At 33.7% G+C, this 67,856-nt stretch overlaps 1 pseudogene; it reads right to left on the bottom strand.

The window, feature by feature from the left end:
- Positions 1-24,660: 24,660 nt before the first annotated feature.
- On the bottom strand, positions 24,661-55,366 carry LOC107504288 (annotated as a pseudogene).
- Between the last annotated feature and the right edge of the window lie 12,490 nt (positions 55,367-67,856).

Below are 67,856 nucleotides of genomic sequence, written 5' to 3' on the forward strand. Positions count from 1 at the left end.
AGGAACCTCCATACTGTTTTCCATAGTGGTTGTACCAATTTGCAGTTCCATCAGCAGTTTATGAGAGTTCTTTTTTCTCTGCATCTTCTCCAGCATTTGTTATTACTTTGTTCTGTTGATTATGGCTATTCTAACAGGTATGAGATGATATCTCATTGTGATTTAGATTTGCATTTCTCTAATAGCTAACGATGTTGAGCATCTTTTCAATAGATAAAATTTTAAATGTGAAAAATTTTCAAAGTGAAAGAGTTTTAACAAAATATATAATTGAAAGTATAAAGTAAGCAAAACAAATTTTGATATCAGCAAACAGTTTGATGCTTGAATTGTCATTCCTCCTATTATATAAAACTTTGATAGATCAGATGCATATGACTTATATTTGAAAATATACATTTTAAAACATTAATAACAATACATTTTAAAGGGCATGACATACAGACTAAAATATAGTCAATGGTCATTGCAAAACTGTTGACATAATAAATTTATATGTTGAATATTAATGTGAAAAATTTTATTGGTGTATTTGTCTTATATTTATGTTTTTATAAAAGAATTCTAACCTTGATTTTGGAATACTTTACAGTGTTCTTTTGAGAGGTATTTTAAAATTCTCATTTAAATTAAATGTATATTTATCCCATTAATGTATATATATATATATAGGTATGTGTGTACATGTATACATATGTATGTGTATATTATATTTTATATACATGTTACATTATAGATAGATCTCTGTATCTCTAGCTATAGATATACATACATACATACTCATACATGTCATAAACATTTGCTAAAAAGATAGGAAAATGAAAAACATGAAAAATTTACTAAAATAAAAAATTAAAAGGAACTGATAGGTTGTCTCAATTTCCAAAGTATTCATATTAACCTTGCTTAATGACACTTTTCCTAGGCTGCATTCTCAATAGGCACCACTGAATGTCTCTTTAGGATTGATTACCCAATCACCATTGGGGACTTGCTCTGTCTATTTGGGCTGCTTAAAAAAAAAATACCATAAATTGGGTAGTTTATAAACAACATTTATTTTTCACAGTTTATAGGTTGGGAAGTTCAAGCTCATGGCACTGGCAGATTTTGTATCTCATAAGGGCCCACGTCCTGGCTCATCGATGGCCATCTTCTCAGTATCCTTACTTTGCAGAAGGGATGAGGAAGGTTTCTGGAGATTAGGTCTCAATTTATGAATTATGGGGAGACACAGATATTCTGTCCATAGCAAGACGTTACGCAAATCACACTTAGATATAATTCTTTCTACTTTCAACTCTATATACACATATAATTTATTTCCAGGTGAAATTATATTAAATAAGCATTATCGAAGCCCTGAAAGAGAAATTGGGAATTATGAAATTACACAATAATATGTGAAGGGATTTCTCTGGAAGTAAGAAAGTGACCCACTATTTTGCCTGGGAAAAGGTGTTGAGGCTTGGTTATGATTGTATGTCTATGAATCTTAGGTTTCCCTTTGCCATCAATTGCAGTTAACTCATTTTCTCTAAAAGTGTTTATGTAGAAACAATAACTCCAAATTCTAAGTCACTATGTCCACTCAAATTATTATACAATTACTAAGGATAACCCTTTTCTGGAGGTTTATGTGAGAAAAAGTTGTTAGTAAATTAAAGACTAATATATATTTATCTCTAACAATTTATATTAGTACATTTCTATGTTATATATATATATATATATATATAAATAATACATATAATGAGACTAAAGAACCAAAGGACTAAAAAATTACTGAGTTGTATAATTAAATTACAATATAGTGGATGACACGTATTGGTATCACAAAGTCACAAAGATATCTGTAGATGCACTAAAATATTTACTGTGATTCAAAAGAAGTCATTGTGGCTTACAATGGCTCATTTACTTTAAGAAAATGAGAAAAAAGAAAAGATTAACATGGAGTATGGAAGGTATAAGACTAGAAATTTGAAGGCAATTATTTGGAAATTCCTATGTGTAATGTGGTTTGTTTTTCCAATAAGGTTTGTTATTTATAAACCTCTCTTTGGACTATCTTGATTTATATGAACTCATTTTAATGGTAGATGTATCAACTTTGTATTTATGTTTGCCACTGTGGCATACTTTGTGGAATAACTTTTTACAAGATTTGGTAGATTGATATACCATAAAAATGTTAATGGGTAGTATTTACTGACACTATCAATAAGTTAGGATTTTGTATATTATACTATCACTTTTTTATTTCTCATAAGAAATTTTTTTTTCAAAGCAAAACTCTCCCTTAATTCTTTTGATATCTGCTATTGATTTTTGTGCTTACAACAGAATACAGCTGCCTAATCTAAATAGAAAAACATTGATTTCTTCACTACTGTTATGTTTTTTGTCCTTCAATATCTCCATTCTCTTTTCACTTGCACTCCATACTTCAGATTTGGACTGAGGTAGAAAATTTAAATGCCGAAGAATGCTCAATAGTGGTTCACTTTTTAGGTAGCATTGTTTCTGAGGTCACTCAAGAAATTTCCAATGCATTACCTCCTTAATCCTTACAACATCCTAAGGGCTGGCTGGAAAATATGGTTATCTTCAGGTTTATATTTGAGTAAAGAATTTGTTCAAGGTGAAGAGAAGGAACATTTGCCAAAAAGCTATCTCTCTCTTGAATTATTTTCACAATGTGTTGTTCTCTATATTAAATACTTTTGGATGACTATTTGAGGACAACTGGAAAACATTGTGATAATGAAGGCAGAGACAGATTTAAAATTTACATATTTTTTAAATTGTTGGAAATGAACCAGATTATTTTTGCAAGTAATTCTCAAACCTAATGGGCCTAAAAACTTCTGATGCTGCAAAGTTATATTAATTCTTAACGTTTTCTCAAGGAGCACCTGGTGACTCTTCTTACCATCTTTAATTTCTTTTCTTTTCCTCTGGAGGTAAAATTATTGGCATATGCCTCTTGGAAAAAAAAAATAGTACCCTTGAATTATGGTTAATGAAATTCTTCTTGTTTTGGAGAATTAGGGGAAAAGTAGTTAGGAAATTTACTGATATAATGAACCAATACAGACTTCTAGAAGTTTAATATTATTTGGATTTTTGAAATCCTAAATATAAAAGCAGAATACTTTACAGAAATAATGATAATAAACTTTCTTTTTTTTTTTGAAAGTTTACTGTGTGTTGGGCATGAATCAAGCATGTAGCTTAATATACTTCTTAGAAATGCCCTAAGGTTGAACTTAATCTTTACTTCATAGGATACAAATTGAAGACACAGAATTTATCTTCTCAAGGTCGCCCTGCAAACATTGCTTGGGTTATCAGAGTACAGTTTAATATGTGAGAACCAGATGGAATTTTTAATATTTTACACAGAATATCTTTTTCTATATAGCAGTATTGCCTCTTTATTTAGGCTCATGTGCAGGTCATTTAAATGACCAACATTTGTAATCCAAAAGTCTCATTAGCTTAATTTTAGTTGAATTTCAAATGAGTCCAAGTGGTTTTACCATTTAAAGTTATCTGTAACTTGCACACTTTGGACATTCTTGAACTTAAGCGTCAATATAGATCCCTTCATATAAAATTCTAGTTATATTTTAGATAATATTTTCTTAGACATGAAAGTATAAATTTACATTGCAAGCAATGTGATTACATTTAGGAATGGATCACTATGTCTTTTTAAACACTCCATAATTTGGGGTGGCTCCATAGTGTAGTGGTTAGCATGTCTGCTTTATACGCAGAAGGTCCTGGATTTGTACGCCAGGTGGAGCCACGCATCATGCACCGGGTGCACCAGGCCCCAGGGAACACACCTTGAGCCTGTGGGAGGAGAAGCCCCGCCTTCAGAGATTCAGTTCTTAAGGAGAAACGGCAACATCCATAAGTCAGGGGGCGGTAGTTGGTAAAGGGTGGAGGATAAAGAGGGGGGAAAAAATGCTCCAGAACTCAATTTTTAGTTCAGAATAAAATAAATACTTTTCTTCTTTTGTACTAAATATCTATTTGCAAAGCAGTGTTTGTGTGTTTGTTTGGCAAACATCTATCTGTTGTAGGTAAACTATGTACTAGGACTGGTTTAGGCATTGTTGATACATTGACTAATATAACTTGGTCTCTGCCCCTAAGAAGCTTAAAATACATCTTTCAACATATATATATTTTTAAATGAGTCCACATGGTATGTGAAGTTTATAAATTCTCTATGAAGTGTTACCATTGTAAAGAAATGGCTTGAAATTCTTTAAAAATGCTGACCTGCTGCATCACCTCTGAAAATTGTTGGGAAAGTGACATCTGTGTAGCAATACACTATTTCAACATACAGAAGTTATTTTTCTGGAGAATCCAGACATGGACGAAAATCTGGTACATCGGCTTGGAAGACCGTTCATTTCCCCAACTTTTTGGAGATAAACTGATGAGAGGAGGAAAAGAAACATCTTTGGTGAGAACAAATGCCCCAGAAAAAATGATGTATTTGTTACATCCCTCAATCTCCACCCCAGCATTTTAGTTTTCCCACTCTGAAGCCCAATGAGCAGTTTGCTGAGCTGGAATTTAATTCTCTCGACATCACCTGTCAGCCACCAAAGGTAACTCTCCATGAAAGAGCTGGGGAGGGACTGAGGCAGGAAGGAATGCAGGGGTTTAACAAAACCAGCATAGCTAAGGCATGGTGTTTGGCTGCCATCCCACCACCATTCACAGAGAAGACAGGAATAATTAAGATTTTTTATTCATTTTTGGGAAACAAACAAACAAACAAAAAACAAAACTAATATAAATCATGGTGCTGTGAATCTTCGAACAGAAGACATAAATTGACTTTAAGTCCGTAAATGGCAGATGACAGAATCACTCCTGGAGCAGGTGGTACGTATGGCTGCCTGTGATTGGATCTGACACAGTTGAGCACTGATTTCTACTAACCTCTTATTCTATACAAAAGCCACTTGACTGAGCTTAGCTCTTAGAAGATAGTAGATTCATCTTGTCTCAAAAGCTTGTGAAGTTCTGGCCTGGAAATTGGGCCAGGAACATTAGACTGTGAAAGTGGATAAGTAGCATCTATCTCTCTACAGAGAGCATAATATCAAGAGCCCTACCTGACAACAAGGACTGATGGCAGTAACAGCAACCTCAGACTAAAGAGACATTTGGTGATTTCTAGTGATGGTTACAGGATAAATTTATAGTCTTCAAGTTCTCATGTATAAGTCTGTTATTTGACACAAGCTTATTTATTTTTATACTAATTCCACTGAGAATAAAAGCTGGAGTCAGTCAGATCTTCGTTCAAATCTGTATCCAAATAGGTCTCCACTCACCAGATGTAGGTCAGAGTAAGCCACTTACTTCTGTAAACTTCAAACATAAAGTGGTGATAATGATAATAATCACATCCAATATTTGTGGTTAGATAACATCATTTTGAGTACCCTGCAACTTTTCAGTGGTAAGCACTGTGCTTGGTGTGAGAGATACACAGCAGAGAAGTACCAGCTAAGTTGCTGAATGGTTTTGAAAACATGATCAGTACTTCTGAGATGGTGAGTAGCTGACTTTGGCTACAGTGAAGTGTATGTAACAGCTGCAGAATCACAATATCTTAGTGGGACCCCCAAGATCACATTACTCAATCACTTTCTCAAAAATGAAATTACCTCTGTGATTTCCATGATTGCGGTTAGCATCTGTTTAAACCTTGAAATATAGGGATATTTCAAAAGCCAAAAGATTTAGATTTAATTTTTTGTCCGCGCTCTTACTAATTTTAAACTCTTAGTTCCATGGTTTAGTCTCCGCCCCAGGTTTCTCACCTATGAAATGGTGGATATAATAAAAATCCCTTTCCATTTAATTTGCAGGGTTATTATAAGCCTAAAACAAGATAGTATACATAAAACTCATTTGTAAATTTCAAAACCCAAATACTTTTACTTCACTGTTAGCATCAGAAACAGACCACTGCTGCAGAGAGGGTGATTTATTCACTATTCTCTTTAAAATAGCATATACATTTTTATCTCTATATTCTTTTCTCATCTCTTTTCACTGACTAGAATTATCTTCATTACTGCTGTCTGCTAGTTCAAATCCTTGTCTTCTTATTCTTCCCCAAGTTCCAATTTTTTTTCATGAAATCTGAAAAATCTCATATAATAAAAAAAATCAGAAACCTGGATCTCAATTTCAACTATGACTTGATTAGGTTATTTAACCTTTCTGAGCCTTGGTTTTCTTTCTTTTAAACTGTAGTATATTTTTATTATTATTAGGAAGGATTAAGTGCCGATATATGACAATCATTGGCATGTAAATATAACACATGATGTGTTCTTTCTTTCCTCTTGTTCTTTATTCACATCGTTTTTCTGTCTTGTGATTTCCTAGAAACTGATTTTAATTAACAGTGGGCCTTTGATATTGACTTATTTTATGTACCTTTAATATGTCCTATACTCCTTGAGGGCAGAGACTGTGTCTGACACATCCTTTTAACCTTCAGCAGCACTGAGCATCATGTTGGATCAGTACGGAAATGCCCAGTGAGTCACTAATTCAATGATTCGCCACTCATGCTGGTTGTAGACTTACAGCTTGATTAGAGTTAACTGCACAGTGCCATCTTTATTTATTTATTTCTACTTAGGCCCTCCCTGCACTTGAAAAGACTGTGGTTCAAATGAGATATCAGGAGCCCTGCAACTTCCACAGTGGTGAACCCCAAATAATGGAGGTGGCCTGACCATCATGATGAGACCATTGCATTTGTTGTCCTTGAGGGGATAGATGTTGTTGGATGAAATAAGAAAAGTGACTGATGATGCAAGTGGTGAGACCTCTCACCTGAAAAGAATATGTCTGGCAGAAGTACACAGAGCACCCTTGGACTTCCATCATTTTGGCTTGGCAATTACTACGATAATAAAAATGCAATAATGATTTCATTTTCTAAAACGCGATTCAATCCGCTGAGTTTACCCCATTCCTCAAAAGGCTCTTTCTCATCAACAAATCACTATCTCAATGACTGTGTTCTTCTGCCCCATAGTAGTGATGTCCATCTTAAATATAAGAGCCTGAAGTACAGAGACCAACTCTCAGATTCTCTTTGATTATTTATAGCTCAAAGGCTTTGCATCATTAGAAGCTTCTTAGGTGTCCAGGGTGGAGTATCCGGTGAATGTTGATTTTAAACAAAAGACTTTATTTAAACAGTGATTTTTTTCCCCCTCAGTACCATAATAGCACCAGTAAAAAAATAAAATAAAATAAAATTCTGGTGGAGCATCTGTACAGATAGTTTCCAGTGACAAGAAACAGATCAAAGATAGAAGGAAGGTCTTTCTGCCATCTCCGGAGAGATGCTGAAAGTGATTGTGTGACACTTAGGCTACTGAAAACAGATTAGGAAGTTAAAGGACTTCGTGCCAAACCTGATTTCATTAATAAGCCTGTGCTTTATTAATCTTATTGTCTGTTATTCTTTAAGTCAGGAGCCCACAGTGGAAGGGTGAGAAAGATAGAGCAGTGAAAAAGGGGGAGCTTTTAAACTTGCTGGAGTCACCATGGCAGCCTTCGCCTTAGTGTCCACACAGGTGAAGCTATTCCTATTGCACTTCGTTCCCACACGTCCATCTGAAATATCCCTGAAATATGTAACATACATACCAATTGATCGAAATAAAGAATAATTGTATAATACAAGAACAAATATAACACCATGTTAAGTTTGCCTCTAGTATAAATATCTTATCATCTTCCATCTATCAACTTTATTGAATGCACAATGGCAGACACTTGGATTCCTTAATGATCAATAAGAAAAATGAGAAATCCCTCCCCTGGGCTACTTGGCCTACTGACTATGAGTGCATTTCCGAAGACTTCGAATGGAAAAAGACAACAAAAAATAGCACTGGCCTATGGTTTAAAATATGTGCAGGTGATGCAAAAGCTCTTAACCAGGTTATCCAAAAGATGTCTAGGAAACTTTCAAAAAACATATCAGCCTGGACTCTTCTTTGATTCCATTAGTTTGGCTAGAGTGAGCTAATATTATATATTTTAAAGATGTTCTTCCAAGTGACTTTAATGTTTACAACAATTTAAAAAATATAAAAGTAATATAACACTTATGCAGTGTATTACAGGCAGACATTTAATCTCTCTGAGAATTAGTGTCATGATCTAGAGATAATATCCTGTATTGCCATTATCTGACTTCAAGTCTTAGGTTCTTTAGCACACTAAAGTTCTCTTAGTGTACTGGAGAAACTTTCTGGTAATAAAACAGTCTTGTTTAATTTTGTGACTTTCGATTCTGATAAGTCTCGAAAATACCAAGAATGATAAAATCAGTTGTTTCAACTATCAAAAATGGAAGTGTTCTAATGGTTTAATATATTGAATTGTCTTTCTCATAATTTAAATTTATAGTTTAACAATATCAGATTAAGCTTACCCATACAGAATAGACATATGTTTTTGGCAAGTGATTTAAGGAGCTAGACTCTAATGTGTGCCTTGCCTAAAAATCTGCCATTGACCTCAAGTTCTTACCATTAGAGATTCATTCTTTAAGCATATGTATGTAGGTTTATTTCAAGGAGTTGGCTCACCCAGTTGTGAAGACTGGCAAGTCCTGGAGATATGTAGGGCAGACCGGCAGGCTGAAAACTCTCAATCCAAAGTCGATGTTGCAGTCTTGAGTCACAATTTCTCCTTCTCTGGATACCTGTGTTTGCTCTTAAGTCTTTTAAACTGATTAGATGAAGCGTACCCACATTGCGAAGGGTATTCTTTATTTAAAGTCAACTAACTGTGGATTTTAACTATTTCTGTCAAGTGTCTTCACAGCAACACCTAGATAAGTGTTGAATTGCATCCTGGGTAGCATAGCATAGCCACGTTGACACAAAAATAGCCATCATATCAGTTGATAAAATATAAATGAGGAAATTAAAATAAAGGGGAAAACACTGAGCACCAAGGTGTTTTATTAACTTTTTGTTATGGGAAATTTCAAACATATACATGAATAAAATAGTGTAATAAGATCAACAGTTATCAACTCAGACAATCTTAGTTTTTTTTATAATTCTAATTATAAGATGTTTTCCCTACCCAATCATTTATTTGAAGCAAATCCTAGATATCATGTTATTTCACTCATAAATATTTAGTATTTATGTTGCAAAGTTAAGGGCTCCACTAAATAATATAACATACAATTTTCAAACCTAAAAATAAACCTTTTAATAACTCTTCAATGCCACAAAATATCCAAGAACTGGAGTTAGGGACAATGCCTGGGAAAAGACAGGTTGGAATTTCATGACTTAGTAGAAGTATCTTGAAATTAAGGGGTGATTTGTGTAGAAGAAATGGAGATGAGGAACAAAAAGGGGCTGGTAGGAGAATGCTCTAAACTGTTTATACTCTTTATTTCTATATAAGCTGCCTCAGTTAGATATATAATATTCTAAGATACTCAGGAAAACATTATACAACAAATTTCACTTTCATTATCAATTTTGTAAAAGAAAGTAATAAAGATGGTGTTTCTTATTTTCTAGAAGGTCTATCAAAAATTAATGAAGTTATTTGTTAAGAGCCCACTGGTTTTAAAACTCTATTAAGGAAAAGATAAAGGATTTATTCATTTCTGAAAACAGGAAACACAGTTCCTAACATATAACATGAGATCAGTAGATACTTGCTTTTAAAATATCTAAAGGTCAGTTAACATAGACCATAAAGAAGTGTCATTACTGAGAGTTACTTGGCTCCATCTTGAAGTGGAAAGAGCTTTGTTAGTTTTCTAGGACAGTGATTTGAAGGCCAGGTCTAGGAGAGAGGAATAAGAGGGAGAATGGGATTATCAGGATCAGCTGGGAGACAATTATCAACACGCATATGTTCTCTCTCCGAATCCATTTATGGATCAGAATTTCCAAGTGTAATGGCTGAAAAATGACAGCTGGAAATTTATTACTTGCAGGAAAATTACTGCTTGGCTGTGTCCATGGGAACATGGTTATGTCCATGGGAACATAGGCTGTCACCCATAGGAACATAACATTCTAAGCACGCTTTCTGCTTCTGTAACCCCCTTACGCACCTGACCTGTGAGTTGACAGGTAATGAATAGAAGAAAGATCGACCTTTGTGTTTAGAAAGAAAGAAAAATGAGATTTTGGGCTTAAAAACCCTGTACCTCTACTTTTTGGGGGTGCTTAAGTTGGGGTCTGCGTACCCCTGGCAGACCCAGCTGGCTGAATAGAGTGTTTCCTATAACTCACTGAGTTCCAGTGGTTCGTGTGTCTTTCGGGAGCTGGCGGCTACAACACAAGGTGGAGAGGGACAGTTGCATTTTGAAAATGAAGCTACCCAAGTAATTCTAGTAAACTCTTTCTCAGGAAGGAAAAAGTAGACTCTGGACTACTTCAAATTTTACCATGAAAACAGAAGTTTTCTGTTCAGGTTTTTTTTTCTTGTTTTTCTTCTCTAAGACTTCTTTATGACATTAGTCCCTGATCACAGTGATCTGAAGTCAGAGGAGAAGAGCGCTATCTTCACTTACTTTTTTTGTTTTAATGTGTTTCTTAGTTCCAAAAAAGCACATATATTTGTTACCTGGTAGGTAGGAGTTAGGCAGAGAAACCACTTGCATTGTCCTAATTATCAAGGAATACTCATATCTTGTTTGTTTTTAATTTGGATATTGCAAATATTTGGAGCTGCTCCTAAATTCCTTAATAAAAAGATATGGGATTTGTTAGGTACCACACTACAGGCTACGTTAATTGAGTGGGTAGTAAGGAAAGGTACATTTATATCATTGTATCTATATCGTGATGTATATCTATACACCAGAAAAGAAAACTATTTTGCACCTTGAAAATGAGAGTGATTTTACTATTTCTGTGACTTGGTCCCATCTCCACCTTTATATATTCACAAGGCAGAAGGGGTTACATTGTTAATGTTTTAAAGATTACTTATCTATATTGATAGCAGAGATAGAAATATGATCTTTTGCTTATTGAGTGCAATTATATCATCTCTTAGAAATGTAGGAGAAAGGTGATCATTTTAAAAGGGGACCATGAAACAGTAAAGAGAAAATGATCTTTTATTTCTCAGTTGGGAAATAATTACTGGCTAGCTTTGACATAAACTCTTTCTTCCCTGAATTATAGAAGCAGAACAAGTGGCTTGGCTACCATGCAAAGCTAAAACAGGTAGAATAATTATGATTTGAAACTCAAGTGATGCCAAAGTTACCATTGAAACTCGTGAAACAGAACCTTCTCTTAGAAGTTGTTGGAATGAAAGGAGGTTAATAGCTGAGAAGTAGTTATCATGTGCCAGGAATTATAGGTATTACAAAAATCCCATTACCTTTTGTGAAGTGGCGCATTAAGGAATTATGCTGATGGGGAGAGAGACCAATAAAACCCTTCTTCTACAAGACAGAAGGGAGGAGTGGCATGGGAAAAGAAAGTGGCTCAAGTTTACATACATATGCACACCTCAGGGTATTAGCATGAGGAAATGGATAAACATTCAAAATTCAAAATGGATAAAAAACAAAGACTCAATATAAGAAACACAATTAAGTGAAAATAAATGCACAAATATTTGTAATTTAGACAACATCCTTGAATACTAATGATGTTTGAAGACACCCTGCATCCAGAATTAGAAATACTGTGACCAAGAGAAACAGTCGAATATGTCAGTACAAATACAAAGTAAGAAGAGTTAAGGAGTATCGAATCCTGACAATCTGCTAAGCATTTTATATATGCTATCTTTTTCTCACACACACAAAAAAAATCCATTAAAATATTTTTCCATTTTATAAAGAGGGAAATTGAAGACTATAATTGTAAAGGAGATCAGATCAAGAATGAGTCTTGAGCTCTATCAGATCATGACTTGAATATTTCACATAAGTAATACATATTCATTAGATATCAGTACTTATGTGAAAGTCACTCATGGGAGAACGAGAAGAGATCCCATTTACGGTGAGAGTCATGAAGGCTTCAGTCCCTTCAACAGGTGTTCAGGAAAATACTGAATGTTCAATAATGACTGTTGGAAGAATGCATTCTATATGTTTATTTAACCCTTTAGAAAACATGCATACTGCTTTCAATTGTTTTGTTTAGCTTTCCTCAAACTTTTTGCATTTCTAAAGTCCTAATCCTATCTCCCAAATATTATTTGACACAACAGGAACACTCAATATCTAGAATAATTTGTAACAACTCTTATCTAAACTCCTGAGTCTAATAGTTAAATAAACATTAACAGATACAACACTAGACAGGGTCAGAAAACTGGAGTTAGAGTCTTCAGTCTGGCTTTTTACTTTTGAATAAATCACTTAATTACCTTAACACCAGCTTTTATTATAAAAGGAGATCTCTTATCTCATGGAATGCTTCATGGATGTAATCAAAATGTTATTTACATAAAAGAATCTGTATATTTCAAATATGGTGTAGATACACAGTGACAATATGACTTCATAGTGACCTCCAACTGGTTTTTTTCTGTGCTTGGTAGTCCCTGTGTACACTGCCCCACCCTGCTGCATGAAGTCTGACTCATCTAGGGCCTTCCTGTCATCACCCAGACCTGATAGCAAGTCAACTCCTCTTCTAGTCCAGGTACCCTGCTCTAGATTCTAACAAAAGGGCAATAAGTGCTTTATCACAAAGGCTTTCATTTATGAACTCTCCCTTCTGATATAATCTGAATTTAACACCTACTTTGTCTTCGGACACCGTAAACTTATATAATTGGGTTTTGCTTATATTTGACTTAGAATGTTGCAATATTTATTATTGTAACTAATAACACATACTGATGTACATAAAGTAGATATGATGTTCATAAAAATGGTTCCAAAGATTATGTGTTTAATAGATGAATATTTTTTGAATATTTTCTAAATGCTTATGGAACTCCATAAAGAGAAGCAGTGCTCTTACCTAGGGAACATCTCATAATTCTTCCTGAAGGAAAAGAAAAAACAGGTTGTAGGTTTAAAAATTCATGCTAGTAAAACTAATATCAAAATAACTAATATACATTTTACTAATATCCAAAGTAAAAGCTTCCTTGAAATTACTTGAGAAGGATGTGAAAAGAATAAGGCTTAAATTATTTATGATATATTACCTCTAGCTAAAAGTTTATTTGGATTGCTATGACTAACAAATGTAAGGAATGATTCTTGTATTCTACAAAACGCGTTTTGGGATAATACTTCAAAAATATGAATAGACCCCAATCGGTCCATTAGTAATAGACAAGTATGCAGGCAAACCTCAGAGATATTGTGGGTTCAGTTCCAGACCACCAAAATAAAGTGAGTATTGCAATAAAGCAAGTCATGATCTTTCAGCTGGTTGGGGTTCTTCTTGGATGAGACTAACATTTAAATCAACGGATTTCGAGTAAAGATCACCTTCCATAATGTGATGGTGTTCACCAAAACAGCTACAAGACTGAATAGAACAAAGACTGACCTCTAAGTAAGAGAGAATTCTACCAGTAGAATACCTTTGGCTCGAACCGTAACTCTTTCCTGAGACTTTGGTCTGCCCTCCCATCCCAACCAATTTTGGACTCACTTAGCCTCCACAGTCATACAGTCGCATGATCCAATTTCTTAAAGTAAATCTCTTTCTGTATAGACACATATAGTATTGCTCCATTTTCTCTAGAGAACCCTAATACAGACCATAACTGAATATCTCAGAAATTCTTTTGTCTCTTCTGCTAATCCTATGCTCTAATCTACTTCTGGATGAGCTCAGCGGCAGTAAATTTCTGGGCTGGGAATAAATCTAGGGGATATATTTGCCTCCCTGCTTCCTCAGTTCCCAGGTTCATCTACTAAAAGGCCTTCCACATTTTTCTAGCCCATGATTTCTTCCAGACCTCTGCCAGATGAGTAGAATGGAAGAGACAATGTAGATATACAAGTATACGATTTATAAGTTACATTGACTTGACCCACATAGGAAGAAAAAAAATAAGTCAGCAGAAACCAGAAGCTAATTTGTACCTAAATGGCATTTGTACCCATAATACTTTTATTTTTTAAAACATATTTCCTTCTACACACTTTCTTAGATCATCCTCCAGGGTGAAGCCAGCTGGACCACAAACATGGCAACACACTATACCTTTACTGCTATTTAACTCATTTACATATGATGAGAGTTTCCTTAACTTTTGAGGAAAAAAAATTTTTTTTAATTCCCTCTTTCATTACTGATAAGGCAAGAGTTCCTTTTCAGAGCAGGAGAATATAATGAATGTTTGACTCTATTTGGTTAATTTCCAATTGTATTCTTGGCTGGCTCATTCTTGTGGTTTAAACTTTTCACATTTCTGCCTGTGTTCTCTACTTATATTCTTTCTCTCCACTCCTGGTTTGATGGAACTGTTTAGCTATGTTTCTATCAGCTTTTCTTCTATACAGTAGAATAATCTGCTTTCTGATCAATATTTGACAGACAATATATTTTTACCACAGTTTTTAAAAAAAGTTTTACAAGTAATACAATCATTAATTCATTCTTACCTTCATTTCTGACTAGCTAGCAAGAAATCCCTTCTAGCTAGCAAGAAATTGCTTCTAGAATACCTGAGTAGTGTGTTTGTTTTTTACATTGTAGAAAGAGCTAAGAATTAAAAGAAAAAAAATAGAGTACATATGTCTGAATTAATTTTTTATATTAGAAACTTTTTAAAGAGAAATTTACCTTTATCTTTAATATTTAGGTGAAGAATCTGCCTATTTTAGTGCCTAAAATCAGTCCAGTCTCCTGGAGATGCGGAGGCATGCAGCCTATAAAAGTGAGCTTTGGTTGCTGATTCTGGTTCATAGACAATAGTTGCCTGTCTCCTCTCTCCTTTTTTGCTTTCTTTCCTTTCTCTGACCTGTTGATTTGCTCTGACTTTGGCCCTTCACCTCCTATTTTGTTTCTAGACTTATCTAGTTTCTGGTATTTTGGATTTGTCTTTTGTTTTTTCTCTCTCAAACGCCTTCTCCCTTCTTATAACTGGAAAAAAATGGCTTCTTTGGCTTTTAACCTTGAACACTATCTTAGGATAACTTACACCTTTTGCACTTACTGTTCTAGATAAGCACTTCTGTTGACCAAAGATTTCTCACTGTGTCCATCCACTTGATCAATGCCTACTCTAGTTTCTTGAAAGAAAACTGAAATGATGAATGAAGCACATTTTATTTTTTCATGTTAGAGATGAGCAAATCAAGGCAGAAGAATATGAAATCATTTGCTTGAAGTCAAATAACGTTAGAAACAGATAGCTCTAAGACTCAGTTCTTCCCAATTAACATAGCCTTTCTGTATTTTGTCACAACATCTCTAAAAATGGAAGTTTAGGAAATAAATTTTACTTCTACAGTAATCAGATTTAAAAATACGTTAAGAAATGTCTTTTTCATGTAAAGCCCCAATTTAGTTATACTAGATCCAGATTTGATACAGCCCTTTCTAGACATGTCATGTGAGAACTATTGAAAGGCTTTCACTCTAAATCATTATTCAGAAAATGTTTATTAGGCTTCATCTATGTGACAGACACTGAGATAGGTGATAGAGATACAACTGTGAGCAAGATGTCATCCTTGATTTAAAGGACCTTACACTCCAATTTATAATAAAAATAAAATAAAATAAAAAGCAGAAGATAAAGAAAAGGAAGAAAAAAAGGTTTGTAAATCTACTCCTGAGAGAGTATGACAGGAATAATTTATACATAAATGCACAAATAATTTTTGTAAGTCTGGAAATGGCCTAAAAATTCTATAGAGTAACTCATGCATTCTCAAAGTGCCACAGTACAAAAAAGAGATATCCATTGTGTCTGTGGGATTAAAATTTCATTCATTTGGTGTAGGTATGATTAGGAAAAAAATATTTCTAAAGTTTCCTTTGAAGAGAGATAAAGCAAAGAAGGTTAAGAAACACTGGTTTAACCTCTTTGTTATATTTGTCATGAGAAATATCTTATTGATTTATTAGAATTATAGAATACCTACCACAAATAACTTGGGATATTTATAATTTAATTAGAAATGAATTATAATATTGTAATAAAAGACCAATCAGAGATATCAAGTATTTTCTAGGAGGATGGGACTCCTTCTCTAGTTTTTTTTTTTTTTTTTATTTAGAGCTGTTAATGATTTTATTTTGTTCTCCATGAAAAAAAAAAATAAAAACAAAAGATTCAGACATAAAACTTGTTTCTTTCTCATTTTTTTTCAAATTTAAAACAGAGTATATTGTATATCCTTGATACTTAAGTAGGAGTTATTCTCCCCATCAGATTCACCAAGTTCAATATGTCTTTATTTTCACTATATTTCTCACCCTCATGTTGTCAATTATGAACCAATACAGTAAGAAATCTAATTTTGATCCTAAATGTTTATTGCTGTTTTTCCATTGTTTCCTTATAATTTATACTTCTGCTCTGCTATGTCTGATGTATAGCTTCTTCCATTGGAATAGTTTATTTTCAGGCTGTTCTTTGTTAATTTTGTTAATTTTTTCTATAGTCAATCCTGCACTAGATCTTTTTAATTCACTATCTACAATGATTAGTCTATAAAAGAAAAGGTATTCCATACTAGAAATAACTTATTATAGTGAGATAGTTTTTAAACTAATATTGTAAAGTATCTTTTATACTTTGAACATAGTCAAAAATAAAGGATTAACTAAAAAAAATCATCAAATCATCAAACTTCTTCCATGTAAAGTGCCCAAGTTAAGCTATATGAATCTTGGAACATTTTCTGTATTTTCTTTGTAATAATATTACCAGGGTCTAACAGAGTGTCTGGAAAATCATAAGACATAAATAAATGTGTTGAATGAAAGACTGAAACTTAAAAGTTCAGATTTCTTTAATTTCTGGCAAGAATTCTTGAGAGAAAAAATTACAAAGTTTTTTCAAATTAACTGAAACTCATTATCATATGTTTATTTTACTGGCTCTCTCTGAAAGACTGAAGGATAAGAATTTGAAATAGAAGATCACAAACACTGAAAACTCTTTCTATTTATTTAAAAATATACAGTTTACAAAGGTTTTGATTTTATAATACTGTTATCAGAGGTAGCAGTTTAGTTTTAAGAGCTCTTTACTTGCATGATTTTTCATTTGAAATTTTGTATTCCGTTTCTTAAAGAAGACTCCTAACTTGTATGTGCTTCTGTCCCCACAAAACCTGGATCAGATCCATGCCTAACTGCAGTAGTGACTACTTCTTAGGTCATTAGTACTTTATGACTCAGTCTTGGAGAGATTCTAGCCTACTTGACATAACTGCCAAACTGACCTTTCCTCTTGCTTTTTCCCTCAAAAATTCACCATACATATTTCTGCCAGATCATATTTCCTAATGTCACTTCTCAGAAATACTCAGTTCTTTCCCTATCTCATAAAATTAAGTGCTCAACCTGACCTTTGATGCCACCCACAAAACGGCCACAACCCCGCCAGCTTCATCTTTCTCCTAATCTACTTTGCATAACCAACTTAACTGGGTCACTCTTCCTACCTAGTGTGGTTCATGTATCCACAAATCCTTTCTTTTCTCATCATCTTTTCTTTTTTTGAAATGCCTTCTAGAGTAGCTCTACATAGAACTGATGCTGTTTTCTGGACTGTCTAATAGGGACTGGCAGCCAGGCAGGGATGGGGAGAGCAGAGAGGGATGGAAGGATGTGGAGGCTAGATGTTTCAGGATTCAATGTCACTAACATACTCTAGAGTAACTCTGCAGTAACTTGGATTGCATTTGCCTAGGAATGCTTCATTTCTCTTATGGTTGGCACATTCTCCTCAGATTTATTGATACTGATCATGCGACAGGGAGTTAGGCAGCAGGATGTCTAATAAAGAATGAATCTGTGTTTATGGACAAATGATCATAAGATGAAAATAACCCAAGAGAAAGACACAGATATTTCTTACTCAAAAATACAATTGTGAATGCAAGAGATTTATAGATTTTATTTTATTTCACTGTATGGATTATTATTGTGTTGTGTAGAAAAGGGAACACAATTGGGAAAATATTGTAAACTGTTGACTGGAGAGAGGGATTTCTGGCTGTTATATACATTTTGGCTAAATGTGAAATTAGAGGAATCACATTGTATGTTTCTCATATAGTGTTTTAGATTCCCAAGGATCACAATATATCAATTTCCATCAGAGTTAGTCTTCCTTTAGGTTACTCCAGAATCAAAATACATTAACAAACTGAAAAACAAGTCCTTGTATAAGGAATAATGCTGTTACCTTTCCAAATCAGCCCATAAAAGTCCTTCTGTTACCATTATTTTCATCTCAATGTCTTTGTCTTATAAGATTTCTCAAGTCCCCACTTAAATGTTACCAGTTTCTTCCTTGGTTTCCACTTCTACTATCTCACTTTTCCTTAAATTTTAATATTTCTATATTATTCTCCATCAGATTAGCTTATAAATTCTTTGAGGATAGTACTCTGAAGACAGCATATTTTTTTTTTTACAATGTATACTCTGAAGATCTTTCATGTGTAAATTAAAAGCTTTTGGTCAGCAAAAGAAACCATCTACAAGGTAAAGAGACAACCATCTAAATGGGAAAATATATTTGCCAGCAACACCTCCGATAAGAGCCTAATAATCAAAATATACAAAGAACTCATATGACTCAACAACAACAAAAAACAAACAATCCAATCAAAATACGAACAGAAGACCTGAACAGACACTTCTTCTAGAGGACATACAAATGGCCAACAAAATATATGAAAAGATGCTCAACATCACTAGCTATTAGGGAAATAAAAATTAAAACCACAATGAGATACTATCTCACACCTGTTAGAATAGCTATAAACAACAGGACAAGTAATAACAAATGCTGGAGAGGATGCGGAGGAAAAGGAACCCTCATATGCTGCTGGTGGGACTGCAAATTGGTACAGCCACTATGGAAAACACTATGGAGTTTCCTCAAAAAACTAAGAATTGATCTACCATATGAGTCAGCAGTCCTTATACTGGGTATTTACCCCAAAGACTTGAAAACTCATATCCAAAAAGATATTTGCACATCAATGTTCATAGCAGCACTATTGATTGTGGCCAGGACAAAGAAGCAACTGAAGTGTCCTATGATAGATGATTGGCTAGAGAAGCTGTGGTACATATATACAATGGAATATTACTCAGCCATAAGAAGAGATGTAATACTGCCATTTTTGACAACATGAACGGACCTTGAAATAATCATATTAAGAGAAATAAGCCAGACAGAAAAAGTTAAAAATCACGTGATATCTCTTATATGTGGGATATAAACCTAAAAGCAACAAATGAACAGGACAAACAGAGACTCATGGACATGGACAATAAACTAGTGATTATCAGAGGGGAGGGAGTAAAGGAGAGGGGGGGTAGATGGGGGAAAAATTTAAATAATTTCTTCAATTAAAAATAAATAAATTAATTTTTAACAAAGTGTAGAGAGAGATTTACCACCTTTCCCTTTAAAACATGCTTTCATTGTCCATTCATCATTCATTTTATTGTATTGATTTTGAGCAGTTAAAAGAGTCTTTTACTTCCAAGACTTCAGGGAAGTAGCTATTGTATTTCTTATCCTCCATGTCATAGATTGTTACTTCCTTTGATCACTTTCCATTTGTCAGTGTCCATAATTTCATAACTTCCTTTATGTACTTCTCCAGACTAAGGTTAAATGTATATATTTTGTACATAATACATTATATATGTAATTTATTATATATAATATATTAAATATATAATGTTTGTATATATTGGGTATTGGGAGGAATTCAAAGATTTTTAACGACTTGCTTTTGCATATTACTAAAACTTGGCATTATTGCTTTCTGTGTTTATGTGCATCTTATTTCTTTTTCTCTAGAGTGTTCAATTTCTCATTTTCTTAGATGAAGCTAAATGTTTTCTCTCACTTAATTCGTCTATCAGTATTTCTAAGCTATTCTGTCTCCCTGTTGTTACTTCACAGTCAACAATGATGTCAGTGAGACAGTTTCCAATCTGTTATTATCTGTGAATATTATTAACATGGTGTTATTTACACCCTTTTTTAGCTCACTAATGAAGATGCTGGATAGATTGGATCATACATGAACACTCTAGAGATAATATGGTGAAAGTTGCTAATTTTCATTCTCTTTTGTTTTTGGTTCTTGGACTACATTGCAGCCTGTATCTAAACTTCAGAAATAAATGTCTTTGAGGTAGGTAGGCATGATTCCTTTATTCTATATGTTTTTTCACTTCCATAAACAAATTGCCATATGTACTCAATAGCATTTTTCCTTCATGATCCAGTGATTTTTTTTTTTTTTGAGATGGTATTAGTTCAATTTCAGAAGTAACTTGCTTTATTGCAAATTCACATGTTTGCACAGCATGTGAATTTCTTGGGCATGGGAAGGACAAAGGCTAAATTTTATTGTTTGTGCTTCTGCCCAAAAAATAAATGTCGTTCTCTCAAATCATTGCTTTTTTATACTTCTGTTTCTTTACCATTTTATTCCTTTTACTTCGTCTGAACTTCTTTCCTTTTGCACTTACCAAATTTTTTTCAAATTAGCTCTCATATCACTTTCTCATTTCCCCCCAGATAATTATTTTTTCTTTTTGTATTTGAATTTCTCTGCATTCCAATGATAACTCTATTACCACACTTGTATGTAATAAGGTACCTCTTTTATTTATACATCTATCATTGCTATGTGCTGAGAACACCTAGAGGGCAGAAATCATGTCATATTCATCTTTATTCCTTAGTTTTTAGCATAAAGTTGCTGCTCAGTAAATGTTTGCTGACTGAATGAGTGAATTAATGGCCCGTTTATAGGGGTATCAACAAAGGCCTTAATACAAATAAATCAACTTTTTATGAATATTTATATCAGAATGAATTCCCTTTTTTAATTTATTAACACTGTATTAGAAAATGCCAAGGTTGCTTTTGTTTCTCTGCATAGTTTCAGTGTTTTAATTGTTCATTAACCAAAAGCACACAATGCATAGTCAATTACTATTATTATTTTAACTAAAGAGATATTTAGATAACAGTAACTTTTTTTTCTTTTAAGAATGGAAAACAAATGTTAAAAAAAATGAGCCTTATAGCATATTTTAAATCTTCCTTAATATGCTAGACTGATATCCACTATGGTTTAGTTCTTATCATTCAAATCTATAGCTATTGGACTGATATTTAGTTGACATCTTTAGGATAGTTTTCATCCCTAGAAAAACAAAGTCATGATTAGAAGCTTAGAATTTTCAGCTGTACTTCTCCATTTGCTTAAGAAGGAAGACTAAAAATGGAGTGAATGATCAATCATGCTTATATGATAAAGACTCCATAAAAATTCCCCAAATCAGGGTTCAGAGAGCTTCCAGTTTGATAAACACATCCATGTACTGGGAGAGCAACACGCCCCAGTTCTACAAGGATAAAATCTCCTGTGCTTGGGATACTCCCAGACTTCACTCTGTGCTTCTCTTCATCTGGCTGTTCATCATACCCTTTATCATATTATTTAATAAACTGGTAAATGTAAGTAAGTGTTTCACTGAGTTCTGTGAGATGCTCTATCAAATTAATTGGACCTAACATAACTTCTGATTTGTAGCCAAGTCAGACAGAGATTGTGAGTAACCTGGAGACCTACTGTTTACAATTGGCATTTGAAGTGGGGGACACTTCAAATAGCTGTAGCACCTGCAGCTATCTTCATGTAGATAGTTTCACAATTGAGTTAAACTGTGAGACACCCAGCTAATGTCAGAGAATTGATCGATAGGGAAAAACTTCCACACATCTCAAAAGCGTTGTTAGTGTGGTAGTAGTACGAGAATAAAGGGAAAACACAGGAGAGTGGACTGGGTTTTTCTTAACTCATAAACACATAATACATGCATGTTATTTACACAAATAAACAATTATTAGTTAGTAGTCATAGAGATAGTCAAGAGACTTGTTTTATAATTTTAATGAAGCCCCAGTTCTCCATCCTTTCATTACTCCAATAACACCTTTAGTGAAAACTTCACCAGAGGAAAATACACAATATCCTAAAAATAAGATTTGTTAACAGTAATAGATATCAGACAAAGAATCAGTTGGGTTAACAGTCAGCCACGGAACCATTTATGAATCAATCTTCAGGTGCCACTCTGAAAGATGAAGAGTATTAAGGTCTGGGAAGTTATTAGGTAGTCTGTAACTTGTTGAAGAGGACAAATGGAACCAGTTGTCCATTTGTCCTCTTCAACAAGTTACAGACTACCTAATAACTTCCCAGAAGAAATTCTAGCATCAGATGATAATTCTTTTACCATTTTGGTACTTTCTTCCATGGAATCACAATTTATGTGTCTAATATTGGTCACTCTTAAATAAAAGGAAGACAGGCCTTTCTAATCTGGCAGTGATATGTGGAACAGTCTTTGTGGAATAAAGAGCAATGGGATATATGTAATAATAATAATATGTAATCCACAAATGCAGACTTATTGTGAGATTGCTCTGAGTCTAAAAGAAAGAGAAAATGTTGCCATTAAACCAAAGAATATTGTATAATCAAGAGAAAAAAAATGAACTATCTGTTGCTTGGATGAAATATTCTTAACTCTCATATCATAGCAAATAAGTAAAGCCTAGCTTTACCTCACCTATTAATTCTATCTTGAATTAACAGCTATCCTATTTGACAATGTAAAAAGTTATTGTCAATTGTTTAAAGCTTCTAATGAATGGAAGATATAAGAGCTCCAAAATGTTATTTTAAATTTACCTTAGCTGCACAATGACCAAATAGCAGATTTTGGAGTAAAAGGCCTATGTTTGATTATAACTTTATTTCAGTTCAGTTCATTTTCCATGATACCATGCATTTCAAAAAACATAAATACTACAGATCTACTTTTCTATAGGATTCTAGACATGTATATTTGATGACTGCTCAACAATTTGCCTAATTCTTTCATTGTTTATCCTTACATATGTATTGAATAGTCAGAAACGTAATCTAACAATGATTGTGTTTACAGCAATGTAAAAACTTCTATGGCACTTAGAAACTTGGATTCACAAAAATCACACCCACATAAGGCAGATTTTTTCTCCTCTGTATTGTGTTTCCTCCAGATGATTAATAATTCACCAAGTGAAGTTTTTCTCATGTAAACCTAAAGGAGAAAAAAAAAGACAAATTATTCTCTTAACATAGTTTAAAAGTTAAATGTATTTATTAAATCTAAACATAAATAGGTAAAAAATTAACATTATTTTATTAAACATGCATTATAAGGTTTCTGATGTTCTAGGTGCTAAAGAGACTGAGAAGAATAAGATAAAATGTGTCCTGTTGTCAGAGGCGACACTGTAAAATGGATGGTGACAAATAAACAAAAACATGTAAACAAATAGTACAACAATATCATGTCAGATTGTGGTAAAAGTTATGAAGCAAATAAGTGTACTGGAAATTGGAGCACATGGTGTAGTACTTGACATATGCAGTTACAGAAGATATCTCAGAGGAGGTGAACCTGGAGTAGAGAACAAAGGTTGAGAAGGAGTTGGCTGAGTTAAGAGCTGAAAAAAGCCTTCCAAGTCAATGGAACATTAAGTGTTAAGATCTTAAAGAGGGGAAAGGTTAAGATTTCAATGACAGGAAAGGAAAAGAGTTTGTCTAGAGTAGATCGAGCAAGAAAAGAGTGATTCAAGAGGTAGACAAAGACCAGATTGCCAAATATGTCATTAAAAAAAATCAAACTCCTAAGTGCAAATTTAGTGCCCTTCCCAATAGAAATTGCAATGTCTATTAATCATTCATAAGATTAAGAGTATATTTTACATTTTGCAATAAGTAGAAATCTTTACCTTGTTCTTTTAATGAACATTTGCTGAATATTTACTATGTCCTAGATATTGTTCTAAAATCCAGGAATGGAGTAATGAACTAAAGAGAAAGAAGCTTGCTGCTCATTTGGAACTTGCCTTAAATCTCTTTCTTTGCTTATATGCTTTGATGCCAAAAAGATGATAGCATGTAGGTGCCAGCTTGCAACTCTATGTTGCTGTCTGTTCTAACTTTGCTAAAAAAGTCCTATGTAGGTTTCAATAATCCAAGGAATAAACAATTAATATACTTCCCTCTCATAGAAAAAAAATTCTCTAATGAAGTCAGATCTTGACCTTGTGAAAATACAGTTTCTCACTTCCTGAGGAAAAAGGAAAATAATTATAGAATATGAAGCTATTACCTGATCTTACATTTGAAATGGTATAACTTATTATAGCTATTCCCTCAACCTGGGCTATATCTTTCCTGGAGGGGCAGCCATCCATTAATTCCTTTGTACTATTTACTACAAATATTTAATATGTTGTAGGAAGTCTTGAGAAGTGTTCAAAATAAGACTTTTTAATTTTTTTTTAATTTTTAAATTTAAATTTTTATTTTTCTAGTCAATGAAAGAAAAACTTTATTGAGTCCCCTGGACCGAGGGGTTTGAGAAGATGGCTGCCTTGTGGGCTGAGAAGGTGGGGGAGAGGCCTTTTTTGACCTTCTTGGGGAGTAGGTTGTTGGTGTGGCCCCACTTCTTGCGGCAGTTGACAACACGGGGATGCAGGCAGGCTTGACACTTTCAACAGATTGTCTTGTCGCAGCTGTACTTCTGGGTGAGCTGGCAGAGGGAGGGCTCAATGATGCTACCCCAAAGACGAAGCACCATGTGCAAGATGAGCTCTTTCTAGATATTATAGTCTGAGAGAATGCGGCCATCCTCCAGCTGTTTGCCCACAAAAATCAGGCTCTTCTGGTTAGGTGGGTGCTGTCTCTGTCTTGGATTTTAGCTTTAACATTTTCAGTGGTGTCACTTGGATGGACCTCAAGTATTATGGTCTTGCCCATCAGGGTTTCCACAAAGACCTGTATATCTGCGTTTGCAGGGGAGGCTGCTCAGCCACCTTTGAGGACAAAGAGAAAGACTGTCTTTTTAAATAAACTAGCATTTCTACCTTCTAAAAAATTTGAAAAAAAAAATGGCAGAAAACAGCGTTAAAATATAGACATGATAGTTTCTTCATAATTTCCAAACCTTTTCTACAAAGACACATCTCACAAGATTGATGCTTTAAATGCTGACAATTTGACAATGATATTTTAATTGTAAGATCAGGTTAATCAGCAAATGTGTTATGAAAAAAAAACGGGGGAGGGGGGCTTTAAATTGAGAGGTTATTATAAAAGCTCACAGAATTAAAACCTTGTGGGAGTGGAAGAAAAGTGACTTGAGAAATAATAATTACAGGATAATACTTGACTATATAAATACTTATAAACAAATAGGTAAGTAAAAATAAAGAGATAATGGATTTCATGGGTAAAACAGTACAGTGCTCTGATCTTTACGTAGGAAGTGCAAAACTTTACAGAGGTTTTCACTAAAGCATGTTACTGCGACTGTTCTACAAGAGTTTGAATAAGGTCTGTTTTCTTTTGTTCTTTTTTCTAGGTATAAAGTGAAAAAACTTTAATTTAAAGAAATAATAGTGGCAGAATTTTCATACATATGGAACTTGGGGAAATATCCAATACGATTCACCTAATAACTCCAAAGGTCTGTTATGGGAGGCATACTTAACAAAGCAACCTTAAGTGTGATTTATAAGTATCATATACTGTTTCATAATAGTTTTTATTTTATTTTTTGTTTCTTCATTTGCTGTGGTTATATAGACAGCATATGAGGTCATAGCAGGTCAAGAGTTTTATAGATGATTTAATTTTTAACTTGACAACTCTATAATACCCGGAAAATAAACTGAAGGTGATGTTGTTATAAGTGTACTCATAATTAAAGGTATACTTTAGCAAGCTGACTTCAGAGAAACATCATAAAATTTTGTATTAGACTCTATAAATTAGTGAATAATATGTCTTCCATAAAAGTGTCCTTCCTTAATCTATTGATTATGAGAGTCTCACTTCTATTCTCTTACAGTTCCCTTGAGAATTATCTCTTTCCATACTTATCATGCTAAATTATAATACAATACCAATGACAAGTAACATTCGAGATCTTGTAATGATCCAGTACTGGGTTAAGTAGTATATCACACAATATTATTAATCATGAAACAAACAAATCCGTGGGATAGATTTTATCTCAATTTTACATTAAAGGGAACTTTGGGAAGTTAAGAATCTTATACAAGACCACATGGCTAGCAAATTCTAGAAACGGAATTAAATTCCATTTCTATCTTATTCCAAACCCTATTACTTCTGTTTATTCATGTCTATTTATTGGGAATTTTTATGAGGTTAAGGGATTTAAACTTTCCAACAGGATCTTTAACAAAAGCCACTGTTCCTACAACATGAAAAAAGGAAGTAAACAACAACAACAACAAAAACAGAAAACAACAACAAATTATAGGAGTTTAATAAGCCAATCACTCTTCAAATCCAGTGTTGATAACTTGCTATAAACATTGAAAATAATGGGTAAATAGTAACCGAAGCACTACCTATTGATATTTGGTGGTGCTGACAAGGAGAGCTTTAGACTCGGGGACATTTGCAGCTTGTACTTAAAATCGTGAAGCTTTACAATACATAGTGAACCTTAACACTGACTATACTTTTGAATCAAATGGATGTTATTAAAATGTGAAGATGTGTGGACCCCCCCCCAATTAATTAAATCAGTATTTCTAAGTCTGAGGTATAGTTATCAATATTTTAAAAAGCTACCTAGTCATTTTATAGTTGAGAACTACTCAGAAATAAATGGAACCTCCTTCACAGTCTTTTATTTAAGGAAATCTATTTCTCTTACTCTTCTGAAAATTAAAGACAGTAATATACCACAATGGACACAAGATAAAAATACCACAGGCTTTATAGTTAGTGTCCGTACTTCACAGGAGATAAGTAGAAATTAGAGTCCAGTTAATAAAACAATCATGTTTCCTGAGTGCTTATCATTTAAATTGATGTAGTTAACTTGGATTTATGAGAAGTGAGCAGCTAGTAGCTAGCTCTGCAGTCACCTGGTATAAGGTGATGAAACTAGGTCTATATAACTACCGTTACCTGGGTGTTTTAACCAAGGATTTTGGGGAACCCATCTCTAGGTTCCACCTTTTTACATAGATCAGAGAAGTGAGAATTACATATTCTGAAAAAATAGTTGCTATCTAAAATTAGGATATAGTGAAGGCTTGGACTGTATTCCTTCAGGCTGGAACCTTTATTTGTGTAAACTTGAGCAAGTTACATAACTTTCTATGCTTAACTTTCTTCATCTACAAAGCAGGATAGGGTAATAAATATAGTAATTTTGTGTTTAGCAGTTTACCTTCATTACATATACCTTCAACAAATACTGGAAGGTAGTTCCTATTTATTATTCTCATCATACAAATAAAAAAAAAACTTAGACACAGTGAGATTAGATAGCGTCCAATATTACAGAGCACAAAAATGATGGAGCCTGTAATCAGCGCCAGACGGTTTAACACGAGAGCAGGCACACTTAGCTGCCTAGGCAGCCACCATAGTTACATTATTTCAGAAGACTGTCTAGAAGATGAAGTGAGATATAACAGCATTGCAACAAATACTGGGACCTGGTTCCCACATCTTAACATTCTGATTTCATCGTTATGGGGTACAACCTGGGCTTTGGGGCTTTTCAAAGCTCCCCAGGTGATTCTAATATATTACAAAGTTTGGAAACCAATGATGTAAGGACTTTAGCATAGAGTTTGACACAAAATTGGAGGATAAACATTATCTCTATTAATACTTATATTATTATTCAGGTTATCATTAGACACTAGTCTGAAAACAAAACAGGGATTTAAATAAATAAGAGTAAGGTAAAAGGAAAAAACAAAACACTGCCAAATTAATTGGTATATATCCAAAAATATTTTTAGTGTTAAAAAACAATTTTAAAATTGCTTTTATAAAGATGAACTAAAAGAAAACTGGAAGCTTAAAAAACAAACAAATCAAAGAATATAGACTTGAAACTTTGCTGTCATTTGAGTTTTACTGATTTCTGTTATCCTATTTGAGTCAGAGACAATCTTCTTTGGTGCTTCCATTTGAGTGGCTATACAAGGTCTTTCAGGAATACAGTCTTTCTACTTATAGTTCATATTTCCATGAGCCTTTGAAGTTTTCTATAGTGATTACTGATTCATCTATGGCTTTACAAAGAAGAAAATTGGTATTCAAGGAAGAAAACCAATGCTGAGAAGTTTTTTAATCTTCCTATAATATTTCCAAACTGTTCTACCTGGAGGCAGAGATAAGGATTTCTTAAACTCTCAAGGTTTATTTGAGCCTCATGGTTTGTTGGTAATCTTATGTAGTAGTAAAAACTAATACTTGCAACAAATATACAACTAATCAACTCTTGGGCACAATTTTAAGTTAGAGTAGACCTCCCACATCCTTCAGCTGTGGCTTGCTTTAGGCAAAGGACATGTGGTTGCTAATTTTAGTTTGTCATTAGTTGATTTTCCTAAGGTCAGATAGCTCTTTGGTGGCTGGGGGGATGTGCATTTGTGAGCAGGCATGTTAGGCAGAATAGAGGGCTTATTTTCACAGTAATTGCTAGGCTTTATGTGCTTGACCTAGGGAGAGGATTTGTAAATATTTTTATATAATCTATTAATTTTAGCATATTTTATATGTGATATTTGAAAAGTAAAATAGTAATATTTTACAGAGGAAAGAATGGAATTATTAATATATTTTGCCTTTTTTTCTGCCTCTATAAATCTCTATGACAGCTGAGGAGTATTTCGTCTTTAGCTAAATTTACTAAATTTATAATTTTCCAGATATCTTAATACTATTAGAATATATGCAAAACATAAATATAACTCTATTATTGTAATTACTATAATTGACATTTCTGTCCATAAAGAGATATATTATGTTCCCATAATATATTAGACAGAACTAATATGTAAACTCCATGTGCAATTTTGTCATGAACAATATATGACCTAAAAACTAGGGTTTCTTCAGTTTAGTTACAGTAAATGGATACAAACAAATCAGAATTTTCAGAGCATCAATATCATCAATTCGAGCCTAGCTATTCTGGTTTAGAAAAGTCAGCTCAATTATTTCCAGTCATTTAGATATTTCTTAACAAGAGATTTGGTTGTTTGGTTGTTTAAACAACATCACAATAAATAATAAATGTGTATATTATATTACCTAAAAAATACGTTTCTCATATCCGATTCTGTACACAAATAAATATAGAGAGTCACGCATACAACCCAGGTAAATTTAATTTTCCATGCACAAAATAAGCCCATCAGCAGAAAGGCTAAAGGTGTTTTTTACCCGTGTGTTATGTATGTGTATAGCAAAGAACTTTCACCTTTTGATTCACTGCTAAGATTTTCGACAGTTTTGCCAATTAGTGTCAAGTGAAAGAGGGAATATTTTTCTAACAGAAGTTCAATTGTAATTTAGCCTATAGAATCCAGATTTACAAATGTCTTAATCTTTGATGTTTCCACCAAGTCGAAGTTATTTTAAACCATTGATTGACTTCTTAGTCAACAAGATTTTTTGTGACTTATAAGATTAAAAATCAATCAGCAGAATATCATCATTTTTTATTATAAAAATCATGTGTTTAACTAGAGAGCCTATTCTTTAATTTGCAGAGTTCGATGTGTATTTAAATTAAAATGGTTTATCTTTCAACCAGAAAAAATTTAACAGAACACTCTTTGAGCAACCCTAAGAATTATGAAAGAATATTTTAGTCATTGTTATAATAATGATTTGCTAGTTGATCTAACAAGAGCACTAGTGATTTTGGTTAGTAAACCAGGTTCTGACAATCTTGCTGAGGGCATACCTTGCCCCTTTGTTTTTATACTAATCCTTGGTTCAAAGCATCTGGAGAGCCCATTTCTGAGGATTGTCAGTCACTTTCTCTTTCTCTCTGTCTTTCTCTCTCTGTCTCTGTCTCTGTTTCTCTGTCTCTCTGTCTCTCTATCTTTCTCTCTCTCTCTCTTTATCTTACTCTGTCTCTCTCTCTGTCTCTGTTTCTCTCTCTCTCTCTCTCTCTCTCTCTCTCTCTCTCTCTCTCACACACATACACACACACAAACATACACACACATATATATAAACATATACACACACAATGAACTTAACCTTAACTCCATGCCGTGCAAAGATGGTCACTGCCATGTAGAAAATTATGATCTATTTCATTTCTAAAAGGTTCTTTTTGTTTTCCAAGTTATTCTGGTATTATCATATCAATGAATTAACTCCTTTGGCAACATAAGCAGTTCACTAAGTACATGAAGGAGGGAGATACTAAAAGTAAAACAATACTAGATCCAACACATGAACCTTTTCTTGTGGAAGTTATACAATTAGAATCATTTGGAGGAACTGGGATAATCTTAAGATGGCCAAGAAAGGAAACTATGGATCAAAGAGAAGACCAAGACCAGGCTATGTTTTGCAGGAGAGCTAGTTTTGTCCAAGTGTAGCATAGACTAGAAGCCATTTTGAGCCTTAAATACTTTAGCACAATGGTTGAACTTTGGGGATAGTGGCTAAGCATGTAAATGTGAACCAAAAATGATGCTAACTGAGAGACCAAGCATATGGTGTTTTGTACTGACATCTAGGTAAACCAAGTCATTTCTGTGTCAATGCACAAGCATCTACAGAAAGTGTTGAATCAGTTTTCAACAGAGACATCAAATGGCAGTGACTGAAACTGCTTTACTGAGTCCTCCAATCAATTTTCACCCAGTGCAGCTCCCAACTCCCTTCTCTTTCATCCCTACCTACACAGTGCAGATGTCACAGTACATCATTACAATCACTTTCTTGTAAATATCCCCAACTGTCCCTTTCCTTCCTCCATTGCAGTTATAGGGAATAACTTATAGGTACACAATATCACTTTGCTGATAGTGTCAGCTTGAATTCTTTATTGCACAATCAATGAGGTACTCAACACTTCCAGACAGCCTCATCATTTACTTAGTGAGTTTACTTTCTCTACTTTGGAGACAACTATTTTATACCTACTTTTCTGTTGTCAAACCTGAAAATGACACCATCTCCCATTTTACTTTTATCTAATAACCTCACCTCACACTTTATTGTTATAATAGAAACCAATAGAAAACAAAAGTACTCCTTCAGCTTCCGTCACCATGGCCTTCATGTTTAGGATGAATGAAGCAGTCCTGCTCCCCAATCCTCTCTTCTTCAACTCTTGAATTCATCACCTCCTGTTATCTCCTTGACTCAGCTTCTGTAGACATTCTTTCCTTCTGCATTTCAGGAACTCTTTACCTACTCAATATTTTATAATAATGTATAAGCAAACTCAAAAATTAACCATCTCTTATCATCATAACCCCATTTTTCCTTTTTGCTACTGTCCAATTCCACTGTCTCCTTTCATACTCTGTACTCACTGTCTCTCTTTCCATATATCCAGGTCTTACCACACCACTGAAACTTCTTTTTCAAAGTTACCAGTGGCCACGGGAGTTTATCTGATGTTCACATCCCTGTTCTCATCTTTATTAAACCTCCAATAGAATTTGAAATAATTGAATACTTCCTCTTCTTAAAATATTGTCTCATCTCTTGGCTATCATGAAACCATACCATTCTGAGGTTTCCTTTCTGCCTTTACCACTCCAGTCTATTTATTGGCTCTGTGTAGTAACATTAATCTCACCCAAGGAGAGTTCTGGCCTTTGTCCTACACTACTGGGAGATGGTATCTAGGTCCTTGGAATGTCCTGTTTAAAAATAGTGTCTTTGTTTACCAGGGGGCCTTGGCCACTGGACAGTCTAACAATGAGATATATGATGGGGGCTTTGGGGCCTGCACTATCTGCTCTACCTCTAAGAAGCCTACTGGTCACCCAAGTATCCAGTCAACTGTGAAGTCACAATCTAAATATTGGACACTGGGTTAAGGTGAGCTTATCTGGTTGACAGTATTCATGAAGTATTGCCACATATTGATTCCAGGAAATAACAAGTTTTAGTAAGTTCTGTGAGTCATTCTAGAGAAATATATCTGAGTGTGGTTTGGGGAACACCTTAGGCATACAGTTGGTGTTAGACATGAGGGAGGTCTATGGACAGTGTTCCTCAGTCTCTGTGGGCTTCTCTTTTTTCTTTTTGAATACTGAAGTGTTTCACAGCTTGGTCCTAGTCCCATTTTATCTAGCTACACACTCTCCCTACAATCACTTTCCTAGTGTCTCAAATATCATCTAAAAGCTGTATCTTCAGCCCCCAATTTTACTAGAATTTCAGGATAAATGATCAGCCACATATATAACATATATGTTTTTGTGACTTATTAAAATTTATACACCCCACAGAAAGCTCTTCATTACTCCTCCTCACTCTACTTCCCTTTAATCAACATGATAATTAGTTAACAGCACCCATTTGCTCAAATCAAATGCTAGGAGTTATTCTTGATCCATCCCTTCCCATACCACATGGTATAGAATCCATTAGCAAGCTATATTTTAATCAGTGCTAATATTCAGTTCATAGGCAGTGGTATGGTCATTCTGATCATTAAAACACTGTACTATCTCTGGATTGGTAGGTAGATCAAAACCCATTGCTCTGAGCAAGACCCCTTTTGCCCTCTACCATGTGACCCAGTCTACCTGGCCCCTGATCTAATTACCTCTTCAACTTCCCACATTCCAGCAACTAAAGGATGAATAACTATGGTAGGGGACCTACCAGGACCTGACCTTGTTCTAGTTCCATGGACAGCTTCAGTTACAATTGGTTGGTGCTGTGCCAGCTACATTTCAAAATGTTTTTCTGGGCACCTCTTGGGGTAACTCAGAGATGATTATACCACTCTGGCACCGGCAAGTCTGCTGAATCTCCCATCAGCTCATTGTTGCTTCCCTGTGAAGGCTTTCTTTTCCAATATATCTCTGGCCAAAGTGACCTAGAACTCCAGTACAGGTGACCGGAGATGGAGTGCCAGGTAGCCCTGATGGTGCCTCAGCATGTACATGCCTAATGACCACCTGGTACCCTTAGATTATGACCACATGCTTCTGGGTTCTGGGTTGTTCTCTTGAAATTACCCTTGCTTACATAATTTATTATATGAATTAAAGCCTTCTTGGAGGATTTTTCTGTAAAGTTCCTGAAAAAAACCTAGAGAGGAGATAGATTGACCCTAATTAGGTTCACCAAAGGCAGTAAGTAGCAGGGCACTGAAGGCTTTTCAAGTGCAGTGGGTGCTCCATAGAGAGTTGTGGGGCTTGGCAGATGGATGGAATTCATGTCTGTTTAAAGCTGGAGGTGTATGAACCATAAATGTGACTTTCACCATTTTGATTGATTTTTTTTAACTGAGATAAAATTCAATTGCCAAACATTTGCTCTTTTAATGTATGCAACTCAGAGATTACTATATTTATAAAGTTGTGAAACTACCACTGCTAACTAATTCCAGAACATTTTCCTCATTCCCAAAAGAAACCCCATAACCATTAGCAGTCAGTCACTCCTCATTTGGGGGAGAATTATGTTTTAATTTTTTTAGTTATATATATAATTGTGGAATTGCTTGATCATATAATGACTTTGTTTAGTTTTAATGGAATTGTCAAAATATTTCCAAATTAATTGTATAGCTTTATTTTCTTATGAACAAAGTATTATAATCTTTGGAGAAATTGTAATTCAAACCCTGTGCCCATTTTTAATTTAGTTGTCTTTTATTGTTGAGTCGTAAGTATTCTATATATATTTTGAGTACTAGATACTTATCAGAAATATGATTTTAAAGTATTTTCTCCTATTCTGTGAGCTATTTTTTTTTTTACCTTCTTGATAGTGTCCTTTGAAACATGTGGGTTTTGCATTTTATTTTAGTAATAATATATATTATATTAATTGATTTTCATATGTTGAAATAATCTTGTGTTACTAAAACAGATCTAACTTGGTAACTGTATAATACTTTTTATAAGTTGGTGGATTTGTTTTGCTAGTATTTTGTTCAAGATTTTTACACCTATGTAGTTTTCTTTTCATGTGATATATTTGCCTGGTTTTGATATAATACTAGTCTCATAAAATGAGTTGTGAAATGATCCATTTTCCTCTGTTTTTTAAAGAATTGGTGAAAATATTTAGTTTTTTAAACATTTGGTTGAATTCACCAATGATTCCATCTATTCTTGGATTTTCTTTGTGGAAGGTTGCAATATTTTGTGTTACTAATTCAATCTCTTGTTATAAATTTATGTGCATATTCTCTTTCTTTTTGTATCTGTTTTACTAATTTGTGTCTTTCTAGGAATTTTTTCATTTTATTTGTTTTCTAACTTGTTGGTACAGTTATATAAAATCAGTAGTTTTGTACTCTCTTTAATTTCTGATTATAATAATTTCTCTTCTCTTTTATTCCTAATTTTTTTTAAAGTTGGCCAATTTTATCAATATTTTGATAGAACAACCTTTTGGTTTTGTTGATTTTCCTCTATTGTTCTAGTTTCAATTTCATTTATTTCTAGTTTAATCTTTATTTTCTTTCTTCTGCCTGGAATGGATTTAATTTGCTGTTTTTTCCTAGTTTCTTAAGGCAAGAAGCTATGTTATTGATTTCAGATATATATATTTTTAATATAGGCATTCACAACTATACATTTTCTCTTAAGTGTTGTTTTCACTGTATTCCATAGATGTTATTATGTTGTGTTTTTTATTTAATTCATCTCAAATTATTTTATAATTTATCATTTTATTTCTACTTTGACTCATTGGCTATTTAGAAGTGTGGTGTTAGTTTTCACATAGTTTGGAATTACCCAAATTTTCTTCTCTTATTGATTTCTATACTTTTAAATTCATTGAGACTTATTTTGTAGCCTAACATATGATTGATCTTAGAGAAGGTCCATGTGCACTTGAAAAGAATTTGTGTTCTGCTATTGGAGGATCATTCATTGGCTAGAACAAAATCTTTGGAAGAAAAATCTACACACTATCCCATAGTCTAGGATGTTCTACATTCTCTGGATTCTGCTCTTGTCTCTACCATATTATATAGCAATCTTCTTTTTTCCACTTGTGTCCATTGAGGTTAGCCTCATTTCTGTTGTCTCTTAAATATGCCAAATTCTCACCTCATCATCTTTACACATGCTGTTCCCTCTGGCTAGAACATTAAAATATAAACTAATTAATAATATTCCATGTTCTATGGATTTTAATAATAGCTTCACCTATTTTATCTAAGCAATAATGATTTAGAATCCCCATTTTATATATGAGAAAACTGAGGCCCGAAAAGGTTAATGAATTCATCTGAAGTACATAGATAATAAAATTCTGGAAAACACTGAAAAATTAATTATTGTTGTAAATTGCTTAATGTCTATTATCCTTATGTCATGGAGCCAGGATTCTAACCATATGTGTCTGACTCCAGAGTCCATGTTTTATCACTGTCCCATTTAGCTATGTTAGTATGAATGCCATATAAAATGATACATGCAGTCTTTACTTGCACAATTTAAACTTTCTTTAGATATTCTAAACTGTATGTTTTTATAGCAGAACGATGGATTGGTAGATTGTGAGAAATTAATATTCTTTCTTTTTCTACTTTTCAACTTCTGGTTTAAATATAATTTTCCCTTTAGATTTTATATTGAAGCTAACTTTTAGCCATATATATGCATACATATTTTTCACAGATACAAATACAATGTGCTTCTTTCTGTTACATCTTTTGCACACACTATTCACATTGCCTCAAATGCCACTGTCAAAATGGAGCAAGTCATACTAATTCTTTTATGATGATGATGATGATGATTGTATTTTCTTATGGTAAGAACACTTAACGGGAAATCTACCTCATTAAAAAAACTGTAAATGTTCAATACGGTACTGTTAAATATGGGACAACGTAGTACAACAGATCTTCAGAAGTTACTCACCTTTCATAATTTCAGCTTTATGCCCATTGATTAGCAACTCCCATTTTCCCCTTTCCCCAGCCCCTAGCTGCCACCTTTCTACTATGATTCTATGAGGTTAACTATTTTAGATACTTCATATAAGTGGAATCATGCAGTATTTGTCCTTCTGTTATTGGCTTATTTCTCTTAGAATAATGTACTGAAGGTTCATCAATATTGTTATATATTGCAGGATTTTCTTCCCCTTCTTTAACTCCTGCAGAGTTTAGCCTCCGTATATCATTTTATTTTATTTTTATTCTTTTTCTTTTAGTTTTATTAACATGTACTTGACACACAGCACTGTATAAGTTTAAAGTATGCAGCATAAAGATTTGTCTTACATATATCGTGAAATTATTACCACAATAAGTTTAGTTAACATCTATCATTTCATATAGATAAAAAAAATTTTTTCCCTATGATGCGAACTTTTAAAATCTATTTACTTAGTGACTTTCAAATATACCGTAGAACAGTGGTAACTATAATCATTATGTTGTATGTCACAATCCCAGGACTTATTTATCTTATAACCAAAAGTTAGTACCTTTTGACCACTTTCATCTCAATACTCGACCCAGAACCCCTTGCTTCTGGTAACCACAAATCTGATCTTTTTTTCCCATAAGTTTTATATTTTGTTTGTTTTAGATTAGATTTCAGAGGAGGAAAGCATATAGTATTTGTCTTTCTCTGACTTATTTCACTTGGCATAATGCTTTCGAAGTTCATCAATGTTGTTGCAGTTCCTGACAACTGTAAAACACTAAATAGTAGTTCTCTGTGATATATATTTATTATATACACATATGTATATAAATATATTTATAAATTTTTGTTAATATAAAATTTACATATAAGTGTTCCTACCTATTTTACAAACTTCTTAAAAACAAGAAAATAGCTTTTTTTTATTTTAAAATTCTGGTTCTTTTTTTATTGCATTCACACAATAAAAATAAAATGTCAAATGAAGAAAATGAATTACTGCTTCTGTTACCAATTAGTTATGTAAGATTTGGCAAATGATAGATTTCACATTTATGAAAAGGGTTTTTTAGAAAAAAAATGTTTTTAAATCTTTTTGTACCTCAAGTATCTTATATAACCCGATGAAAACACTGAAAAGAACTACCAAGGAATAATGCAAATTCGTTTACTCATGTACTTATTATATAATATTAATTTTGTGGTTTCACAAACACTCTTAAACTAATTTATGGACAACACTGAGCTCCTTATGACCATATGTTAGGATATCTAACTGAGCCACCATCCTTTCCTTTTCTGTGAGGGATCATGCTACCTCAACTTGATTAAGGCTCAGAACTACATTTTCCAAAATCCCCTTCCCTGAATGCTTGTGAGATACAATAAAATTAGTAAAATCTCAGAACATCATTCTGGTTGGATACAATGATGAACAGATACAGAGGGTCCCATCCCAGCTTACCTTTATTCTCCTTTGCTCTGCCTTCAGTTTGTCTTCCTTATTACAAGATACTCCATGTAGAGCTATCTCAACTTACACTGAGACAACAGTTTCCTTTCTATCTTACCACATCGTCTCTATCATTGTACTACTTCGACTGGTGGCTCAACTTGATTGATTTATCATGCTTACCTGCAAGTTCCAATTTAACTACTTGCACTCATTCTTATAGCAGACTGGTTAGTAATTGCTGATCTTCCAACTCTCCCTTTTAGTCTTCTGTTTTCTATAATAAACTACTCATTCCCATAATACTCATTATATTCTACATCTCCAAGTAAGTCATGACTGATACATTCACATAATTTTTAGTATTTCATGATTATATTGTGTCTGAAGTTTCCTTGTTTATTTTTAATGGACTTGATTTGATTCCAAAAGATGCTTATGTCTTAGATAAAGTGATTCTATGAAGCTGAAAATGGAATATAGTAGGCAGAGTGGAAAGAAATAAAATAGACATTTTCATCCAAATAATATAATTTTATGGCAGCCTATAATTGAGGAAAACTGTGTAATATCTTTTTCTTTTATTTGTGATGAATTTTACATGTATTTTAAAAGCTGTTTCAAATAACACTACTTTTAATTTTTGAAATGCTGATTTCAGTTTGCAAACAGAGACACATTTCAGTCCTTAGATAGTAATGAGCTCATCTTGATGTTAACTAGAATATGTAGTTTAGTTATCATATTATTTAATCATATGTAATAGATAAAAAAAACCTAAAGTCAAATTTAGCTATATTTAGTGGCAAAAAAGCAATGCACCTGACAGTCTTATGTAAACAGACTACATTTAAAAACTAACCTCATAACAATCTCATTTTTAATAGTAGATGATATCATGAGTCTATTTCTTTAAAAAAAGCAGCAGATTTTTTTCTAAAGGAACCATTTGATTGCATTAGAAAGGACTGAATATTGCTAATTTTTTTTACATGAAATGAGGTCCATTTTTAATCTCTTCAATTTAGCTGTTAAAGAAATGTTAAAGCATTTCCCTTTTATCAATTTGCTTCTAAAATCCTGTTTTCTCCTCTTAACTTTTGTTTTCTGTTGACTCATCTTTGATCTCATGTTTTCATATATTTGTCTTTACTTGTTTCAGGGGTCCCATCATAGACCTTAAACATAAGCTCAGAGTAATGGTAATATATTGTCTATAATTAGTATGTTAAATGCTGGTTGAATAAAATACTTGGGTTTTTACTTATAATATGAAAAAAATTGGTATTTATGTTAATAATGTTATATAACTTTTAATATAATTAAAAATGAAATATTAGTTGAATATAATAGTAAACCCAAAGAAAACTTTTCTAATAAAATGTAGAATATCATGATAATAAAATGCAATTGTAGACATGGAGCTTTTCAAACTGTCTCAAATAATTTCTAAAAATTAAAAATGAAGTTCTCATCTCATAAACATTTTTCTTTAGCCGTCTTAACTTCTTTTCCAAGTAATATAATTCAACACTACATTTTCGATATTAATTGATTATTTTAGAAGAAAATCATTCTCATTATTTATATAGTTTCTACTCTTTCTATTTTAATTATTTTATATAAGTATAACTAGAGTGTATTTCAAATATAAAATGACTCAAGGGAATTTGTTGTTTCATCTAGTTAATGCATAAAATACTCCCTTTCTGTGTTTGTTAGTTTTGGAAATGTCACAATTAAATTTTGCTCCTGATTTTAAAAAATAAAAAAGAAATGTATATACATCTAAGAAGTTAATGAGAATTTATTTAACAACTTACTAAGTTCTGTGAGATGTTCAAATACTCAAAAGATTTTTATAAATTCATTTTCTGTGTAGTTTTGGAAGGTGGTGGTACATGGCATTTTGATTTATCTGCATAAATTATAATCAATGCTTTAGCAGTAGGAATTTTGTATCATGACAAAGAGAGAGAGAGTGTTGCTTGGATTCTGAAAGCAAAGCAAACCAAGTATGAATCCAAGCTTTAATACTAATACCTAGATGTGCAACCTTATGAAATAACTGAAAATTTCTGACTTTCCGCTACTTCCAATATTAAATAAGGACCCCCCAAAAATCCCAATAAAAATTAATAAATGATAACTGTATTGATTTGCTAGGGCACCTAAAAGAAAATACAAGAGACTCGATGGTTTAAACCAGGGGTCCCCAACCCCCGGGCCGCAGACAGGTATTGGTCTGTGGCCTGTTAGGAACCAGGCCGCACAGCAGGAGGTGAGAGGTGGGCAAGCCAGCAAAGCTTCATTTGCATTTGCAGTTGCTCTCCAGTGCTAGCATCATTGCCTCAGCTCCACCTCAGGTCACCAGGCATTAGATTCTCATAGAATCACTGGTCCCTGGTGCCAAAAAGGTTGGGGACTGCTGGTTTAAATAATGTAAATTGTATTTTCTCACAGTTTTGGAAGCTTAAAGTCTAAGGTCAAGTATTCACAGTTTGGTTTCTTCTGAGGCCTCTCTCCTTGGCTTGCCTTCTTGCCCTGGTCTTTTCTTCATGCATGTGCATCTCTGGGGTTTTTCTGTGTGTCCAAATTTCCTCTTCTTATAAGGACATCATCATATTGAATTATGGCCCACCCCGATAACCCAACTGAAATTTAATTACCTCTTTAAAAGCACTGTCTCCTGATACAGTCACATTTTGTGGTGCTACAGGTTAGGGCTTCAACATATGAATTTTGCCGGGGCACAATTCAACCTATAATAGTACAAAACCCATTTGTTTCTTAATCTTGATGATTATCTTAGGAATTGTCTAAACATGCAGATTTCCACTTCTGTTCAGACCTATTAAATTAGAACCTTTATAATTGGGGCTTGGCTATCTCCTGACACATGTTAAGCATATATATATGAAATTATTATTATTATTTTTAATAGTAGTAGCAGTCTTCATTGTAGTATTCATAGTGGTAGATAGCAGTATTTGAATTAGCGATGATAGTAGGTATAATTTTTGAAGTTTAATTTGAAAACTAAGGGACAGATTTTGGGGGGTTACATTTATAAGGGGGCAGAGTCACATGGTAGTTGCAGACATAGACTCTATATTTTATTTTTACTGTAACAAGTTTCCACAAACTTAGCAGCTTAAAACCATTGTTATTAATGTCCTGCAGTTGTGTAAATTACAAGTCCATGTAGACTTGACTGCATTCTTTGTTTATGTCCTCACAAGGCCCAAATTATGGGACAGCCAGGCTGGGCTCCTATCTGGATATTTGAGGAATAATCTGTTTTTAAATTCATAATCTATTTCTTTGTAGGTTTAGATATGAGGTCCTTGTTCCCTTTTGGCTATTACCTGGGGGTTACTTTCTGCTCTGAGAGGTCACCCTCTTCATTCCTTCTCACGTGGTCCCCTCTACATTCAAACTAGTGACAACACATTAAGTTCTCCTCAGTCTTCTAATCTCTCTCCATGCCCCTTCTGCCGCCAGCTGGGGAAAACTTTCTGCTTTTATATAGACTCATGTGATTAGGTTAGGTCCATCTAGATACTCTGCCCATATTAAAGTCTGTTGTGCCATATAATCCAACATAATCATAGCAGTGATAGTCATCATATGCACAGGTTCTCAGGATTAAAGTGTAACACTTCAGGGGCAATTTTTACAATTTCTGTCACTTACACTGAAATTTAAAGCAAGCTCATTTGATCTAATTTTGAAATTCTTGCAGAATCACTTGTTTTGTGACATTGAACTATTTGATTTTTCTCATCCTGGAATTTTTTAATCTATAAAATTTCATATATAGTAATAACATTTACCTCACTATTAGAATAAATAGTATAATGCATAGAAAATATTTTAAACTTGTTAAATAGTAAATGTTAATAGTCATAGCCATTGCTGTTATCATTATTGCTATGATTATGCAACAATATAAGCTTCTCTAAGCTTGTTCTTTATTACATTGCAGGCACAGTGTGAATGTAACTCAGGGTTAAATAAGGCAGATCTCATAATATTTGTTTCACCATTTAAATAAGAATTTTAGTACATAAAAATGCAGAGAATATAATAAACATCTGTTATCGACTATCTAGAATTAGGAAATGTTAATATATTGTCATGTTTTCTTTAATTAATATTTTTTATGAAATTGATGAAATAATGTGGCATTATTCTTTGTGCCATCTTCTCTCTACTGCTTCAGAATCAACCACAATCATGGCTTTGATTGTATCTTCCTGACTATATTTTAATATTTTAACTGAGTATCTGCCTAAAGCCTTTTAAAAATTTTTAGAAATGTTATCCTACAGTTACCCTTTGCAACTTTTATTCATCAAACGTTAGTTTCAATATCTCTCTAAATTTGGAAAAATGAAGGTCTAGTAGAAAACATAAAACTTTTTAAATGACTTGAGTATCAAAAAGTATTTTTTAAACATGGTGTTAAAATCACAAATAAAATAAAATATAAATCAAAAGATTTTATACAACAGAATAAAGTTCAAAAATAAGGGTCAGACTAGAAGATATTTGAAACATCTGTAACAAACTGTGGTTTAGTATACAGAACACCCACACAAATCAATAAAAAAAATAACAATATAAAAATGGGTGACTGTGAGTGCGGGATTCTATTGGATTTTGGTGATAAAGAGTTTAAGCGTTCAGTTTGGAATTGCTGGTCTAACAGATGAGAACACTCTGTAATTAGGTCTGCACTGAGACCTACTACTTTCAGACCCTCTATGGAAGCCAGTTCTCGTGGGTAAAGCCAAGTGTCTTTAACATGCATACATAGGTGGCTCTCCGAGGGAGGACGCTAGCACAAGCTCATGTACTGGAGTTCAGTGAACTTTTACTTTAGTCATAATTACTAAAAGTGTGTTATTAGGTACATTATTTTAGAGAAACGTTCTCAGAGGTTTGGGTCCAAGAAGATAAGATGGTTTCATTTTTGTTTTTCCACACGGAAAATGAAATCAGGAGAGATCTCAGGCTTTTCAGAGATTGTAGCTGGAATCAATGTCTTAGTGCATATTGGTGATGGAGCCCTTTGGATGGTTGCAAGTAGGCAGTAAGGAGAAGAAAGAGGTCATGTTAGAAAAAGATATAGGGATGTACAGAGAAAGGCTCTTACTATTTAGCTTAAGGAGGGCTCTCTGTAGAAAAAAAAAACATTTATTTGTTATCCCTTACTTCTATTTTGAAATAATTATGGTGTTCAATATAAAACCATCCTGGTCACAAATGATAGGTTGGCAAATCATAGTGGTGGAGGTAGGGTAATATAGATGGCTTAGTTTTTAAAAAGTCAAATTTTTAGTCAGAGAGCATGCCATGGTCCAATCATTTCCTATATCTTAAGAATTAATGGGAAAATGAATATTTCGTTATAAACATAAAATCTAAAAAGGCATGAAGTGACCATCTAATTTATATTTCCAAATTTAAATAGTACACGGTCATTATAGGAGGGGGTCTCAGGCTGCCTTCGTACCTGTCCTAGTGTCTACTAACCAATCCACATAATCAGAAAAGACCTTTAATTGTGTTTAATTTACCCCTTTCAAGCCCAAATCATTTGATTTCTTTCTTACTTTACTTTAGTAAAGTAGGAAAAGAACTGGCTGTTATATTATTCTTTTAGTAATTAGTTTATAGTCTTAATATTGTTGTGCACTGAGGTTTTGTTGTGGTTTTATTATGAAAATACGTGAAATATGGTGTATTATAACAGGTCCCTAAAATTTAGTGCAACCAATATATAGGGCCCAGACAATTAAGCCATATAGAATGCAGTGAGGCTACAGAGTGAGATACCAGAAGAGCCTCTACCCACTGTTAAGATACCTTCAATATTTTGGTAACATTTCTTATTATCAAATCTTCAAAATGACAACATCGCATTTCTGTTTAAAAAGAGTAAATGCTAAAACCTCATGACATACCCATCAAAAGATTATCACGTAAAGAGAAATGTTGGAAGCATTTAACTACAAGTGACCTTTGAGTATGATGTCAGTCCTGTCGCCTTGTGTTAGTTGTTAGGACAGAAATGAGATCCAATCTATTTTGTTAAACTAAATTTCTTGGAGTGGGCTACAGGGGAATAAATGTGAATTCAGACTAGGCTTATTGCATCAAGAAATCTGAGGAATATTTTATTTTTAAGGCTGAGACAATGGATGTTTATTTGCTGCTTAGATTCCTAAGAGTAAATACTAAGCTTATATTTAAAGCCTCCCTATAAAGTTTGTCACAATAAATTGGTTGTGTTTCAAATATATTGCTGTTTTTTTTTTTAACTAATACGTACTAATTTATGTCAAACTCGATTATAAATGTTTTCTAATCAGCCATAGGAGAAATTTATTTGCTTACTTCCTGAGGAAAAGCAAATACTTTCTCAACATCAAATGATTTTATCTGCTCTTCTGGTAGCAAAGAAAATATCCATATAATGATGTTAGAAGAACCTTCAGCTAAAAAGTATAACGTTTCGCTAAAGGGCAATAAATTATTTTAGCCCAATTTTCATTGCAAATAAAATTTGGAAATAACTCAGTCTCTTGGTGGCTGATTAGACATAAAAATCAAGGGAGATGAATTCTGTAGGCATCTACATACAAATTACATGCTACCAGGACTACTCAAGAACTGAGTTTCTGCCTTCTTGGAGGCAAAAAGGTAATGGAAGTCATATCTACACATTTCAGATAATTAGCTCATGTGCCCTCTGTGTTCCAGAACTGGTGAATGATGAGAAGTCCTATTATGATAAAACATAACATTGTGGGAATATAAAATTAAGCAGTTGGTGAAGGAGCATAAGCAAATTCCTTCATATCCCCCGTAAAAGTTATGGCATCTAGTCTCTGAATATGTTTGGGCTATACCAACAGTTTCCTGCCCTGGAGCTGAGAACTTGAGCAATCAGAGATGTTTAAATGCAGAGACTTCTCAATTTACTTCTCCTAGTTAAATATCCCTCAAAAGGATTTGGACTATATATGCTTCAGCACTGATGAGCTTGATTCAGCAGAGAGGTTGTACTGAGGTTTATTGCCAGGCCACACTAGGGGGGGCCTATATTCATTAAAAAGAGAGTGACAGAATGCCACTTAAAAATTACAGCTCCAGGAACTTTGCATAGTTTTTATATCTATATTCCAATTAACCTTTGCCATAAATCTATGATGTAGGGCTTATTCTTCCAAATTCACAGAAGACAAATCAGAGGTAGATAAAGTAACTTTTCAGCTTTCTATAGCTAGCGAGTGGCAATATCTAAGTTTGAACTCAGGTTGTGAAATTCTTGATTCCAAGTTTTAAAGCTCTATATTTTCTATAAATTCAAATTTCCGTGAAAGTTCAGAAGAAGGATAGGAATCAAAGTCTTAGTGGTCTGGGATACATTATCAGAGGAAGCAATATCTACATTAAAACATGATAAACCATAGCAGTTAAGGAAACAGAGAGAATGAAAGGGGGAAAACAAGATTGTGTGTGGAAAAGCAGCACATGATAAATTGCAGAGATGAGCAAAACCATTGGAACTTACCAGAATTGTTAGCATTTCATTGTAACGAGATGGCACTAGAAGGCTAAGCAGTAGTCATATCATGCTTTCATAATTCATATTAAAGGGTAGGTCATTTGTTGTAAGAACAGACTTATTAATAGATATTAAGTTGGCAACCACCATGCCCAACCACCATGTTCAAAGTAAGAAAAAACTAGCAGCCCTATAAAAGAGTTTGGTATTGTGAAAGTTCAAGGAACAGGAAGGAACATGAGAGACATGTATGTATTGGTGACAGTGGCAAAAGCCAGATGGATTTTATATCAATGACTACAGTAGTCAACATTGGTTCAGACCAAAGTGTTGGCCTTTCCAGATACCAACACAGAGATAGAAGGAAAGCATCTGGAAGCAAGTGAAGATGATCCTTGGCAGATTTCTTACTCCTGGGCTTGGCAAGGAGGCAATTAGTGCATAGAGATGGTAGCCCCAGGCTGTAGAAGGAATTGGTGTGTGTTGAGTGAGGTCAGCATACATTCAGGTTTACTGAACACATGTATGAACTAACTCTGACTGATCATTTAGGAAAAATGCCCCTTCAAGGACTTAATTAATGTGCCTTAATATATTCTTCAGATACATATGAAGGTATCCTTCACACTGTTTTTCTCATGGCTTCCTAAAAAATATTATACATCTAGAGAAGAGGACTAAAGATCTTTCAGAGATTTACACAGGACTTTTTTCATCACACGTGGCTCAACTCTTTTAGAATGATTTAACCACAGGTCTATGAAAGGGATTCTTGGGGAGGTTAGCAAAGCCAGTGGATAGAGCAGACTTCAAATCAGGAATTAATCAAGGTGAGAGGAGTGAGTGTCCTCACCTGGATTTTCGCGGCTGTATTCTTAAAATTGTCTTACAAATAGCACCATTAATTACTTGACCTTTAAATAATGTGGAAATCAAGCATAGTTTATAAGTCATTGATTTGTAGAAATAATCAAGTTTCCTTCATGAAAGCTCACAGAACTGTTACCTCTTTTTTTTTCTCTCCTAACAACTGCAATGTACTCTCATCACTTAATCTCTGATTTATATTGACAACCTTCAAACTAGTTCTTCTCACCTTCAGTTTCCCTCAGAGATTTTCCCAACAGAGATTTATCTTCTGATCCAAATTACATCTACCACTCTATAGAATCTGTATTTAATTATTTATCATGATGTACAAGAGAAATTTCAAACATTTCAGCATGACATAAACATGTCTGGACTATGACCTCTACCTATTTCTTAAAATTTATCTCCCATCACTCTTCCAAGGGAAAACTCTGCTTTAGCAAATCGTTCATGCATTGTTTTTCCACGTGTATAATTAATAGAGCAGAGATCAATGAGCCCAGTAACCATTACTGCCATAGCCTCCTTGAAAGCTGTGCCCTCTTGTGAACAGCATCCAAAAATTTTCAATCCATTGCTTTGCCATGGTTACCACCATTTTTGAGGCAGTATCTTGTATGCTAAAGAGAAAGAACACACAGTGGGTGCAAACTCTGCCTTTTTCCCTGCCTAGCAATGTGAACTTGACCAAGTTTTACAAGTTCTTTGACCACTTTTTTCAACTGGAACATAATGATTATCATGATATTCACTTCACTCTATTGTTGTGAGACTTAAATCATTTCAATATGTAAAGAGCTTGACACATAGTAAGTGAGCTATAAATGTTAGCTGTAATTATATATTATAACAACTCTGAAGTTTTGCATGCTTCCAAAAGTGCCAGAGATCTGAGGGACAATTTCTCTGTAGGTTGAAGCAGTACAGTTTCATTTAAGGATGAAGTCAACCTCAAAATTCTTTTGAGAAGTGAACAAATTGAGCCTGGTACTTTGAGAAGCACTATGGAGGATCTTTTTCCTGTGATAGGAAAAAAAAGAGATTGATTCTATGCAGTATTTTTAACAGGTTTGGTTATCTTTCAGAAGATTATGGAGCATAAATGTCCCCCTCCTTCCTCAAGCCAAATACAATACTTTTAAGGTCATAGTGGAACGAAAAGACCCTTGGGCTCATATTTGGTGACATCCAGACCTCTTGGTACTCTATTTATGTGAATAAGAAAGAGCTAAAGGTCTAAGGGGGACTTCAATTATGGTCTGATACTTATTTAAAGATTTTATTTTACCCTATATCCCATAATGTTTAAGACAGTGATTAAACTTATGACAGTTCATTCCCCCAGGTATTTTTTCTACCTTCTGTGTATAGGAGCTTGCTCTTTCTGTCTCTCTGCCACTCTATAAAGAAAAACATTTGTATTCAGTAGAATACCATAGACTGTCTTAGAACTTTATACACATGACTACTTTTTAGGGACAAAGATATGGTGGGAAAATGTTCATTTAAGCTGCTATAATTTGCTTCAATTATTTACAAGATTTTTATAAGGAAATAACTGAATGGTTATAAAAAAGTTTTCAATAAAATCATATTTCATTTTTATGCAATGTTATCTTCTATAGAAAGGAAGACCAGTACTGCTCGTATTTCATTTACAAGGAGTCCAGAGCAAAGGACTTCATAGCACTGCCCGGAGTTCTCTCATCCATTGATCAATGCCAAAATTTTTATGAGGCCTCAGTTTCTAGAAGTAGAGCTTTATGAAGAAGAACATATATAAGGCTGTGTTGAAAAACAAAAGCTCTACCACTAGCATTTTCTTCTCCTCCAACTTGCTACTGGATCATGACAAGCCTGTCCTCACTATAAAAGATATGAGATTCAAAATGTGGGTGCGATCTTAGGGAAGAATGACCTTTCAATGCAATTTTATTACTGGTTTTAACTATTTCCAGTTTATGCAAAAGGAGTTCTCCAAATGGTTTATCCCAGTTCATTAGAGACCTTCTTTGTGAGTAAAACCAATAGGTTAGCATGAGAAGCTACAGCCCCCATCAGCTGTAGCTTGTCGGTCTCCATGCCCTCATTTATTACCTCTCTCTTCCACCATTAATTGTACCCAGTGGATGGATATTACTATATTTAGGAAATGAGTGAAGAGTAAAAGATAGAAGGTAGAAATCAGTCTCTTATTCCTGTCATATACTATATTATTAGCCTCATTCCATCCATAATATCTTACTTAGAGTTTATTTGAGTTTATTCCAGATAGTCTCTTCTAATTAACAATTCCAGTGTGTCACTATTTAGAAAAAAAAAAAAAACTTTTGAAGATTATCTAACAATCTCTAAGTCTCCTTAGTAAAGCCTCTTGAATTAAATGAGTCAAAGTGCACAAAATTGACCCTTCACTGTTTTTAGAACTGTCAGTCTTAGAGTTCCTCACTTAACAGGTCACTCTAAGTGACTTTTGCTTCACCTTTCTTGGAAGCTCTTATCACATAGATGCTGGTGCTATCAGCTGGGTTATTATGGGGATAACACATTGAAGTTGTAATGATTTCAAATTTCCATTTTCAAAAGAAGTACGTTGTCAAGTATGTGTTAGCTATTTTCTCTCACATGTAACTTTTCAATCTAAAACTCTTTTACTTTATCTTAATACTCTCCCTCTGGCCCCCATACAAATCTGGAGGCAATATTTCACAACTATTATTATAAATGAAGGGAGATTGTGTCTTTTATATTACATTAAAAACCCAAACAGAGGCTGTCAGTCTGAGAGGAATTAAGTTGTGATAGGCTTTAGTGGGTTTCATTGGCTTAAAATATTTTGGATATTATAGAGAAAAGCTTATTTTCCAAGTGTTGCAATTAGCAAATGTCTGTGAACAGTAAAAGACTTCAGGATTCAATGCAAAGTAAAGCTGGCCAAGTAGCAACATTAAAGAGACATTCATGTGATACATTGTACACTGTGGACTCATCATTCTGTTGCAGTTCTGCTTTCTGCTTAGCTAGACACTGCATCCCACATTCTCAATTTCTGAGTCCCTCTGCTTATATTTCTGATTCTTGTATCTTTCCAGACCCTCCTCCCACCAATCCTTTTCAATTCGGCAAACCCCACTCACAAATAGCACATTACATTCTGCTGAGTGCTAGAGAGAACATAAATAAATTATGAAACTGCTTTTGAAATGTACATAGTGTTCTAGGGGAGGCAAGAATTAACCAAGTGAATCAATTAGAAAAGTATTAAATGTAAGACAATCAAGAGGCAAGATTCATTGACTATAAATAAAATGATTAAAGAATAAAGTCCATATCATTGTTGGCTGGCAATTTTCAAAAGTTTATTCAAAGTTACTGAACCCAGCAATATAAAGAGGAGAAAACCTATCTGAGTCTTTGGTGTGTCACAAACTTTATATCACCTCCTGTGTCAAGGTCAATCTTATATTAAAAACAAAACAAAACAAAACAAAACGAATCAGGATGAAGGAAGTGCCTAGCAAAAATATAGACACAATAATGAGCCTGAGTGTGCAGAGGAGGTGTATTTGAAGGCATTAGTGCCTTCAAATGGCAGAAAATAAAATCAGGTGAATTTTCACAGAAATGTTTTTTGCAGACCACTAGTCTTGAAACATGTCATATTGTATATCCCTCCTAAAAATTCACTTACACCTTAGCATATTACAGGGCTGAAGCTTTAAATAAATTAGTCTGTTTACTTTTGTTCCAACCATTATTTCTCAAATTTATTTTACCAAAGATTGTGGTAACCATTATTATATAGTTTTTTAGAGGACAGACAAGTATTAGGAAATGTAGAACTATATATGCCAAGTACAATACAAGGGACTAAGTGACAATGTAGAGTTAGTTTAACAGGCAAAGATATTGAGTAGGAGATTTCAGTGATACAGTTTAGATATTAAGAAAGCTCTTCTGTGAGATGAACTAGAGGAAACAAAAATCTTGAAAATTGGAAGACTACTAAGTGGAATAATTGCAAGAATCACTTTTTTTGTGGGGTAAACAATTGAATTAGAATGGTGGCTTTAAAAATAGAAAAGAGAGAAACACAAGGTGTGGGCAAAATAAATGGTATCAAAACAATAAAAGTAGCAAAAGCATAATCACTGAAAAGAAAGAAGCCATTTTTAAAAAAGGGAGTGGGGAATGAAACTAACTCACCAGGAACAGTGTCCCTGTACACACAATGAAAACCAGATTAGAATAAATGTCATGAGACACAGATGAAAAACACACTCAAGTTGTAAGGATACAATGACTCCAAATGAGCCAGGCTTTATTGTTGTTTTGTTTCCCTGTACAAATCCCAATAATCAGTCTTATTATTTTGCAGGTATACACAATATACTCCCAAAGGGGTAAGGTGATTAATATTACCTTATAATTTTAAGGGGAAAAAAATGTTCTACAAATGTGGTTTTAAATTATTCCACTATAGCGGAATTACTTGAGGTGCATTTTAAAAATACATTCATGGTCAGGGACCCAAGAATATGTAATTTAATTGTTGATTAATCTACTATTGTTGAGTTTTAAGCACACTAAAATCGAGAACAACTGCAGGATCATCAAAGCTAACATAAATGAAATACAGTTACTTCTGTGGCAGCTGGAAGCATGTGCCTGGCTGACCTCCAACAGCAGGGGGAGTCTGTGAGCAAAGGTCCAACAGCTGCTGAGCGTGGAAATTGATCCTGCATTGGTTTTGAGACCACTCCTCCGTGAGCTGCTCCCGGCCAATGACCACCGCTGCCGGGATACTAAGGCCAGTCCACCTAGGGAGAAGCAGGACTTTGCCTTGAGGAACCCTCAGTGGCTTTATCAAACCTTTCTTGCAAGACCTGGCAGTCTAGCTGGCTTCCATTCATTTTCTTCTCTCGTTCTCCTTCACTCAGGTCCATTTGCATCACAGTCTGATGGCTCTCCAAGTCTTCTTGTCTGTTTTCCTCAATAGATCTTTCCCCCAATAGAGTCCTTGCCTATTTAATTTCTCCTGGTGTCTCATTCTTGGAAGACCTAAAGCAACACCCTTCTTCGCCGTTTGAATAAACTACTATAAACTGGTTTCCCTGTTTGCTAATGACATCTGGTATGTGTTTTCATTATACAAACTGTTAGACGGTTTTAGGCTCATTGATGTAGAATACACGGAATAATTTTCTAGTAATAATAAAACTTTATTGCTTGCTTTTGATGAGCCAGGCAGTATACTAAGCACTTTACAAGCATTATAATTAGTGGTGTGCTGGTAAAGGGCCTAAAACAAAAACAAAAACAAAAACAAAACAAAAGCAGCTTTTAAAAGAACATGTGCCAATTTTTGTGGTGTAAATATTCTAGTGTGTCTAATTTCAGGCTATTAACAGGATTAACAACCATGTAATATAATTTTTGAATATTTAACATTTGACTCTTAAAAATTGGTAGGAGTCTATTTGAGCACACAAAATTAGTCTACAGCCCTCTTTATAATTTTTGAGGTAGGTTTTGAATCCAAGCTCTATTGTTGAAGACATTCAATGATTAGAGAAGTTAGGCAATTTGCCCAAATCATAGGTTTGAGATTTGTACCCAGGTCTGAAACACTATCTGCGTTACCTGGAGCTCTTTTGATTACAAATCATAGCTAGTTTAAGCCAAACAAAAGAGGAGGGAGGCTTAGTGAAAACCCTCAGGTATGTCTCATTGAGCACAAGATCAGTTTGGCTAAGCCTCAAAAAGTTATTGAGACTGGAACTTGGAAAGCTACCTTGGTTCTCCTCACTGCTTCCCAAGTCCCTTCTGTTCTTGCCTGACTTCTCTCTATGAGCAAATCAGCATGCACTACTTTGTTACTTCACATGACAGGTATAAAGAAGTTTCCAAGCTTGTGAGATCATGTTTTACACAAAAAATCACCCAGAGAGACTGGTTTTCTCTCTATTTTAAGCTCAGAATCCCTAGGAAGAAATGCTGACTGGGCCAGCATGGGTCATGGGTCCACCATGGTCCAACTCACTGTATTCTGTCTTTGAATAATGGAAGAAATAAAAAAAGAAAGATTGTAAATGGACATATGCTCCAGCTGGGGTCTATAGCATTATTTCACATGGCAAAAAACATATACAAATTTGTAATGCAGTAATACATTTTCATATGTTTGTTTAAATAATATATTTTTATAAATACAAATACCTTGGCACAATTGGTTATTAATTTTCAATTTATCACTCTTAAATTGCTCTTGGTTTTTATGAGCCTTGATGAAATTGAAGTCATTATGGTGATCCCTTTATTCTTGATTATGCCTAATTTTGAGGGTGAATGGGTAGAATCCAGGCTTAGACCCATTGAATAAGCTACCCAAGATTTCAAATCCCTTGATACATTATATATATATAATATAATTATATATATATAATATATCAATTATATATATATATAATTCAAGGCTTAAATTTATACTAGCTGCCATTTTCATGGTAGAAACTAGGTATCTGGAACTTATCAAACAAAACCCTAATTGTTCTTCCTTATTCACTGCTCAGGAGAGGTGGTGGGGAAAGTTGATGACAAGATGGGAAATACACTGCTCTAAACTGAGTTCTTTTTCTTTCCTTTTCTTCTTCTTCTTCTTTTTTTTTTGGGGTAGAGAATTCTTATAAAATTTTATTTGAGCCAAAACTGACAATAGTTGCTGGGAAGCAAGATTGCAAATGCTTCAGTAAATGTCAGTTTTGCAGCTTCTTTTTTTCACCAACTTTATTAAAATATAATAGACAGTTTCTCGTATTTGCATTATACAATTCAATGAGTTTTTCAATTATAGTTGGTATACAATAATATATTAGTTTCAATTGTACAGCATAGTGAGTAGAGATCTATATAACTCACAAAGTGATCACCCCACTAAATCTAGTAATCCTCTTCCCTTTTACATATTTATTACAACATCGTTAACTATTTTCCTTATACTACACTTTATATCTCCATGTCTATTTATAACTATCCATTTGTACTTCTTAATCCCTTTGCCTTTTTTCACCATACCCACAAACCCCCTCCCATGTAGTAGCCCTCAAAAGATTCTCTATATCTATTTTTGTTTTCATTTCTGTTGTTGCTGTTGTTATTGTTTATTTTGTTCTTTAAATTCCACATATGCATGAAATCATGTAATATTTGTCTTTTTCTTCCTGACTTCATTTAGCGCAATATCCTCTAGGTCCAAGGTAATATCTTTTTCTGTTCCTTTCCTTTAATCTGTGTGTGTCTTTTAATCTGAAGTGAGTTTCTCATAGGCAGCATATGTAGGGGTCTTGTTTTCTTATGCATCCAGCCACTCTATCTTTTGGTTGGAATGCTTAATTCTTTTCCATTTCAGATACTTATTGATAGGAATGTAGTTGTTACCATTCTTTATTCCTGTTTTTGATACATATTTTTTTTTTCTTAAAGAAGTCCCTCCAGCATTTCCTGTAATACTGGCTTGGTGGTGATAAATTTCTTTAGCTTATTTTTGTCTGACAAGCTTTATCTGTCCTTTGACTCTAAATGATAGCTTTGCTAGATAAAGTATTCTTGGGTGTAGATCTTTAGTTTTCATTACATTGAATATTTTGTGCCAAGCTCTTCTGTTCTGCATAGTCTCTTTTGTGAAATCAGCTGCCAGTCTTATGAGTGCTCCCTTGTAGGTAACAAATTGGTTTTCTCTTACTGCTTTTTAAGATTCTCTCTTTGTATTTAACCTTTGGCATTTTAATTATAATGTGTTTTGGTGTGGGCATCTTTGGGCTCATCTTTTTTTGGGACTCTCTGAGCTTCCTGGGGTTGTATGTCTATTCTTTTGACTGGATGAGGGAAGTTTTCCATTATTTCTTCAAATAACTCTTCAACTTTTTGTTCTCCTTTAGGTACCCCTACGACACAGATGTTTTTACATTTAATTTTGTCCCATAGATTTCTTAAATTATTATTATAGTCTTAGCTTCTTTTTTCTTGCGTTTCTGATTTGGTGTCCTTGGCTTCCCCATCCTCTATATTGGTGATTTGATCCTCTTCTTCATTCAATTTGTTGAGCCCCTCTAATATACTCTTCATCTCAGATAATATGTTCTAAACTTCTAACTGGCTCCCTTTTATAATTTCCATTTCCATTTTATGTTTTTATCTCTTTGTTAAACTTCTCACTGAGTTCATCTACACTTCCCATAAATTCATTGAGCATCTTTATAACCAGTGTTTTGAACTCTGCATCCGTTAGATTTCTTGACTCCATTATTCCTGGATCTCTGTTCTGTTCTCTCTTATGGTTTCTCCTTCTTTGTTTTCCCATTTTGGCTGGGGGAAAGGAAATTATTTCTGCTCTCTTCTTCCTTTGCTCCTCCCTCAAGGAGGAGGAATTTTGTTTTCGGTCTGTCTGATTCCAAGGCATTGAGGAGAACATATCTTCTCAGGGAAAAGTGTCACCGTACACATTCACACAGCCATTTCTCTCTGTTTTATCCCACTAAGGACAAGACCTGCTCACTTAGGGAGCATGCAGACTCTTGCGATCTTATTGTGGTTCTGGTTCTCTCTGTTCATGTCTTCTCTTCCTCCAGGTTAGTAGCCAAACTAAGACTTCTGCCTTTCTGTGTCTGTTTCTATGTACTAAGCAAAGCTCCTAATTCTCCCAGTTTTATTAGTGTGACTTTGTGTAGTAGATGTCCAGTGGCACAGCCCTGAGAAGAGTTCAGCTGCAGGGCAAGTTTAGCCCCAGCCTGTGCCCCTCTGGGGCCACCTGTTAGGATTCAGCAAGCAATCCACAGATGCTGTGTTTATAGTCGCTGCACCAGTCCACATCAGAAACCAAGGCCAGCTGCCACCAGCGGGGTCTTGGAATTGGCTCAGCAAGGAGCACTGGACTCAACTGAGGATACTACCGGATGTGGTTTGGGCAGGGCTGCAGTTGGGGGATGTAGAATTTCAGGGAATCCTCCGGGCAGAGCGACCTCTGCTATCCAGTTTGATGACATCTCAGCTATGGCAGTGCTGAGTCCACATGCTTGGAGTGGGGGAGAGGACCAATAGTTACTGCTGGCACTTCTGCCCAGGAGAAAGCCTTACCTCTGGACCTTGTTCAGTGTCCCCCTGTAACTCCCTGGTGCCCCTCTAGCAGCCAACCAGGCGCTGGTGCTCAAAGCGAGCAGGTCCATCACTATGAAAGTTCACTCACAGACGTGGAGCCTTTAAGAGGCATCTGCAGTAACTGGCTGCCACTGCTGCAGTCTCTGTCCCATCCAGCTGTTTGGGACTGTGCAGCCTCACGTCCTCACCCACTCCTATCTCCAACTGTTGCAGGGTAATTTCTTATTTCTCTTCATAGTTGTTCATCTAGATTTCCGGCAGCTCTGCTTGCTGTTTTCTCCATGTTTTCATCTCAATGGTGATGTGGTCGCCAGAGGGGATGAACAAAGTCTCTATCATCTGCCCCATTTTTCCCCTGAGCCTTGAGTTCTTTCTTAACTGGAGTTTTTCATGTCTCTCCATATGCCTGGTCTCCTTAGCCAGCTTACATGTATTTAATCCCAGGTAAAAGAAACTGTCTTTTCCATAAAGGAGAGAATATTTTAGTGTGTATTTAAATAGAGAATAAGAGAACCTTAAAACAAAGATGTAATGTGATTTCTGCGCAAGAAGGATGTATACATATATGTGTGTGTGTGTGTGTGTGTGTGTGTGTGTGTGTATATATACATCCTTATATATATATGAGCTTCTTAAACTTTAATGTAATGAACACCAGCATTTAACAAAATGTCTCAGAATTTTTGAGAATCAGAGAAAGTTGCTTATGGAGTTCAAAGGCAAAGAGCAATCTTGTAAAATAGCTTTTCTTCAGAATATTTCTGGCTAAAGATGAGGGACTAGCTTTACCAGATATTTAAATAAATAATAAAGCTATAATAATAAAAGCAGCATGTTACCAGCCTGGAATAGATTATCAGCAACGGATCAGAATCGACTGCCCAGAAATAGATCCAGAATCATGCAAATATTAAACATATGATAAAATTGGCACTTAAGATCTGTGAGGAAATGTACGTTATTTAATAAGTCATTTTGTGATATTTCAGAAGAAAACTAATGATGAATGCCTATTCCTCTGTCCTAAAATCAAAATAAACCCCAGAAGAAAAAAATACTGAAATTAAAAAAAAAAAAGACCAAAAAAAAAAAAAAAGAATAATTTATATTTTCGAGATAATTTTGCAAAATGCTTTTTTATAAGCAGGAAACAAACACCAGAATATATAAAGTTTAGAAATGTGGCTTATTTAAAGTTTTTTTTTTTCCAAACAAATATCTATCCGACAAGAAATTAACAAGAAAATAAAGAGGTAGAGACAGGGTTATACTTCTTTTGAGGTCTAGTTTGACTGATGATCATCCCTACATATGATGCTATGGCAAGTCCATACAGTTTGCCCTGATCAAGGGGAGAGGTCTGACAAATGAATTGAGCTTGTAACCTGCAATAGGAACAATCTTAGCATTGTCTATATTTGTAGGGTTTCCCACTGGCCCTTTGTCCTCTCTTAAGTATTTTATTTTTGCTATAAACTTGATATTTTAGGTAAGTATCTTTTCTAGAACTCTCTCATAGCCTTCCCTGTACCCTTCATAGCATATGTTTTAAATATTAGCTTATTCTTTTTATCTCAGTATCTTAGCAATTTATAGAACTGATCTGTTAAAGAATTCTTAAACAAAGTTCCAGTGGAGGGGAGAATCGATGATTTATTGCCAAATTCTCTATCATACAAAAGGCTGATTTGGGTGATCTCTCTTATCTTCAGTCTCTTATATAAATGTTATATAATAATAGTATCTAAAAACCTAGTTGGTTTTATGAGTATTAAATACTATAATACATGTTAGATATTTAGTATGTGTTTAGCATATAAAAAGCTCTTAGTAAATGCTAAATATTGTTTTTTTATGTTTCATTATCAACATCTTTCAATCAAAATTACTCAATCACCAAAAACATATTAATATACAGTATTTATATCTGTGATAGGGTTCTATGGTGAAACCCACTATACAGAAAAATACTTTTCAAATTCTTTACTCACTGCACAATTGATCTTTTGTTTTACTTCTCAGAGGAGAGTTTTAATTTAATCATAGATATTTTTATCAGGTTAAAATATATTGCCTTTTCTTGGAAGAATATGAAAACAATATCATTTCTGAATTGATGATTAACATCTCAATATATGACAGTCCATTGTAATTTGTCTTAAAAATGCACTAATGCCTCTTTGTCTTGACATCATTAAATTGTTTAGTTTAATTAAAAATGGCTTGATTTATAATCCTCGAGGTTGAATAATCATTAACTTGCTATGGCTGTTGACTGATTTCTAAATGCATGATTTCCCATTTCAATAGGCACCATTGTATAGATAGATGACTGGAGATAACTCCTGTCATAGAAATTCAAGTTTGCTGGTTTGGTTTTGGAAAAGGAGTTTAAAGCACAATACATGCAGTTAAACTCTTCCCAGACCCTTCATTTTTTACATGTGCCTCTTGTCATGCATTTCTTTACTTTCTCAATCCTCATGAATCAGCTCGATTACTTTTTTAATATTCTTAAAACAGAGGTGCTTAAGGAATTCCGTGACAATATGGCCAAATTTCTTATATTTCCTCCCAAAAGAATTGTTGGAATCTTGAAAAATTTCTCAGGTTGACTATTATAAACTTTTACTGTTACCTGTATTGAATTTAATTCTTAGATAGCTTGCGGAGTCCTGAGCAAAAATGGTAAGTATCTGAGGTAAATTTTAGGGCAGTTTCAGCTTGCTCTCGTCTACCTGTTTGGTTTTTTCCTGAGAGCATTTTACATATCCCATGTCCACTTCTTTTCACAACTCGTTGTGTAAAATTACTCAATATATTTCCTCATCAAGGTTGGATACATAAATTTTGACCTAGTGAAATATATGAGGCCAATCGATCAAAATGCAGGAAAAGGTATAGTTATAAGGCATTAAAATATAAAACATTTTCCTTTCTTCTATAGTCTCTCTAGACTTTTTTTTTTTTGCTATTTAATGTCTTAAGTTAAGAACAAATATTTTAAATTATTAGCATGAATTTAATACTTTATTTTTACACTGTTCATTGACAGTTTAATTACAAATATGCCATGTTTGAAAATTCCAGTTTAAAAACACTTACTTATTTGTGGAATCACTGAATTGCCCAATTTGTATTTATAACTTGTACATGCATATGTATTTCACTTTTGAAAGAACAGCAAAAACACTGTTTTCAATTATCTCATTCATTTTTTTTCTAGTTTTATTGAGGCATAATTGATATATGGTGCCATAGGTGTACAGCACAATTAGTTAACATGTTTTCTGTATTTTGATATGAATACCACAGTGTTTAGTTAAGATCCATTACTTCAATTAGATACAAAAAGAAAAAAAAAAGAAAACATGTTTTTTTCCTTGTGATGAGAACTTTTAGGGTTTACTTTATTAATAAGCTTCAAATAAACCACACAGCAGTGTTAACTATAGTTATTATGTTATGCATTATAATTAAACCCGTAGGACTTATTTATAACTGAAAGTTTGTGTGTTTGATCACCTTCATACAATTCAACCCCCTTCATCTGGTAACTACAAACTTTATTTCTTTGTCTATTAATTTGGCTCTTTTTTTGGGGGGGGGGTGCAGTTAGACTCCACATAAAACTGAGGTTGTATAGTCTATCCTTCTCTGACTTATTTCATTTAGCATAAAGCCTGCAAGGTCCATCCGTGTTGTTACAAATGGCAGGATTACCTTCTTTTTATGACCAAGTAATGTTCCATAATAGTCTACATCTTTTTATCCATGTCTCTTGACAGACACTTAGGTTGTTTCCATGTCTTGACTTTTGTAAATAATGCAGCTATAAACATAGGGATGCAGATGTCTCTCCAACATAGTGTTTTCATTTCCATCAGGTGTATTTCCAGAGTGGAATAGTTGGATCATGTGGTAGTTCTATTTTTAACTTTTGGGAGGAAACTGCATACTGTTTTCTACAGCAGCTGCACCAATATACATTCCCATTAATGGTGCACAAAGGTTTCATTTTTCTCTACATCTTCACCAATACTTGTTATCTCTTATCTTTTTAATGTTAGCCATTCTAACAGATGTGAGGTGATATCTCATTATGGTTTTGATTTGCATTTCTCTAATTATTTTTTTACGCTGAGCACCTTTTTTGTGTACCTATTGGCCATTTGTATATCTTCTTAGAAAAAATGCCTATTTATGCCCATTGCCCATTTTTAAAAATGAATTTTTTTTTTGCTATTGAGTCGTATGATTTCTTTATATATTTTGGATATTAACCTTTGTCAAATACATGATTTACAAATTTTTTCCATTCTGTAGGTTGTCTTTTCATTTTGTTTATTGTTTCTTTTGTTGTAATTCATTTGTTTTTATTTCACACACATTCTACCAACACTCTACCTTCAACTTACTGAGGACTAAGGATAAACAAAAAGGAAGAGAAACTATCTTTCTTTTCCTTATTTTCATTTTAAGCAGAAGTGATTAACTATGTAAGGAAGTAACGTGATTAAGAAAGAATATGATAGGGTACCTTAGTCATTCAAATTATTCCACTGCCTTCTTTCCAATTGGAAGCAAGTCCTAGTTACAATGAAAAATATTGTCTCTAGGGGCTCTAAATGCCTCCATCTACTCAATCATAGATATTACATGTTTAATTTGTGCTCCCTTTGAGTCTCCTTAAACTCTCACAAACCATGGATCCACAGGAATTTTGTGCTCTTGTGCTATTTCCAATGTTATATCCGAATAGGGTATCGAGAAACAGTGAACATATATATTATACATGTCTTCTCTGCTCAGACACATTCTCCATTGTCCTATTTGATTTCACTTACAAAACACAAGTAAAAAAAATAAAACTTTTAAGAATTTCAAAACATTGAAAGCACAACATTAAATCATGCATAGAATCCTTCTGAATACATGGTCATGGGGATGGGGAGCATAGCATAGGGAATGCAGTTAGCATTAATACACTGACTAGGTGGAGGTCAGGGGAGGGAGGGAGCAATTGGGGGTATCATTTTATAAACTATATAGATGTCTAACCAATGTATTGTATACTTGAAACTAAATTTAAAGAATTTTTTTTTAATCCTCAAAAAAAATACAAAGAGGAAAAGAGTGGAAAATATGGAATAGAACGTCCAAGAACTGGGACAATATTAAATGTTCCAACATATATGTAATTGGAATCCAAGAAAGAAAAAAATAACAATAAAAAAACTATTTAAAAAGAAAAAAAGATATACAGATAGAATGAATGCATATAAAAAGATATTCAACATCATATGTCGTTAGAGAATTGCAAATAAATAACAAAGAGCTGTCATCATGTCTGTTAGCATGGTAAAATTCTAAACACTGACTATATATGAGGCTGACAAAGATGCGGAGCAACAGAAACTATCACTCATTGCTGGTGGGTTGCAAAATGACAGTTTTTCACAAAGCTAACTCTATACTTACCATAAGATCCAACAATCTTACTCTGTTAATTACCCAAAGGCATCAAACATATGTAAAAGAATATAAATTTTCTGTTATACAGGATGAATAAGTTTCAGAGAGTTAATATTAAGCATGGTGACTGTGTAGCAATACTGTATTGTATTGCTAATTATACAAATTACTTGAAATGTGTTGTGTTTTCATCATATACACACACAGTAACTATGTGAGGTGATGGATATGTTAATTAGCTTGATTGTGATGCTTACTTCACAGTGTATACATCAAAACATCTGGTTATACACCTTAAATATGTACAATTTTTATTCTTCAGTTATACCTCTGAAGTTTAAAAAAGGGAAAAGGAAATTCATGTCCACACAAAAACCTGTACACTGACGTTCATAGCACCTTTATTCATAATTACCAGAACTTAGAGCAAAGAGATGTTCGTTGGTAGGGAAATGGTTAAATAAACTGTGGTATATCCCAACAATGGAATATTATTCAGTGCTAAAAAGAACTGAGCCATCAAACCATAAACAGACATGGAGAGAACTTAAATGCATATTTCTAAGTGAAAGAAGCTAATCTGAAAGAGCTACATACGTGCTATATGTTTCTGACACTATGACATTCTGGAAAAAGTAAATCTATGGAGAAAGTAAAAAAGTCAATGGTTTCCAGGCGTTAGGGGATAGAGAGGAATGTATACATAGAGAACAGAAAATTTTTAGGGTAGTGAAACTAATGTGCATGATACTATAATGGTAGATACCTGTCACACATTTGTCGAAGCCCATGGCATGTGTAACACCAAGACTGAACTCTAATGTAAACTATAGTCTTTGGATAATGATGTGTCACTGTGCATTCATTGATTATAACAAATCTATAACTCTGGTGCAAGTGGAGGAGGCCATACATGTATAGGGTGTGAGGTGAGAGTTATATAGGAATTCTTTTGCTCAATTGAAAGTGCTCCAAAAATAAAATCCATTTTTTAAAAAAAGATTAAAATGCAATGATGCATATTTTCCAGAGTATTCTATCTAATGGCCTTATTTTAATTCAAAGGTGATAAATTGATTTTGACTTTATACCAGTTCTTTAAAATATGTTTTAAGCACTTGTCCCAATGATTAAGATATGAAGGTATTTTAATTTCAAACAATAGCTATCTTGAAAAAGTTAATTGTCCCCAGATTTGAGGACTATTTTGGTTCCAATCTTTTAGAGTAACTTTTGTAAAATTATACCTAGTTATGCAGCTAGAACACTTTTATGTGTAAAAATAAATGTGAAAATACATTTAAAATTTCAAACAACATGGGCTTTTTGCCTAAATGGAAACCACTGTAAGCAAAATGGCTTTGAAAACTATAAAAGAAAATCTTCTATGCTTTTTATATAGGAAATAGGAGTGAGGACTCATAAAAACTGAAATTATTTTATCACAAAAATGGCAAGGTAGAAAACCAATTTGTTCTGGAAGCACTGTGTATTATCAAAAATACTGCTAACTCACACTTCCTGAAAACAGGGTAACATAATTGACTGTTCTTTGGATAGCTACAGCCCGTTTATTTATCTTTTCATGTTCTTCAAAAGCTTCTGCCATTTTTTTAAGTCTAGGTTAAAAAATCCTTTTAAGTGTCTTTTTCTTTTTACCAAATATCTGTTCTAAATTTAAGGAAAAATGGTTTAAAATTTTCTTTTTCACCCTTCTCCATCCAACTTTGTTAATGAAACGAACAAATAATGGCATTTCTTATGTTTGCATTTCTTATGTTCTCCTTATAGAAGAAATGCCAAGTTGTGTTCTTTGATCAAAAAGTTTGGGAAATATGAAGTTGATAAAAATAAATATTTCCTTCACTAAACACAATGGGCACTTTAATACACTAATGTGTGATTCTTGAAGTTGAACTATAGTGTGCAATCCTTCCTAACCACTTTCATTTTATGGAACAAGTTTTAAAACTTTTGAAAACTTTTTACTTTGAAATAATTATAGATTCACAGTTACAAAGATAGTGTGGAGAGTTACCTTATACTCTTTATGTAGTTTCCCAACAATGGCTATTTCTTATATAATTATAGGATAATATCAAACCCAGGAAATTGACATTGATATAGTATGTGTATGTGTGTGTGTGTGCGCGCGCGCACGTTTGTGTTTGTGTGTGAAGTTATATGTCAATTAATCACATGCGTAGATTCTTTTAACCATCACAGCCATTAAGATACAGAAAAGGGCAAATATTTTCCAGGCTGTTCCATCTTATATTTTCACCAGCTATGTATGACAGATTCTGTTCCTCCACATCCTTGGCAGTATGTGTACAGTTTTTTTTTTTTAAAGCCATTTTGATAGGTGTGTAATGATATCTCATGGTGATCTTTAACTTATATTTCCTTAATAGTAAATAATGTTGAATATTTTTTATGTGTTTATTATGCCTCTGAACACGTTCTTTGTAGAAATGTCTTTTTATTATTTTTGCTTATTTTCTAATTGGATTGCTTAATTTTTTTTTTTTTATTCTAGATACATGGTTTGCAAATAGTTTCTCAGAGTCCGTAATTTATCTTTTTATCCTCTCAGTTTTTTATAGAGTAAAATTTTGTTTTAATTTTGATAAAGTCCAATTTATCATTTTTTTCTCTTATGAATTATGTTTTTGTCTTGGTCTAAGACATCTTCACCAAGCTCTACATCCTAAAGATTTTCTTCTATGTTGTTGTCTAAAAGTTTTATTGTTTTATATTTTATAGTTAAGCTCATGATTTATTTTAATGAATTTTTAGATAAGTTGTGAGGTTTGGTAAAAATTAATTATTTTATTTTTGCCTATGAATATCTGCTGTAACAGCACCACTTGGTTGAAAGGTTATTTTTTCTTCATTGTGCTTTTTCATCTTTGTAAATTTAAAAAAAAATCACTCGATCGTATTTGTGTGAGGGCTATTTGAGTTCTCTGCTCTATTTAATTGATTCATGTATCTACTCTTTTGCCAATACTTTATGAAATTGATTACAATCACTGTACGATAAGTCCCTTCCACTTTTTCTCAACTCTTTCAAAATCATTTTAGCTACTCTAGTTCTTTAATCTTTGCAAATAAATTTTATAATAATCTTTTTTTATACTTACAAAAAATTCCTCCTGAAATTGTCATAAAAAATATATGTGTAAATTTGAGAAGAATTAACATCTTTAGTATTTGAATCCTCCAATTCATTAACATGTTATGTTTCTTCATTTATTTAAATCTTTATTTCTTTCATACTTAGCAAGTTAACATATAAGTCCTTTATGCATTTCGATAGATTTACAGCTAAGTATTTTATTTTGTTGAGTAATTGTAAATGATAAATAGTATTTATATTTAATTTTGGTTTTCATATTTTCCACATTTTATTTTTGTATTTTAACTTGTTCTAATCATTTTTCTAATTTCTTTTTAAAGCATTTTTATGATGGATGCTTTAAAATGCTCAGATAATTCTAACATCTGTTGCATCTGTTAACTATTTTCTGTCATTCAAGTGGATGTTTCTGGTTCACGGTATGATGAATGATTTTTGATTGAAATATGGACATTTTGGATATCATGTTATGAGATTATGAATATTATTTAAATCTTGTGTATTAGAGGGCTTCCTCTGGCACCTCCTGATAGGAGAGGGGCATTATCTTGTTTTTACCTGGTAGGAGTTGAAATTCAGATTTCCCAATCAGTGTCTGTTGATGGTGGGAGAGAGAACTGCTTCTTTTTACTGCTGGGGAGAGATGGGAATTTAGGTTCCCTGGTAGGTCTCACTGATATCAGCATGGTTGAGAGTGGGAGGGGTGCCTTGTTATAGCTCCTGACATGGCACTGAAGTAGTAGCCTTGTTAATGTTTATTGGTGGTGAAAGACCCAGGTTTCCACTAGGTTTCCTTAGATACCACCCACTGGACAGTGCTAGGGGGCTTTATTAGAGTCAGGTGGATGGAAAGTCCAGGCTTCCCACATGGCCTCCACTGGACAGCGTTCTGGGGTGAGACTCTTTCATACTCAGCAAGTATGAAAGTCATGGCTCATCATTCTGCCTTCGTAACCTGGAGAGGGAGATGCCTGTCACAATCCCACAAGGGTAAAAACCTGGGTTTTCCACTTGGCCTTTGCTAGAGCAGGAGGATTTTCTATAGTGTTTGGCTGGAGTAGAGCGACTATTCCCTAAAAGTTTTTTGTTTTATCAGATTGTCTCTGTTCCTGATCATTTGGCTAGAGAAGAGTAAGGTTTTATTGGGGATTTTTCATCTGTGCCTACTGATGTTTCTGAATTACCAGCTTCCTTTATGCCCAGACTTTATACCTTCATACTCAGGAAATATGAGCTCTAAAAAAAAAACAAAAACAAAACAAAAAAAAACTTCATTATTAGGAGGAAAATTCTTGTCAAAAGTTTATTACCAGGTAAAACACAAAGAATTTTTAGGGTAGTGAAACTACTCTTTATGATACTATAATAGTGGATATATACCATTATACAGTTGCCAAAACACATAGAATTTACAACACTGAGAGTGAATCCTAATCTGAACTATGGACTCTGGATGATAATGATGTTTCGATGTAGCTTCATCAATTGTAACAAATATACCACTCTGATGAGTGATGTTGATAATGAAGGAGGATATGTTGGAGTAGGGGGCATATGGGAATCTTCAGGCCTTCCACTAAATTTTGCTGTGAACCTAAAATTGCTTTTAAAAATAAAGTCTATTGAAAGTAAAAAAAAAAAAATTATGGAAGCTGACATTCTATTAAAAGATAACTACAAAATCTTTATATTATCTCCTACAAGTTCCTAGAGTTGTCCTGGATGTTAAAGCATGAGCTAGGCATCAAGTTGGTTTAATTTATTTTTAAATGAGATTATATTTTAAGAAAACAGAATCTCCCAACTGATATAATAATGAATCATCATCTCATGTATATAGTTATTGGAAGAGTTATCATGTAGTCCAGAGCCATCCGTACCAATCTTTAATTAAGTAGTTTTGGGGAAATTATTTAGAAAAACTGAGTGTATAGTTTTTTTTTTTCTCCTTAGTATCTTCTGAGACGCCAAGGAAAAAAAAATATATGATATTAGAGATAAGAGGTTTTTTTTTGTTTTTGTTTTTGTTTTCTGGCAGAGAGATTCATTTACATTGTCGTTTAAATGACTATGAGCTGTATTTAGCACTTGGGCAAAGAAAAATTTGCTAAACTAAATCTTATAGTTGGAAATCTAAACAGAGATGTAAGTTTTATTTATTTTTTTCTTAAAACATGGTGACTTCTGTTTTTTGCAGGTATTACATAAAGCTCTTATTAATTGCTTTCAATTACATGAGTAAATTGTACTGAAATATAGCAAATGGAAACTACTTTGAAGATGGTATGAATTTCCATGCCATGCTAGTGTTAAAGAAGAGTCACAATTTCTTGGGTATCATATCTTAAATTTTATTTGAAAAGGCAAAAAAGTGTGCTAGCATCAGAATTATCTTTTAATAGACTGTAAATTGTCTATAACTTAACGTGAGGCATAGTATATATCTCCATAATGATTCTTATGTATCATAATATTGGCGAACAATTAACTGAGGTTAAAATAAAGCATGAAAAAAATGTTTATATGCTGAGGTCTAAACGCTGAAGCCGTTATGCCATTAAGAGAACTGTGACCTGACCATGATGCTGAGATGAAAAGAAATTTGCTTCATTCTATCTTACTATTAAACAACATATAACTGAATAAACTGTATAATTATTTTCAAATATAGTTGAAAATAAACTCTATAATTAGATTTAAGTATTAAAGGAGATAATGGATCAACTTATTACAGACTGATTAAGTTTATGGTTTCATAAATATATTTTGGACTCAAGACACAGCCCACAACTTAAAATAAGAGAAAGAACAATTTCTTTTCAATTCTTTAAATTTTGTCTTAGCCCATTCTAAGCCAGAGCTAGAAATTTTTAAGACAGTGATTCATTTATTGATCTCCGCAATCAAACATACATACATGCATACATGTATATACATTAATTAATTAATAATTAATTAATATTAATATATTTGTTTTTTCATACATGTCTAAAACAAATTAACTTTATATTGTGGAATTACTTCCAGGTATAAGTAAAATGTTCTAGTATAATCTGGTTATCTGGTTAATGTTTTCTCTCTATATCAATTTATCTCGCTATATCACTTTTAAGCTCTTGGCCATAAAACCTTTTACCTAGATGCACAGGTTTACAAAAATTTACAAGCACTTAATTTTAAACTTTGCCTCAGACACAGTTTCATCATTTCAAGCATGTATCATACCCATGTACATCTCAGGACCCTTCTACTCAGATTGATCCAATAAAACTCCAAGAAAATGATATAAATACCATATGATAGAATGGCATAGCATTTTTAAAGTAGGAATGTGACACTTTGGGGGATTTCTTTATGACTACCAAGATTATTCTAATGATCTAGGTAATGACTCCCCAGGTCAATTTTATAAATGTTCAGCATTAAAACTCTCCTTAAGAATATTCATAGATAATTTCAGGCCAGTAAGCTGAAAGCTTTCCTTTTATTCTTTGAGAAACTGGAATTTCCCTATGCACCTGTAGAATTGTGCATGCACAAAGGACCTATTCAGATTGATGATAATGCATTCACTGACACATTTCACAAAGTGCAAAGGGCACCACTATATGAACAAAATGAAATTATGTATTGTTGAAAACCTGCTTATCTATTCCCAAAGATTTATTGCTTCTGTACTTATATAGGAGTAAAAATAAAAATAAAGTGTAGCTCTTTAAAGTATTAATTAATATTTCAAGTTTAGAGCCATGAAACACCCCAGACACAGCTGATTATTTTTTTTTAAGTCCTTTGTCTTTGCTCAAGTAGTCCTACAAATAGTAAATTACTCAGAGTACACATTTGTCATATGCTGTCTGCCCAGAATATCCTTGTTAGAAGAAAGTGGGCAGAAAAGGTAGGTCAAGAACACATTCAGGGAATATTACCAAAATAATATG

The sequence above is a fragment of the Rousettus aegyptiacus genome, unplaced genomic scaffold, assembly GCF_014176215.1.
Source record: "Rousettus aegyptiacus isolate mRouAeg1 unplaced genomic scaffold, mRouAeg1.p scaffold_m13_p_5, whole genome shotgun sequence".
Lineage (NCBI taxonomy): Eukaryota > Metazoa > Chordata > Mammalia > Chiroptera > Pteropodidae > Rousettus > Rousettus aegyptiacus.